At 50.4% G+C, this 68,552-nt stretch overlaps 2 protein-coding genes across 5 annotated transcripts in view; one reads left to right on the forward strand and one right to left on the reverse strand.

Annotated features, from left to right (window-relative positions):
- The window catches only part of ALPK3 (alpha kinase 3), an 83,966-nt gene extending 82,379 nt beyond the window's left edge, over window positions 1–1,587 (forward strand). For all 4 annotated transcript variants that reach the window (XM_034783130.1, XM_034783131.1, XM_034783133.1 and 1 more), the window contains one exon: window positions 1–1,587. This exon is cut by the window's left edge and continues 2,365 nt beyond it. The gene's annotated coding sequence lies outside the window, so the exon portion shown is untranslated.
- Window positions 1,588–7,025: 5,438 nt separating this feature from the next.
- Window positions 7,026–60,583, reverse strand: LOC117884257 (sodium/nucleoside cotransporter 1-like). Its single transcript, XM_034784501.1, has 18 exons — window positions 60,388–60,583; window positions 47,790–47,875; window positions 47,630–47,715; window positions 41,594–41,685; window positions 40,831–41,020; window positions 35,408–35,549; window positions 34,048–34,161; window positions 32,955–33,032; window positions 32,476–32,556; window positions 31,899–31,979; window positions 31,261–31,386; window positions 28,857–28,987; window positions 23,460–23,628; window positions 21,850–22,047; window positions 21,069–21,150; window positions 11,888–11,986; window positions 9,004–9,118; window positions 7,026–7,718 (listed from the first exon to the last, which is right to left on the reverse strand). The coding sequence occupies exons 2-18, from the start codon at window positions 47,856–47,858 to the stop codon at window positions 7,592–7,594; spliced, it is 1,980 nt and encodes a 659-aa protein (XP_034640392.1). The 5' UTR covers window positions 47,859–47,875; window positions 60,388–60,583; the 3' UTR covers window positions 7,026–7,591.
- Window positions 60,584–68,552: the final 7,969 nt, after the last annotated feature.

A 68,552-nucleotide genomic window follows, 5' to 3' on the forward strand; every position in this document is an offset into this window, starting at 1 on the left:
GAGGGTCTGAACCCACCTTCCCAGCTGTGCCATGTTGGCTCTGCCCTGCCTCTACACACCCTCCCACTCCTGGGATCAACAGGCGAGTCCTTCCTTTGCCTCCGAGAGACAACCCCAGCCCTGCCTGCCTCTCACCCCCCAGGCCTGTAAGCCCTGCCCCCACAGGCCTCCATTCTTCTGGTTTGTCTCTAGGTCTCGTGGCTTCAGTGCTGGCGATGTAGCTGCGCTGGGGGCGGGGAACAAGATGTGCCTGCTGCTTACGCTGCCAGACTTTGGCTCAGGCACAAGTTCTCTTGGCTACTGCCTCCCAGTGTGGCTGACAGCGGGGCTGTGGCCTTGTTTAAAGGGGCAGACACAGGCCATGTGCTCTCTTCTTGCTTCTTCATGGCAGAGTATGGGGGCCTGTTTGTTCCATTAGAATGCAGGTCCTGTCTGGGCTGGGGAAGCGGTGAAGTGAGGGCATCACAACAGCCGAGCAGCAGGGGCTTGTTTGCATTAGTGATTTGCCCGCAGGTTGGTTGGTTGCTTATTGCCTGGGGGTGTCACAGCCACAGTGTTTGTGGCTCACCCTAGGGCTCGGCCTAGGCAAGCAAGTCACTGGAGGTGAAACTTTAGTGGAGACAAGCCTGCTCTGTGAGTGTGAGCCGCTGTTCGGTGCCCTTTGGTTGGTGTGTTGGTAACCGTGCTAACGACCCCGGAGCAGGGAAGGCCTTCCCTGTAGTGACGGGGTTACGGGCTCACAGCAGCCAGCCTGAGTCTTCCCAACAGCCCTGGCAGGGCAAAGCCCCACAGCGCAGATACGGCCTTGGCTGCTCCTGCAGGGAAAGTGCAAGCAGAGCCAACCTTGGAAACAAAACAGCCCCCACCCTTCTCCTGCACAAAGCTGCCAAAAGCCCGGGTTTGCAAACCCCCATAGGCCTCATCTTCACCAGGAAAGGAGGTGTGATCTTACCGCGAGCTAGCTAACATGAGGGGAAGCCCTAGTGCAGACATGTCTGGGGGTAGTTTTCACATGATTATCTCGACCTGCTATTTTGTGTGAAAGCTACACGCTGCCTTGGCTGCTCTAGGGTTGAGCCTGGTATTTGCTAACCCTCCTGCTCGGATACCGCTGGCAGCTGACATAGTGCCCCAGCACAGGGAGCCACTTGTAACAGGCACAGCTGGATTTCCTTCTCCCTCTTGAGCCCTGCTCAAGGGGGGACAGGGAGGGCTCACATTTGGGCTGTGTTTTACGAGAAGGAATAAACAGTAGCTCTCTTGCTGTGAATGCCTAGCAGCGCCAAGGCACAGGGAGCAGTTGTTACTGCTGTGTAGCTGGGGAGGTCAGTGCTGGCCCCCCCGCAGGTGCCCTTGCCCTAGCTGCACTGCGGTTAAAGCTACCCCCGCCTTGTCTCCACTAGGCTCCCACAGGAGCTAGCTCGGGCCTGTTAACTCACAGTAAAAGTTCACCTCTTCTAGCAGTGACCGCAGGCTGAGCCGCCTGGCTAGTGCAATTAATGGTCCGTCTGGGCCAGCGCAGGGGGAGGGGAGCTGTTGAGGCCTTGTCCCGTTGGGCTCAGAGCACAGAATAGCTGTGACCGTGGGACCGGGATGCCACCGAACTTCAGTCCCAATGGAGGTGACTGGTGCTGGCAGCAGCGGTGTCGTGGTGATACAAAGCTAGGTGCCCAGCCAAGCTGCCTGTGCTAGGGAGCTGCCCGGCTGGTGCTTTGCACTCCATGGCTGCGGCTGCGCTTCGCCCTTCTGCCGGGGCCGATTCCTGCTCTGTCAGCCCGTTGTAAGATAACCGTGTACATACTCGTCTGTGTATTGGCAACTGGGTGTGCGCGAGTGCAATAAAACACGATGGACTGGCCTGCTCTCCAGTGCGTCTCTCCCGGCTGGAGGGGCCGGGATACCCCTCCTTCCTGCTCTCCCGCTAGCTGGGGGGTGATATGGTGCCTAGCAGTGTGTTGCCCAAAGCTCAGCGTAGCAGGGGTTTGTCTCCGGGGCGGAGGAGGGGGACTGTGTGTGGTGCTGGGGGCAAAGGAGAAGGGGTTTCATTTTTCTAGTCTGTTTGCACCCACTCCCAGGTGTAGGGTAGGCAACACCACCTGGGTCGTGAGACCAGTGCCTCAGCCGGCATCCTCCCTGGCACAGCTGCAGCCCCCATCCCAAGGCAGGTACAAACTCTGAGGAGTGCAGTGACGAGACCTTGCTGGAACACCATCACCTGCTGGTGAGTTACACCAGAGTCTGGCCAGCGATGTGCTCCAGAGGAAGGTGTGAAACCCCTGCCTACATGGCTGCAGTGACGTTGGTTCCTGAGCCATCAAGCAGGGGCTGGCTTCTGCCCTGACGTATGAAAGGTTGGAGCCCTTTGAAATCTTCCTCCTCTTTCATGGAGCTGCATCCCTTCTTATTATTCAAATCATACATTCCAAAGCCAGCAGGGACCATGCTCATCATCCTGCTGACTGTGTGTGTGACGCAGGCCGGAGAACATCCCTGAAGGAATTCCTTTCTGAAATCCAGTTCTTATTCTGTGTTCAAGCCTGCTGAGCTCTGGCCCTCAGCGCTTGGGGCAGGGAGTTCCACAGGTTCCATTTATAAACTATAGTGTGTTTAAAAGCAGTCCCCCTTTCCAGTTGGAAAGTTGCTGCTTTTTAATTTCATTGGGCTTCCCTTTGGGCTGCTTTGCTTGGGAGTGTAAACAAGAGCCCCAAACTAACCTTATCTCTCCATGTCCCCTCCTTTCTAAACTCTATATGGCTAAGCTGTTCAGTCTCTGCATGGGAAAACCTTCGCCCCGCTGTGTTCTGCCTCATCTTTGCACCTGCTCTCTGGCCACTAGGATTTCTGAGCTGGGGTAACCAGACCTGAACACAACAGGCTAGGAGAGAATGTACCAGTGGTTTAGAGAATGGCACAATAGTGTTTTCACTGCTCTTCTCAATCCCAGTCCTTATGCACCTAAACACGTTGCTGGCACCTGTAACTGGTCGTGCTGCACATTGGGCAGAGGCTTTCATTGAGCTCCCCACAGTGATGCCCAGCTCCCTTTCCTGGGGCCACACAGGTAATGTAGACCCCTGGGATGTGTAGTAGTATTATTCTCTCTAAGGTGTATTACACTGTATTATTCACCAGTGAAGTTCACTTGCTGGATCAGGTCCCTCAGAGGTGCCTTGCAGTCCTCACTGGACTTGACTAGCGTAAATACCGTTGTGCCTTCTGAACGCTCATTAATAAACATATTGAGCCACGTGAGCCCTAAGACGTAACCTTGAGTTTCCTGTTCTCCTTTTGCCATGCTGGAACTTGACCTTTCTGAGGCCTGATAGACTTCACCTCTTCCCCTAGGCTGATGTGGGCCTTGTTTGCTCTGGTTACAGCCATGGGGCTACCCAAGTGTAGCTGCCCCCTCCTAGAGCGAAGCTGTCATATGCTGCCATTTGCGCCTGTGCAGCTGATCCTCGTTTCAAGCAGGGGTAACCTGCAGGGGTGCACGTGGCAGTGCAATAGCAGCTGGGCCTAGCTGCACAGGAGCAGCTATGCCTGGGCCTGGCTGCAGCTCCCTGAGCCCCTGCCGAGACACCCTGGTGCATAAGGGGCTTCTGGAAGTTCCGCTGATCTGCCTGAGTGGGGATGGTGCAGGCAGGGGGCTGGGATGGACCCTGCCCTGAAGGGCCACAGGTCAGAAGCCAGACAAGTTTCTGAATAACTCTCAGGGCTGCCCCCTGGGACCTCTCATGCACCCTCTGTGGAGTTATTCAGCTGTTACCGTTGCATTGCCACTCCCTCAGACTCACAGCCTGGATTAGTCTGCAGCAGCCCTGTTGGCTTGGTTAGGCATGGACTCACCCTACTGCTGTTGTGCCCCACCTGCTCTGGGAGGATTCTCAGGTACATGAGGCAGATTGGAGCTTGTAGTCTAAGATGCTCAGTGTTACTGTAAGGGCGCAGGGTCTAGGTGCTCCCTAGGGAGATATGGTCAGATGCCTAGGTTTGGAGGCAATAAAGGGTCCAATCTCACAATCAGCTGGGTCTGGGGGCCAGGGAGGAAGGACCTTTTATTACAAACCAACCTGGGTAAGTCTGATTTTGGCACTGGTGACCCAGGTGGCAGGTGCCTAACAGGCTAATGATCAACATGCAAAAACCTAGAGTTCCAGGCCAGACGAGAGCATTAGATCATCTAATCTGGCCACCTGTATACCACAGGCCAGAGCCCTTCCCCCACTTACCCCAGGAGTGAGCCAATAACGGGTTTAGGCAATGTCCATCTCCCGGAAAGGTGTTCAGGCTGGATTCGGAGACATCAAGAGCTAGCGAAGCCACCACCTCCCTTGGTAGCTTATGCCAATGTCTTCAGCATCCAGCCACTGGTTCTTGTTCTGCCCTTGCTAGATAACCGACTTCTCTCACTGCTCCCTTGGCTGTCCTCCCTCACCTGTGCCTTGGGGCTCTCCATAAATCTGTGAGTGCTGTGGGGCAGAGACTGACTTTTTGATATTGTTACAGAGCCCTGCACCATGGGGCCTTGATCTCTGCTTGGGACCCCCCCAGGCATCACTGCAATACCAGCAGCAAACAACACAGAAGCAGTTTCTGTCCTCCTCTGGAAGCTGTCAGCCCCCAGGCATGAGCCCAGGGTAGAAGGCCATGGTAACCAGGATGAAATCTAGCAGTGACCACGTGACCTGGTACAGAGCATGGCTGAAACTGCTGAGAGCTGCTCACTGTGGTCAGGAACCCATCTCCTGCCAGAGGGCTCTTTCACTTGGAGGCCACCTGCTGCTCTGCGCCAGCTCCCAAAGGTGCAGCCCACACCAAGGAAGGCAGCACAGTGGTCGTAGCGGTTCACAACTCCTGTTGCTTCCTGGAGTGCTATGTAGGCAGGCGCATTTTGGGTCTGACCGCACTGCAGCTGGGGATGTGTTCCCAGCTCAGGCAGACAGACTGGCAGTAGCTTAGCGTGAGCTAGCGGGCTAAGAACAGCTATTGCAGGTCAGGCAGCAGCTCAGGCTGGCTGCCTGTGCTTGGACCCTGGTGGTTGGGCAGGCATAGACTCAGGTGACTAGCCCAAGCCGCCACCTGTGCCACAGCAGCCACACGACTATTTTTAGCATGCTAGCTCAAGCTGAGCGAGTGTGAGTCTGGCTATGCGGCATCACACCTCCCTGCAGCAATGCAGCCGAACCCTCCCAGGCCAGGCATGTGCATTGCACCCACTGTCCCAGCGTTCGCTTCGCCCTGAGAGCCCACTGCAGGCATGTTCCCCACACACCTTTCCCAGCCTCCAGGCCGGGTCTGGGTTAGAATCCCATCAACATACAATAGGACTGAGGCTCCTAAAGGGTTAGATCCACAATGGGATTTGGGTGCCTGGCACTTAAGGTGCCAAAGTCCAAAATGTAGAACCTCAAAACTACTGCTCAGTGGCCACCTAACCCTCTAGGTGCCTAGATTTGCACTGGTGAAGTCCCCTAGGCACTTAACTTTCTACCCTGGGATATATCCATGGCTGCCTCTGGCTTGATGCCCAGTGTCTAGCTTGCTCCTAAGCTCCAGGATTTGCACACTAGTTTCCTCCCTCCCCCCCCAGCTCTCCTGCAGGGCCCAATGGCAGGGGGTGCTAGAAGCTGCCTTGGGGAACATCAACAGACCAGCTCCGCATTGAGCACAGCAGTAGGTGCCTCCCTTACACTGAATAGCCCCATGAGGGGAGGGATAGCTCAGTGGTTTGAGCATTGGAATGCTAAACCCAGGGTTGTGAGCTCAATCCTTGAGGGGGCCACTTAGGGATCTAGGGCAAAATCAGTACTTGGTCCTGCTAGTGAAGGCAGGGGGCTGGACTCGATGACCTTTCAAGGTCCCTTCCAGCTCTAGGAGATAGGATATCTCCATTATTAAATTATGAACCGAGCTCAGTGCCTAGGGACTTCACCAGTGCAAATCTAGGCACCTAGAGGGTTAGGTGGCCACTGCTCAGTGGCNGGGACTTCACCAGTGCAAATCTAGGCACCTAGAGGGTTAGGTGGCCACTGAGCAGTGGCCCAGGACAAGAGACCCATGTTCAAATCCCCCTCTGCCTGATGCAGAGTAGGATCATGTCCCTGATGTTCCAGGCCAGTGTCCTATCCCCCAGGTTAGGGTGTACTCCAGGGTGGGGCTCTGGCCACCTTCCTTGGTGAAGCTGTTCCATTACGTCTCCTTATTGGAACAGGGATTGAAGCTAGCCCACCCACATCTCAGTGACTACTTTAGTATTTCTGATGACAGGACCAGCCTCCACTCAGGGTTCGGCGCTGCAACCCTGACTCTAGTCCCTTTGTGGAGCTAGCCGTAAGTCCCTTTTGAAAATGGGACTCAGCCAGCAAAGTCAGCTAGGCCTTGCAAAGCTACATGGTGTGACAAGCACCAGTGAAAATCTGGGCCTTTGTCTTGCCGTGCCTCAGTTCCCCACCTGTGAAATGGGGACAGCAGCAGCCCTATCTCATCGGGTGTTGCGAGGATCAGTAGCACAAAGATGGTGAGGATCTCAGCTGGGGATGACAGCCAAAAGTACCTGCTGTGACAGAGCAGGGAGAGATCTTGTCTGTCTTCCTGTTTGTACAGGGCTAAGCACAGTGGGACAGGAATAGTGACGGCTGTACCGATGGGGGCTGGCAGGGAGAGGTGGTGCGCCAGTGAGGTGCATGGTGGGAAAGAGCTGACAGCAGATCCAAGCGAAAGGGCAGAATAAAGGCTGGGGTTTCCAGAAGGGCTCAGCGTCCCCTGCCCCCCAGCTTGAGCCAGATTATCCAAAGAGCCCAGTTCCCCTGTTCACACACGGAGATGGGGGGGGGGGGCATGAGCGCATTTGAAAATCAGGCCCAAAAAGGCGATGAGCTCTGAGCCCTTCTGAAAATTTAGCCTAAATGCCTAGGGCGAGGCTGGGTGGCCTCCCACTATCTGGATGAGTGGCAGCTGCACAGTCCAGCCAGGAGGGATGGGCCAGGAGCACTGCAAGGAGCTTGGAGGCACCCGGCACTCTCCATGGTTTTATTAGTATTAGTTTTATTACAACAAAGCCTCCTTGAATGTGTGGGACAAGGCCCCTAGCCCAGCAGCTGGGCAGGAAGGAAGCCTGCAGGGCATTAACCACCATGGCACACACCGGAACCACAAAGACACAGCAAGTCCCACAGGGACTGGTCAGACAAGGCCTGGCTTGTCAACAGAGCTCAGCCTGGGGAGCCACCCAGGAACCTGCTGATGCTCCCTGGTTCTGGGGCCAGCCCCAGGGCGGTTGCTGTAATCCGCACTGGTGGGCACAGCCCCAAGGGACTGGCAGAGGAAATCCCCATCTGGCTGTTTTCTGTCCTGTGCCGTCTGAGAGGTTCATGGGGCTCAAGGGAGGTAAAGAGTCAAGCCAAAAATACAGCATCTCCCAGCTCCTTGTCAGAGGAGGAAAGGCCAATGGGGCTGTGACCATTGTGCTCTGGAGAGGGTTAGCCATGGACCAGCAGTGCCTGGCCAATGCCCTGCTCTCACACAGGCCGTAACTGGGCTTTGGGAGCTGGCGCTTAGGGCGAGTGCTGGTTTGGGTGGCTGCCCATCTCCTCTAGGGCAGCCCAGCGCAGACTGTGTTGTTGTAGTGCCCGCAGCACTGTGTCAGAGAGGCCATGCTGAGCTCGAGTCCCACCCAGCTGCCGGTGAAGGACAGGGTTCCATTGTTGCTGAGCATGGTGCTGGAAGGGAGAGTGCAGTCAGGGTCAGTTGCACCAAACATCTTGCCATGGAATCAACACCTGGGAACTCCATGGCCTGACACCACCCGCAGCACAGAACCCCTTCCCCACTCCCACTGACCCACCCACTTCCACAGGGTCTCCTCTCCCCCAGGCCCAGAGCCTCAAATACCCTGTCCATCTGGCTGGGATGGCTTGGCTCCCCTTAAAGCCCTCCCCCACCTCAGTGCTGCCCAGCCAAGAGAGTTTATCATGAGCCCAGTGATAGTGGGGGTTTTCCTTACAGCCCCAGCTCCTGGAGTCAGGTGATTAAGGCAGTGTCTAGCCCTCCCCATTGTGATCCCCAATGGCTCTGTCAGCAGAAGGCAAACACAGACCCAGTTGTATTAGTTGAAAAATCTCATGATTGTTCAGCCAAATTCATGATAGTTTGGGGCCTGAGTCATGATTTTTGAATGGCTGGGGTTGGTGACACTGTCTTCTAGTCCCAAACTCTCCCATGTCCATCCAGCTCTACGCCGCCACTCCCTACATGCTCAGTGAACTCTTGCACCCAACTCTCACCTGTCCCACCACTTCCCTAGGCTGTGAACCCCTCCTCGCCCTATGCAGCCTCTCCGCAGCTCAGCACTCCCCTCTGCTCAGAGCCCTCTCCCACTCATAATCAGTCCCCTCCCCCACAGACACCCAGGGTCAGGCCCCACCCCCACTCCTGCATTCCCTGTAACAGGCCTCTTGCTGCTGCATTTTTTGTCTACGTCCGGGTAACATTTTTTGCACATTTTTTTCATTCAAGACCACCAGCCTTTTTTCAAAATCAAAAAGTTTCAGGAGGAACCGTCACCGCGCTGGCGCTGGCCTGCGAAATGGTCAGTGATCGCTGTGATGCCAATGCCTGGAATTGGTTTCAAAATCTCCCCTTTGCCCCACCTGGGCTCTTGGGCCAGGCTGCATCGTGAAGGGCCTTCTGAGAACTAGTTCAACACTCGCCACTGCAGCCCCTCAAGCTGGGCCCATTCTCAGCCCTGCCAACCGGAGCCGCTGCCCCTTGTTTGGGATACCGACGGCGGCCCTGCTTTTCTCCCTGCGCCCTTTAGGTGAGGGTCGAGCCCCCAGTGGTGGCAGGGGATACTGTACCATGCCACACTGCACTGGTGTGCGTGGGTCTGAGCCCCATTAGCTCCCAAAGACCAGCTGCCCCCCTACATAGATGCAGACCCAAGCCAGGCAACAGCCCCACCCAGCCAGTGTGGCCAGGCCACACAAACAAAGACAAAGAACTCACTTAGCAAACAGCTGCCGGCAGCACATGTAGATGTCGTAGCTGGTGGTGTTAAAGGTTGCCATGCTCAGGAATGCAGAGCAGTCGGCCACTTCCCCTCGGGGCACGTACAGGATGCCTGGGGGCAGGGAGAAGGAGTTTGTTATCCGGGGTGTTACTGGTCTCAGACACGGCCAACATTTGCTAGGAGTGCCTTGTGTTCACGCCAGCGACCCAGTGGCCTGGAGTGGGAAGCAGCATAACACCTTCTAAGAGAGCCTCTCCAAGCCTGCAGGACCTGCAGCAGCCAGGACCCCTGCCGTGGCTTTGAGTCAATCCCAGCGGCACGTGGCTCGCTTGGCCGCCTTGAATTTCTGATCTCCTGGGTGTGCTCTGCCGATGCAGATGGTGCCTCAGCGATGTGGCCCTTGGGGGAGGCAGAGAGACACCCCTGGGCCTGTCTTTGAAATGGTCACATGAAACACCCCAAGGTTCATCCCGGGAGGCTGCACAAGCTGACAATGGCAGCTCTGCGAGCAGGTGTTACAGGGCTAGCCAGGCTCTGGGCCCCACCCAAATGCGCCAGGTGTCCAGGAGAGCCTGCCAGACAGCAGATGGATGGGAGAGTCGGGGTCTGTGGGGCAGTGCTGTCAGCCAGAGCAGAGCCAGCACTGGCATGACACTTGCCCAGAACCAGCCGCAGAGGCGCAAAGGTGACATAAAGCTGCGTACTGCCTAGGCCCTCCTGGAGGTTCAGCACCATCCTAGGGAGCTGGAAAGCAGGGACTGTATCTCCCACCACCACCGGGCTCCAGTGGGTTGTGAGTCTTAGGGGGGAGCTTTGGGAGCGTGTGAGGAAGTGGGCTGGGGCGCACCACATGCACAGGGCAGGGTAGAAGCACACATGGAGCCAGGAGTACAGCGGGGGGGGGCAGATGTGGGCTATTCCCCATGGCTGCGGCTGCGGAGTGGGGAGCTCCAGTGGGCCCTGGGCTAGGCTATTTTGCCCCCAGCACAACCCCTCTCTGTGTGAGGAGCACTCAAGGGCCCACCACCCCCATGGAGCATCCAGCTCAGCCCGAGCCTGCCCTAGGCCTTGCATACCCATTCAGTGAACATGCTTGGCAATTAGCATAGCCCCACCCATGCAGTGACAGGTGCCCTCCCCTTACACCTGGGTACTCACAATGCCCAGCCACCTATGGGCCCGCTGGCCCCTCTCCCTGGCCAGCAGGGCTGAGGCCTGTGAGTGGAATAATGGACAAAGTCTGTTCTCCGAGTGCGAGGGCCAGTTACACAAGGGAACAGAGTGTCCTGCTGCAGCCACAGGGCTGGGCCTGCCTCACATCCCTCTATGGGGTGGCCGAGCCGAGCCAAGCAGCTGGGCCACCTGCCCTTGCTGCTCCCGCACAGGGCACAGATGTCCAGGCCAACCAGGATTCTCCGACTGGCCCTTTGCATAGGCCTCTGCCAAGACCTTGGCAAGATGTCACCCAAGGCTATGCCCTGAGCTGCATCTCCCACTGCTGTGTGGGGAGGGGATGCTAGGGTCATATATCCCACTGGAGGGGCGGGGAGGGCTGGCCAGAGGCAGGGGGGCCAGCAGCAGGCTTCATTTCTCCTCCTGCCCCACACTGCTTGGGTCTGGACAGAATGCATGATGCAGAGAGACCTCAAAGCCTCTAACAGAAGGGCTTAATCCTCCAGCCTCCAGCCAGGCAGCACCGTTCCCCAGGGCAGGGGCCAGACAGAAAGCAGCCCAGAGCAGGGCCTGACTCTGAGCACAGTCGCGGATCTGGAAAGGGAGGAGATGGCAGACACTGAATCTGCCTGTGCAGAGCCACACCCAGCCAGCTGCACCACTCGGCAGGCCGGCGGCCAGCACAGAGCCCACCAGGGAGCACTTCGTGGTCAAGCCGGGCGCTGGTCGGCACTGGGGGAGCTGTGCATCGGGCTGACCCCACTGTCGCTCTGCCTAGCACAGACAAGGTTTGGTCTGAGGTCAGAGGCCAGTGGCAGTGGGTTAGCACTTGGGCCTTTCTGCTCTGTTGACAGGTGATCAATCCTGGCTCAGGTAGGGTTGCCAACTTTCTAACTTCTAAAAACCAGACCCTCCCTGCCCCACCTCTTCCCCCTGTGGCCTCGCCCCCACCCTGTCTTTTCCCCCAAAGGCCTTGCCCCTGCTCTTCCTCTTCCCGCAAGGCCCTGTCCCCCGCTCACTCCTCTTCCCCCCACCCATCACTTGCAGTTCTCTCCCCTCCCTCCTCCTCACTCTCCTCTCCACTTGCCCCACCCACAGCTGGGCTCCCTCTGCTCCAGGGCTGGGATGGGAGCTGCAGTCTGCTGCGGAGCCGGCTGCCTGCCTGCCCATGAGATGCAGGTAGGAGGCAGCCCAGCAGTGCAGGGACTGGCGTGGGTTGATGGCCTAGACAGAGCCTCCCCCACCTGTGGTAACCAGACTTTTGGTGTCTGCTCAGTACATGTGACCGGACACTGCCAGGTCGCCTTTTCAACTGGAATTTCCAGTCGAAAAACCAGACACCCAGCAACCCTACGCTTAGGTCACAAGTGAAGATGAGTTTGATGGGTCTCAGCCTAGTCCTTGTTGAAGATTCCCAGGGAGGCTGCATGTTGGGAGAGAGAGGCAGCAGCCAGTGGAAAGCATATACCACTGTGAGCCTAACCGCCATCTCTCTCCCTCACTGTTCTCAGGGACTGAGCTGGGCTCTCAAACAGATTATCTGCCCCCCTTAATGACAATTTCTCAATTCACTTTCCGAAGACCCAGTCTGCTAAGCAGTCGTCTCTCCCTGCTCTCTCAGAGCTCCAGACTTCCCTCATTCCCATCACCCTTCAGGGGCCCGTCCCAGTGGGCGCCCGGGACAGTGAAATCTAGCTGGGGCCGTACCTGCGACACAAGCGTTGAGCATGGAAACGCAGGCCCCGGTGAGCAGCGCTCGCAGCACGATGCTAGCAAACTCACTCTTCCGCTGAGGAACCATGGACGCTACAGGGAGCAGAGGACAGTGTGGTGAGAAAGACCCTGCGCTCAGAGGGGCAAAGGCTCATCTGCCTGTTGTGCCCTGGATGGGGTTGTGCAGGTGGCAGGCAGCTGCCAAGGGACTTCTAGCCCCTGCCCAGCACTAGCCCAGATGACCCCTCAGCCTGGGGCCAGGCATGCCCTTCCATCTCCCATGTAACCCAGGATGCCCAACTGATGGGGCTAGTTCTACAGTGTTATGGTGTCTCTAAAATCTACCAAAACACATTGGAAGCAGAAAGTCCCTGCATAACATATTTCCTTGTGCCTTGGAAAGTAGTTCCTGCAAGGGAGAAATCAGGAAATATAAGTGGGACAGTATGCCTGCGGCGGGGGGGGGGGGGGGGGGGGTGCTGCCCCTCCAGCCTCTACCCTCCATGCGGGAGAAACATCAAGATTGATACAAAAATGGGTAGAATTAAATTAGTGTTACTAGGGCTGTCAATTAATAGCAGTTAACTCATGTGATTAACTCAAAAAATTAATCACGATTTAAAAAATTAATCGTGATTAATCGCACTTATAACTATAGAATACTACTTGAAATTTACTAAATATTTTTGGATTTTTTTTTTACATTTTCAATATTGATTTCAATTACAACACAGAATACAAAGTGCACAGTGCTCACTTTGTATTATTTTTTATTACAAATATATGCACGGTAAAAATGATAAACAAAAGACATAGTATTTTTTCAATTCACCTCATACAAGTACTGAAGTGCAATCTCTATTGTGAAAGTATAACTTACAAATGCAGATTTTTTTTGGTTACATAACTGCACTCTAAAACAAAACAGTGTAAAACTTTAGAGCCTACAAGTCCACTCAGTCCTATTTCTTATTCTGCCAATTGCTAAGACAAACAAGTTTGATTACATTGACGGGAGATACTGCTGCCTGCTTCTTATTTACAATGTCACCTGAAAGTGAGAACAGGTGTTCGCATGGCACTTTTGGAGCTGGCATGGCAAGGTATTTACATGCCAGATATGCTAAACATTCGTATTCCCCTTCATGCTTTGGCCACCATTCCAGAGGACATGCTTCCATGCCGATGATGCTTGTTAAAATAATAATGCATCAATTAAACTTGTGACTGTACTCCTTGGGAGGAGAACTGTATGTCTCCTGCTCTATTTTACCTGCATTTTGCATATATTTCATGTTATATCAGTCTTGGATGATGACCCAGCACATGTTCGTTTTAAGAACACTTTCACAGCAGATTTGACAAAACACAAAGAAGGTACCGATGTGAGATTTCTAAAAATAGCTACAGGACTCGACCCAAGGTTTAAGAAGCTGAAGTGCCGTCCAAAATCTGAGAGGGATGAGGTGTGAAGCATGCTTTCAGAAGTCTTAAAAGAGCAACACTCTGATGCGGAAACTACGGAACCCAAACCACCAAAAAAGAAAATCAACCATCCGATGGTGGCATCTGACTCAGATGATGAACATGAACATGCGTCAGTCCACACTGCTTTGGCTCCTTATCAAGCAGAATCCATCATCAGCATGGAAGCATATCCTCTGGAATGGTGGGTTGAAGCATGAAGGGACATATGAATCTTTAGCGCATCTGGCACGTAAATATCTTGCAATGCCAGCTTCAACAGTGCCATGCGAACACCTGTTCTCTCTTTCAGGTGATGTAAACAAGAAGCAGGCAGCATTATCTCTTGCAAATTGTAACCAACCTTGTTTGTCTGAGTGATTGGCTGACCAAGAAGTAGGACTGAGTGGACTTGTAGGCTCTAAAGTTTTACATTGTTTTATTTTTGAATACAGGGTTTTTTTGTACATAATTCTACATTTGTAAGTTCAATTGTCATGATAAAGAGATTGCACTACAGTACTTGTATGCAGTGAATTGAAAAAAATTTTGTTTGTTTTTACAGTGCAAATATTTGTAATAAAAATAACTATAAAGTAAGCACTATACACTTTGTATTCTGTGTTGTAATTGAAATTAATATATTTGAAAATGTAGTAAACATCCAAAAATATTTAAAATAAATGGTATTCTATTGTTAACAATGCAATTAATCGAAATTAATTTTTTTAATTGCACGATTAATTGCAATTAATTTTTTAATCGTGTGACAGCCCTAATTATTCCACCACATGCTTATGTTGTTAGTTAGTTATGTTGTGAGATTTTCAAACCAATCAAAGGAATTCCAGGAGACTCCTGCTTTCTGCCCCTGAGAGACAAGCCAAGTGTCAAGAGAGAGAGCATCATGTTTATGACCCTTGGACTGCAGCTTGATATTCGATGTGATTTACTGTTGGCCTGCAATCTGCAGAATGGGGCTGGTGGTCTAGTGGTGACTGATGCGTTCTGTGGAGCATTCCACAGGCATCTCTGAATGCAAACTGTAAAAATATAGTTTATTCTGAAACAACAGATCTTGCAGCTATTTAGGTCCTGACATCAAAGGGGTGTTGAGACCAAAAAGGGATGTCATGTGTAGGCATGTCTTGTCAGAACCATAAACCAGGAGTAAGTGGGTTTCTTTTATAAACACTCTAAAATCTTCATTCTTCAAATGTCAAGGAGAACTGTAGCGTTTCAAGTGTGGACAATACCTACGCCAACTGGAGGGGCTCACCTGTGGGCATAGGCGCTGACTCCGTGGGTGCTCCAGAGCTGGAGCACCCACTGGCAACCCCCCCCCCCCATCAGCTCCCCTCTTCCTCCCAGTGCCTCCTGCCTGCCAGCGGACTCCGCCAATCAGCGCTTCCACCTCTCTCCCCGCGCCTCCCACCCGCTGCGATCAGCTGTTTTGCAGCATGCAGGAGGCTCAGGGGGAAGGGTGGAGGAGTGAGGATGCTGCACGCTCAGGGGAGGGAGTGGAATGGGGTGGGAAGAGGCGTGGCGGAGCAGGTGCGGGAAGAGGCGGGATGGGGGCTTGGGAGAAGGGGTGGGGTGGAGGCGGGAAGAGTCAGAGCAGGGGTGGAGCCTTTGGGGGGGGCAGGGCCTGGGGCAGAGCCAGGGGTCAAGCCTCCCCCAGCACATTGGAAAGTCGATGCCTGTGGACGTAGGTAATCCACCTCCCTGAGAGTCGGTAGCTAGGTTGATGGAAGAATTCTTCTGTTGACCTAGCACTGTCTACACAGGGACTTAGATCGGCTTCACTACGCTGCTCAGGAGTGTGGATTTTCCAGTGTAGACCTCATTTTCTAGTGTAGACCAGGCCTTAAGGTTACATGAGATTTTCCTGCCACAAAAGAACAAAAGGCAGCTAGACTTGCGTTGTATATTCATTAAACAGACACATATTCAGGAGCTGACAGAATCACCAAAAGCAACCCCTGAAGCACTGAACCAGTGCAAGGCCAACAGAGAATATTAAAAGCCAATCCAGCTCTAAGAAGGTGTGTCTTGTCATTCCTGTAAAATTATGAGAGAAAAGGGGTACCAAACTCTCTGCTCTCACCTCCAAACACCCACTCAGAACAGCAAAAAAACAACAGCTAAGAACTGGGAAGGTTCAAGAAGGCACCAGCCTGATGACAACCAAAACTTCAACATGATGAGATGGAAGTAGCCAAAAGTCCTGCCAAGGGGTTAGAGTTAAACTTTCCGGTAATGATTCTATTGGGATATGGAAATGCTGCAGTAACTTACAAAGTTCACAGTTTCTCCTGTTAATCACCAAATAGTAAGACCACACGATCCTGGAGAGGAGAGCGGCCATGTCTACACCACAAACTTATACTGACTCATGTTACGTTGGCAAGCAGCGGCTGCAGTCAGAACATCGCTTGTGCACGTGTATACTTGGCTCCTTGTGTCCATGATGCACGTACTCACCAGGAATGCTTGCATCAATGCAGAGTGCAGTGCACCATAGATAGGCATCCCAATGTGCAACTCACCACCATCCAGCATGCTGTCTTTTGGGAAGATTTGGAAATGCATGATGGAGCCAAAACGAGTTTCACAGGGGTGACTGGGAGCATGGGGTCAACTGCCCAGTTTGCAACGGTCTCCATTCCATAATGTTATCTGTATCCCATAATTTTCACACTTTTTTTCAAAATCCCACAAACCCGCATGGCCCTCCCCGCTGTCTGCCACCTGTGACAGGAGCCTGCAGCCTGCATACATCTGCATTGTTGTCGTGAGCATTGTAAGCACAGGACGCATGATCCTGGAGTATTTGCAGAGCTGCAAGAAGAAGCGAATGAGTGGGGAACGTGATGATTCCTTGGAGGACAGATTGCTGTGCGACATAGCGAAAACCAATTCAAAGTTGTTGGCAGTGGTCATGGAGCAGCTGCAGATAGTGAAGCACCAGTTCTGGGCCCGAGAAACAAGCACTGACTGGTGGGTACAGGTTTGGGATGATGAGCAGTGACTGCAGAACTTCTAGATGCACAAGGCCACATTCCTGGATCTGTGTGCTGAGCTTCTCCCAGCCCTCCAGTGCAGGGACACCAAACAGATGCACTGACAGTGGAGAAGCGAGTGGCAATTGCACTGTGGAAATCTGCACCACCAGATTGCTACCGGTCAGTCAGAAATCAATTTGGAGTCGGGAAAACCACTGCATGGGCTGTTGTGATGCAAATGTGCAGGGCCATTGATCGCCGCCTGCTGCGCAGGACTGACTCTGGGCAATGTTCAGGACATAGCGGATGGATTTGCAGCAATGGGGTTCCAGAACTGCAGTGGCACGATAGATGGCACGCATATCCCTACTTTAGCACCAAATCACTTTGCCACGGAGTACATCAACAGAAGGGGCTATTTTTCTATGGTTATGCAAACGCTGGTGGATCACCGGGGACGCTTCACCAACTTCAGTGTGAACTGGTCAGGGAAGATGCATGACACTCGCATCCGTAAGAACACAGGACTGTTTGGAAAACTGCAAGCCAGGACTTCCTTTCCTGACCGACGGATTGCCATTGGGAATGTTGAAATGCGAATAGTGGTCCTACTCCTGGCTCCCCTGGCTCATGAAGTCACACACTGGTCACCTGAGAGCACCAAGGAACAATTCAACCACTGGCTCAGCAGGTGCAGAATGACAGTCAAATATGCTTTTGGTTGTTTAAAGGGTCGCTGGCATTGTTTACTCACGAGATTGGATCTTAATGAGAAAAATATCCCAATTGTTATAGCTGCCTGCTGTGTCCTGCATAATATCTGAGACGCAAAGGGGGGAAAGTTTTGGCTGGGGGTGGAGGTGGAGCAGCTCTCTGCTGAATTTGAACAGCCAGATACAAAGGCTATTACAAGAGCTCAGTGCAGAGTGATACAGCTCAGGGAGGCTTTAAAAGACCATTTTAACAGTGAGCCAGAGTAGTGCTGTGGTGTTGTAATGTGCTCTACTTGGCCCTGCTCTTTTGTGGCCTGGTAGGAATCATGTGGTGATTGCTGTACATGTAGGAATATAACATTGTCAACGCACCTATTAATTTTGTTTCTGAATGAGTTGTACGACACTGCGCAGTAACAAGTAATTGGGCGCTTTCAGAACTGCTGAGCAGTCAGCAGCATATGTTGTGAACTAATAGAGATGAATTATGTTCCAACTAATATAATTTTACTCTGTAACAAAATCAGTGCAAAAACAAAACCACATTCAATTTTAAAACAAATCTCACTGAAAGCTTAATAAATAAATTAAGAGACCAGAACTTATGAAGGGGAAAGAACATTCATGTCCATTTCAGCTACACATGCATCTACCGTGGCTTTCACAGATTAGCGTATGAGGATCTGTGACTTTCTTTAATGTCCCCGGGTTGGAATGGTAGGGATAGTGCAGTGACCCCTGGTGCTACGTGGAATGTTGAGAGGGGTATAGGGAGGTCTCAATATTGAGTTCTCAATGAGCTGCAGAGGGAGGCAACCATGGGATGGTTGAACCTGCAGGTCCACCAGAGTCTGCAGCATCTGTGTTCTTTGCTTGAGAAGCCCCACTATGTCTTGGTGCATCTCCCTCTCCTTTTCTGTCTGGGACTCCTGGGCTTCTTTCCTCTCCATTTTCTCCTTCTCTAGGTTGTCCACAATGTTCATCCTCCTGGCCCTGTGCTCATGGTCCGATGCAGCGCTGGCTTACAGGATCTTCGGGAATGTATCATCCCAAGTCATCTTCTTTCTCCTCCTTATCTGGGCTCAGGTGTTCTATGGGTGTGGAGGGGGTGACCCTGAAGGCCGCAAGGGCAACAGCTGCAGATACAACGCACACAGGTACCATTGTCAGCATATTCACTACAAAAAGCAAAAACTTAAGATGCAGACCTCACTCTCCTTGGTCCCTAAAAGTTGTGAGCACTACGTTCTTACTTCGGCTTGGGATGGCTTGTGCACCTAACTCATCACAGCACCAGCCACAGCGAGTATTGGCATGCTGGAAGTTCGAGACACGAGAAGGGAATTGCTCGGCTCATGATTCTAGTAGTGCAGGGCAACTGCACTGAATACTCACACCATGTTCCACAGGTGGGGTGATTTTAGCTGATATCTCATTCCTGAGGGTAACAAAGGCATAAAGCTCACAGCTGCTGCTGGCGTCCTGAAGCCACCCAGGCTCATATGCTGCTAGCCTGCGTACTGCAATGGTGCCTTCTGAAGTTATTCCTGAGTGGCATGGGAAAGTGCCCTACCACGGAGGAAGAAATAAGGCAGCCCTCCCTAGAAACCTTCGGCAGAGGATTGCAGGGGACTTCCATGGAAATGTCATTGAGATTTCAGAAGGATTCAAGGGACATCTCTGTGTACATAAACAAATAGCTCCACGTGGCTCCCCTGCCTAACTCTAGAGAGGACTGAAAAGCAGTTAGCTTCTAACAAAAGGTCAAAAGATGGTGTCCTGCTATTTTGGAGGTGTCCCTGTAATTGAAAATTTATCTACACGGGGTGCTTACCTGAGGTTCCTTCTCCTGCATTGGACTTGCCCATGCTCGACTGGTGGGACTGGCTGGACTGTAGTGGAGTTAAATCAGGTCCTGGCTTGCTGTGCAGTTGGATCTCCCAGCCGCCTGTCCCCCATATTCCTCCTCCTCCTCGTCCACCACCTCCTGTCCTCACTGTTCACAGCAGGGGCCTGTAATTCAGGCTCCTCAGAGGTATCCACTGTGCTGTTGTGGTAGTGGTGGGGTGTCCGCCAAGGATGGCATGCAGTTCTTTGTAAAAGCAGCAAGTCTGCAGCTCAGCACTGGATTGATTGATGGCCTGCCTGGCCTTCTGGTATGCTTCCTGCAACTCCTTGGCTTTCATGCAGCACTTCTGCTGGTCCCTGTCCTACCCCTTCTCCTGTATCCCCCGAGCAATCTGCTCATAGATGTTGTCATAAATATAAAGGGGAGGATAACAACCTTTATGTATGCAGTAACATCAAATCCCTCCTGGCCAGAGGTACAGAATCACTTACCTGTAAGGGGTTAATCAGTTCAATTAACCTAGTTGACACCTGACCACAAGGAACAATGGGGAAAGAAGATACTTTCAAATCTGGGGGGGGGGAAGGGGGAAGGTTTTGTTTGTGCTCTTTGTTTTGTTCCCTTTTGGGACAAAGAGAGAGACCAAGCAGGTAACCCAGCTCCTACTGAAATGATACCTCTAAAATTACAGAAATTGTAAGTAATAGCAAGGAAATGCATTAGATTATCTTTTGGTTTAGCTTGTGAATTTTCCCTATGCTAAGAGGGAGGTTTATTCCTGTTTTGTAACTTTGAAGTTGAGCCTAGAGGGGAATCCTCTGTGTTTTAAATCTTTTTATTGCCCTGTAAAATTACCTTCCATCCTGACTTTACAGAGGTGCTTCTTTTACTTTTTTCTTTATAATAAAGTTCTTCTTTTAAGAACCTGATTGGTTTTTAGTGTCCTAAAAACCCAAGGGTCTGGTCTGTATTCACCTTGTTAATGTATTGGTTGGGGTATTATTCTCAAGCCTCCCCAGGAAAGGGGGTGAAGAGGTTTGGGGGGATATTTTGGGGGGGATAGGGCTCCAAGTGGCCCCTCCCTGAATGTTTGTTTAAAACACTTGGTGGTGGCAGCAATACTGTCCAAGGACAAGGAAAAGAATTTGTGCTTTGGGGAAGTTTTTAACCTAAGCTGGTGGAATATAAGCTTAGGAGGTCTTTCATGCGGGTCCCCACATCTGTACCCCAGAGTTCAGAGTGGGGAGGGGACCCTGACAGATGTCAATCATTTATGCGGCTGGTTCAGAGCTGTGTCTGCACAGCCTCTTCTTCCCACAGACCCAGGAGACCCAATATCTCCTGTTTACTCCAGGCCGGAGCATGTCTGGAGCATGTAGCCAGCACTATCATGATCATTTATGTTCTGTTTTGCTCTGTTTAATGTTTTCTTTTCCTTTCTTTAACAATAGAATGACCCTGGTTAATAAGTGGGATAGTTGTGTTTTGTTTTAACTGTGGTATTACCTAGAGTATGTAAAAGAGCCCCCAGGACTAGGTTGTAGTCATCAGAGCCCTGGACTGGCCGTGAGAACAATGGGAAAGGGCTGGCCTCCCATTTCTTGTTTCTCTCGATTAGATGGTTTTAGTAATTTTAGGATACAATTACTTGGTGCTCAACAATCTAAACCTCGCCCTTTCCATCCCCACCCCCACTGGGCTGGGGTGCAGAGCTCCCCCAGCAGGATGGAAAGGCTTTGTATGGCCTGTCCAATATAATCACAAAGGGGAGGAGTGGGGCCTGAGCACAAGGCGTCAGGAGACTTTGGTAAATTCCAGTTCTGCAGCTGGGTGATCTTAGGCCAGTCACTGCCCCTCTCGGCATCCCTTTCTCCTCCCTCCAGTCTGTCTTGTCCATGCAGATTGTGAGCAATTTGAGGTAGGAATTCACTGTGTCTGTGCTACATCAGAATGACAGGGCCCCCCAGTCTCAAATCAGGTTCTGGGCAGCGCCTTGCACAATGGGGCCCTGATTCCTGGTAGGGAGCGGTGAAGCATGTGGCACAATGGGGCCCTGATCTTGGTCAGTGGATCTTCCCCCAGGAATACCACTGCAGGCTTCACCCCTGCTCTCAATTCCCTGTCCCGTCGCGCTCCAAACTCACTCAGTCCTCCCAGCATGATCCCAATGGAGCTGAGATTGGCGAATCCACAGAGGGCAAAGGTCGTGATGGTTTCAGCTCGCATCTAAACAACACAACAGCAGGTGAGAAGCACCGTAGAGATGTGTCCCCGGAGGAGCCACTCCCAGTGATGTACCCCACCCCCCACACTGACCCTGCTGGCCTCAGCTTGTGTGAGACAGTCAACACCGAGAAGCCAAGGCCCCGGAGCTGACCCTGAGCAATCCCACGGTGCCAAATTGGCCCTTCCCTCTCCTTCGAGCACGGAGGAACAGCACAGTGCGTGGCAGCACTCACCCTGGGCCAGGGGCTTGCTCTCCTTGGCCATGCAGGCCCTGACCTGTCTGCCAAGGCAAGTGCAGCTCAGCGAGTGTGGAGCAGCCTTTGCGCTGTCTGTGTGGCCCCTGGACCTGCCGTGTGGGGACTCATGTCAGGAGCAATCAGAGACCCCTGTCCCTGCTTGCTGGCAGCTGGCACTCCCAGGGAGCCTGCAGCCCTCGCCGGGCAGCCCTGGCTCTCTTTCTGCCTCAAGCCTGATGCAGGGCCAGGCTAGCCCTGTCTGGGCAAGGAAGTCTGAGACACTTGGCAGATTGTTTCTGAGCTGTGCTCTGATCCCCCCATCCTCTCCTCCCTGCAGGCCACCCCAATATTTCCCTCTGCCCAGACACAGAGTCCCCCCAGCTCAGCTTGCTGCCCTTCACGCCTGGTGCTGCAGTGCGAGCTGCTTGGCCCATTCCCCAGGGTGGCAGCTCATGGCTCTCACCGAAATCCACTGCTTGCGACCCCCGCTCCACTCCTCCAGTCCCGCCAGCCGGTTCTTCTTGTACGTCGACAGCTGCTCATACGCCACAAACTCGTTCAGGAAGATTTTGATGCCTAGCAGCTCAGCCACAAGAGGTGAGTCTGCCCAGTCTGCCCCCATGAGGAAGGCCACAGGCATCAGGATGTAAGAGCAGATTATCTGGGACAGAGCCCCCGGAGATGGTTAACACCCATGTGTGTTTGACCCACAACCTGCCCCCAGCTGCTCCATTGCATATCACCCTCCTGCCCAGCGCCAGCCTGCGCTGGGCTCCTGGCGGTGCTGTGCTGCAGCAGACCCCTAATGGGAACAGGAGAAGCATCAGCCCCGTTTGGCTCTATCTTAGGCAACTCATGGCTTAGGGGGCAACAGCCTCTCTGTGCTCACCTGGCAGGACTAGGCTTGCCAGGTGTCTGGTTTTCAACTAGAACACCCGGTCGAAAAGGGACTTTGGCGGCTCCGGTCAGCACAGCTGACCAGGCCGTTAAAAAGTATGGTTGGTGGCGTAGGCAGGCTCTGTGCCTGGCTCCTGGGAAGCAGCCACATGTCTCTCCGGCTCCTAGGCGGAGGTGTGACCGGGAGGGCTCCGCGCGCTGCCCCTGCCACGAGCGCTGCCAGGAACTGCAGCCAATGGGAGCTGTGGGGGCGGCACCTGCGGGCACACAGAGTCCCCTGACTGCACCTCCACCTAAGAGCCAAAGAGACATGTGACCACTTCCCAGGAGCCGCCTGAGGTAAGTGCCATCTGGAGCCCACACCCAATCCTGTGACCCAACCCCCTACCCCAGCCCCGAGCCCCCTCCGGCACCCAAATTCCCCCCAGGAGCCTGCACTCCGTATCCCAACCCCAAGCCCCCTCCCAAACCCTGAACCCCTAATTTCAGGCCTCACTCCAGAGCCCATACTCCCATCCCAGAGCTTGTACCCCCTCCCACACCCCAACCTTCTGCCTCAGCCCGGAGGCCCCTCCCACACGCCAAACCCCTCAGCTCCACCACCCCCCATTCTGGAGCCCCCTCCTGCACCCCAAACCCCTTATCTCCAGCCCCACTCCAGAATCCACACCCCAGTCCCCTAACCCAGTCTGGAGCCCCCTCCTGCACCCTGAACCTTTCATTTCTGGCCCCACCCCAGAGCCCAAACCCCTCCTGGACCCCAACTCTCTGCCCCAGCCCAGTAAAAATGAGTGAGTGAGTGAGTAAGGGTGGGGGAGAGCAAGCAATGGGGCGGGGGGATGGAGTGAGCGGGGTGGAGCCTCAGCGGAGGAGCGGGGCCTCAGAGAAGGGGAGGGGCAAGGGTTGTTCAGTTTTGTGTGATTAGAAAGTTGGCAACACTAGGCAGGAGGAGGGGCAGCTTTTTGCTCTGCTTTGAGCCGGGGGGTGGGTGGGGAAATGCAGAGTGCAGGAGGGGTACTTTCAGGGGGAGGTGAAGGCCATGGGAGAAAGGGGCACGGTGGCTGTGGCACAGGGGAAGCACTGCAGTGGGCGAGGGAGAGGGCAGAACGAGGAGCGCGGAATGGGGCGAGTCCGTACAGGTGTGGGGCTGCCCCCAGGTGCTCAGCATGGCAGTACCTGGAACGAGAGCTCCTTGATGTTCACCATCTCCCCGAACCAGGACAGGGCAGCATTGATGAACTTCAGCACAGCCAGGAAGGCAATCAGGTTGGCTGCAATGTTAGCGACCAGCCCCACGGAGGCAGCGGCGCCATTGCTGGCAGCTTCCAGGATATTCTGCTCAGCCCTGGTGGTACAAGGAGAGCAGTCAGTGTGAGGGACTCCCGTGGTGCCAGCTGGCAGAGAGCTCACTGTTCTTTAAAAGCAGCTCATGTCAGACCTGACAAACTCACTATACCTAATAATACACCATTATCATGGGACTGATCCATAAAGGGTCGCATGTGAGGTCACTTCTCGGCACTCAGAATCACTATGAGATGCCTGTACAGGTAATAGAGAAGGGCTAATGTAACTATACTGAAAATTACATCCCTATGGTCTTGCAGTGAAAGAGAGTCACCAAGAACTCGTATTTCTTGCGATGGCCTCTCCCTGGCTAGCTGATTACATCAGATATGTCTCAGCTTTGCACCGCTGAAACAACCAAGGCAAGGCAATGGAAAACCATCAAACTATAAACATCGCAACCACATGGCAGTGACCAGGAACGGCTGGGTAGCAAGGGGCTGGGCCTGTCTGGGAACAGAGACAAAGGATTGAGTCAGTGTATTACAGGGTGGGGAAAGACTCTGCATCCATTCACTGAGGTGGTACCTTGACTAGTTGGATGCTTCCTGTACTGAGCCCTGCCTCCTTGGGGCCAGCAAGTGCTGCAAAAGACCGAACTTTGGGGTGAGAACCTAGGAAAGGGAACTCTTCGCAAGTGTAGGCCCGAGGTCGCAGTTATGATTTTGTTGTTCGTAACCATTAGTTTCTATCACTCACACTTGCTTCTATTTGAATCTCTATTCTCTCTCAGATACAGTTCCTTTTGTTTTACTATAATTGTCCTCGGCCTTGGCTACACTGGCAATTCACAGCGCTGCACTTGCTGCGCTCAGGGGTGTGAAAAAACACCCCCCCTGAATGCAGCAAGTGCAGCGCTGTAAAGTGCCAGTATAATCAGCGCCTGCAGCGCTGCATGCTCGCTCGCACCGCTGCAAGCTATTCCCCTCGGAGAGGTGGAGTACTTGCAGCACTGCGAGAGAGCTCTCGCAGCGTTGGCGGCGCGACTACACTCGCGCTTCACAGCGCTGCCGCTGTGAATCTGCAAGTGTAGCCAAGGCCCTCAAGTGCTGTATGTGGTACAGGACTGGTAGGCTGACTAGGGGACACTGCTCCTTTGGGACCAGAGGGTCTGGGATTTCTGAGAGTATCCAGTGATCAGGGGCTGGACACCACAGGGGGACACTTTGAAAGGATGTGGGGGCTGGAGTGCATTGATTGTCGACCTGCAGGGCGAAGGCAGGGCTGGTGTAGCCCAGAGGAGAGTGTTTGAGTCGGAACCCAGTGTTCATGGCACAGTGCAGGCTGAAGGGGCAGATGAGGTGGTTGTGACGTTGCACCCCATAAGGCTTTATGCTTATGAATGTATATATGCCATAACTGGAATATGTTTTATGCTACATATGCCATATAACATATCTATGTAAAGGTTATGATCTACTGAAACTATTCATCCTATTTGTATGCATGTGTCATTTTTGTGTTTGAAGTTATGAATATTGGCTGTAGCCTTAGTAAAGCATTTGGTCAGCTTCTTGAGAAAGGAATGTGCAAGTTAAGTGCCCAATCAAGAAGCACTTAATGGACAATGGATCTTGGAAGGTTCCAATCCACATAAGAAGTCTACTTGAAGACGTTCCAGGTAACATGTGAACCATGGCTGCTACCTGTAAGTTCTGAGTCATGCATGGACACGTGACTTGCCCATGTGACTCCAAAACTCCATCTCGTAGCTGGGATTCTACACAGGGGGAGGGAGGGGTGTTCACCCATAAGAGAAAGTCTATTTAAGCCCCTGGGAGACCCCTCCATTCTGTCTTCAGCTGGCTAAAGAGAGAGCCTCTCAACCCCCAAAGATACCTGAAAGAAACTGGAACAAAGGACAGTAACTACAGGGGGTATGAATGAATGCTGGACCTAGACTAGAAGGAGACTAGTCTGTAAAAGGAAGCTTACTGGAATTCCTCTGAGGGTGAGGTTTTTATCTGTATTCAGTTTTCTTACTGTATTAGACATAGACTTGCATGTTCGATTTTATTTTACTTGGTAATTCACTTTGCTCTGTCTGTTAAGAACATAAGAAAGGCCGTACCGGGTCAGACCAAAGGTCCATCTAGCCCAGTACCCTGTCTACCGACAGTGGCCAATGTCAGGTGCCCCAGAGGGAGTGAACCTAACAGGCAATGATCAAGTGATCTCTCTCCTGCCATCCATCTCCACCCTCTGACAGACAGAGGCTAGGGACACCATTCCTTACCTGTCCTAGCGAATAGCCATTAATTAACTTAACCACCATGAATTTATCCAGTTCTCTTTTAAACGCTGTTATAGTTCTAGCCTTCACAACCTCCTCAGGTAAGGAGTTCCACAAGTTGACTGTGCGTTGCATGAAGAAGAACTTCCTTGTATTTGTTTTAAACCTGCTGCCTATTAATTTCATTTGATGACCCCTAGTTCTTGTATTATGGGAATAAGTAAATAACTTTTCCTTATCCACTTTCTCCACATCACTCATGATTTTATATACCTCTATCATATCCCCCCTTAGTCTCCTCTTTTCCAAGCTGAAAAGTCCTAGCCTCTTTAATCTCTCCTCATATGGGACCCGTTCCAAATCCCTAATCATTTTAGTTGCCCCTTTTCTGAACCTTTTCTAGTGCCAGTATATCTTTTTTGAGATGAGGAGACCGCATCTGTACCCAGTATTCGAGATGAGGGCATACCATCAATTTATATAAGGGCAATAATATATTCTCAGTCTTATTCTCTATCCCCTTTTTAATGATTCCTAACATCCTGTTTGCTTTTTTGACCGCCTCTGCACACTTCGTGGACATTTTCAGAGAACTATCCACGATGACTCCAAGATCTTTTTCCTGACTTGTTGTAGCTAAATTAGCCCCCATCATATTGTATGTATAGTTGCATTACTTTACATTTATCCACTTTAAATTTCATTTGCCATTTTCTTGCCCAATCACTTAGTTTTGTGAGATCTTTTTGAAGTTCTTCACAGTCTGCTTTGGTCTTAACTATCTTTAGCAGTTTAGTATCATCTGCAAACTTTGCCACCTCATTGTTTACCCCTTTTTCCAGATCATTTATGAATAAGTTGAATAGGATCGGTCCGAGGACTGACCCTTGGGGAACACCGCTAGTTACCCCTCTCCATTCTGAGAATTTACCATTAATTCCTACCCTTTGTTCCCTGTCTTTTAACCAGTTCTCAATCATGAAAGGACCTTCCCTTTTATCCCATGGCAGCTTAATTTACATAATAGCCTTTGGTGAGGGACCTTGTCAAAGGCTTTCTGGAAATCTAAGTACACTATGTCCATTGGATCCCCCTTGTCCACATGTTTGTTGACCCTTCAAAGAATTCTAATAGATTAGTAAGACACGATTTCCCTTTACAGAAACCAAGTTGACTATTGCTCAACAGTTTATGGTTTTCTATGTGTCGGACAATTTTATTCTTAACTATTGTTTCGACTAATTTGCCTGGTACAGACGTTAGACTTACCGGTCTGTAATTGCCAGGATCACCTGTAGAGCCCTTTTTGAATATTGGCGTTACATTAGCTAACTTCCAGTCATTGGGTACAGAAGCCGATTTAAAGGACAGGTTACAAACCTTAGTTAACAGTTCCGCAACTTCACATTTGAGTTCTTTCAGAACTCTTGGGTGAATGCCATCTGGTCCCGGAGACTTGTTAATGTTAAGTTTATCAATTCATTCCAAAACCTCCTCTAGTGACACTTCAATCCGTGACAGTTCCTCAGATTTGTCACCTACAAAAGCCAGCTCAGGTTTGGGAATCTCCCTAACATCCTCAGCCGTGAAGACTGAAGCAAAGAATCCATTTAGTTGCTCCGCAATGACTTTATTGTCTTTAAGCGCTCCTTTTGTATCTCAATCATCAAGGGGCCCCACTGATTGTTTAGCAGGCTTCCTGCTTCTGATGTACTTAAAAAACATTTTGTTATTACCTTTGGAGTTTTTCACTAGCCGTTCTTCAAACTCCTCTTTGTTATTACATTCTTGCACTTAATTTGGCAGTGTTTATGCTCCTTTCTATTTGCCTCACTAGGATTTGACTTCCACTTTTTAAAGGAAGTCTTTTTTATCTCTCACTGCTTCTTTTACTTGGAACCATTTAAATCCTACTTTCTATATTTAATAAAATCACTTTTTACTTATTAATTAACCCAGAGTATGTATTAATATCGGGGTGGGGGGGGAAACAGCTGTGAATATCTCTCTATCAATGTTATAGAGGGCGAACAATTTATGAGTTTACTTTATACAGGGTAAAACAGATTTATTTGGGGTTTGGACCCCATTGGGAGTTGGGCATCTGAGTGTTAAAGACAGGAACACTTCTTAAGTTGCTTTCAATTAAGCCTACAGCTGTTAGGGGACATGGTTCAGACCTGGGTCTGGGTTTGCAGCAGGCTAGTGGGTCGGGCTCACACCAGGCAGGGCACTGAAGTCCCAAGCTGCCGGGGCAAGAAAGCAGGGGCAGAAGTAGTCTTGGCACATCAGTTGGCAGCCCCAAGGGGGTTTCTGTGATCCAACCCTCCATAGTGGCTATCTGGTGTGTTGGGAGAGAGCATTTATGGGGACACATGTTGCAGGGCTTGAGGCAGGGCTAAGCACAGCATGGGAGTGGCATGTGTGCAGGGTGGGGAGAGCCAGGCTGGCTGGGTTGGTCACGGCCAGTTGTGCCAGGGTAGGGCAGGTTCTGGGCATGGCGGGGCAGGGCAAGGCAAGGTAGGGCATGTCCAGATTCAGGATATGGCAGGCAGCGCAGAGTGGGGCAGGCATTATGGGGCAGGGTAGGCAGCACAGGGAAGGGTTGGGCAGAGCAGGGCAAGGCAGTGCAGGGAAGGGCAGGGCAGGGCAGGGAACGGAGGGGAAGGGAGGGGTGGGGCCAGGCCAGGCTGGGCAGGGAAGGGTGGAGTGGGGGAGGGCAGGGAAAGGCAGGGTGGGGGCAGAACCAGGCTAGGTGAGGCAGGGCCAGGCAGAGCAGGGAAGGGCAGCATGGGGTGGGGAAGGGCAGGGAAAGGCTGGGGGCAAGGTCAGACTGGGCAGGGCAGAGCCAGGCAGTGTAGTGTGGGGCTGTGACACTTCTCAGGGCACCAGGGTTGTGAGTCACCTTGTTGCCACCTGCCCCTACAGCAAGGGAGTTTCGCCTGTGCCAGCTGGGTGTTAGCGCCTCCTGCCCTAAGCACCGCATCACTCACCCTCTACTGAGCTTCACGCCTTCCTTGCTCTTGAATTTGGATTCTTCTACTTCCGGGTAGACCAGCTTGGCCATGGCGAGAGCACAGGGCGCGGCCATCACAGAGGCAGCGATCAGCGAGGAGGGGTCGATCTGCAGCACACACGATGGGGACATTCCCAGTGGTTAACCCTGGCAAAGCATGTGCAGGAGTGCCTGCCAGCAGGATGCATGGGCACCCCGGTGCCCCCAGCTCAGTGGGCGCAGAGCACACTAACACTACAGGACCCTGGTGTGAGTGGCAGGGGAGCAGTGACAGGAGAACCATGGGCACCCCCAGTTCTCACCATGGCTAGGAAGGGAGTGATCGGCTGGGTGATTCCTCCAGACGCTCTGTGCCCAATTGCTCAGCCCATTCCTAGGGCCTGGCTGCACATGTCCCACCCCCAGCCTCAGCTCCGCTGCCCCCAGGACAAGAATGGCAGCAGCTGGTGCTTACAGGCTTCAGGTTGGGCATCCAAGAGACCCCATTCTTGACCTCCAGTCAGCTTCAAGCAGGGACCTGGCTAGCATGGCTCTTGACTAGATCTGAGCTCTGACCCTAGCTGTGCATCTCCAGGGCCCATCTACACTACAGAAATCCAGGTGATGCAGTCTCCTAGCCCTGTCACATGCAGTTCCCAAACACAGAGATAAGATATTCTGCCCACACAGGTCAGAGCAAGGTAGGGTGACCAGATGTCCCGATTTTACAGGGACAGTCCCAATTTCTGGGTCTTTTTCTTATATAGGTTCCTATTACCCCCACCCACCTACCCCATGTCCTGATTTTTCACATTTGCTGTCTGGTCACCCTGGAGCAAGGGGAGCTCTGTACAGTACCTGCCAGCACAGATACAGACTGTGGCACCCAATAGTTTAGTCTTTTGGGGTATGTCTACACTGTAATGAGACACCCGGGGCTGGCTTTGGGCTCACAGGGCTCCGGCTAAGGGGCTGTGTCATTGCAGTGTATACATCAGGCTCTGCCACCCTCAGGGTCTTAGAGCCCAGGCTTCAGCCTGAGTCCAAACGTCTACACCGCAATTAACCAGCCCTGCAAGCCTGAGTCAGCTGGCACGGGCCTGCCGCGGGGGTCTAGTTGCAGTGTAGCCTCCGTCCCAGCCCCAGGGCTGAGCCCACCCTGAGAGGAGCCAAAGAAATCCATGGAATACCCCCGTGGGATGGGCTTGCTGGCTCTCCTGGCAGGGCAGGCAGGGCTGTGGATGGGTGCCGTTCCGGTGCATCCTGGCGAACTTTACATCTGGCTGAGGGCAGGTCTGTCTCATACCAACGCCCCAGCCCCTTTGCCTCCCCGTGGCAATTCTTGTGCCAGTCCCCCTACGTGCTAAGACCCCTGCGCAGACCCTATGGCAGGGGTGGGCAAAATACACCCCGGGGGCTGCATCCAGCCCTCCAGATGTTTTAATCCAGCCCTCAAGCTGCTGGGGAGTAGGGTCCGGGGCTTGCCTGGTTGCGCCTCCGCGTAGGAGCCAGAGGGGTGACATGCCGCTGCTTCTGGGAGCTGCTTGAGGTAAGCACTGCCTGGAGCCTGCACCCCTGACCCCCTCCTGCATTGCAACCCCCTTCCCCAGCCCTGGTCCCCCTTCTGCCCTCCGAACCCCTCGGTCCCAGCCCGGAGCAACCTCCTGCACCTCCAACCCCTCATCTCCAGCCCCACCCCAGAGCCTGCACCCCAAGCCAGAGCCCTCACCCCGCACCCCAATCTCCTGCCCCAGCCCGGAGCCCCCTCCTGCACCCTGAACTCATTTCTGGCACCACCCCAGAGCCTGCACCTCCAGCTGGAGCCCTCACCCTCTCCTGCACCCCAACCCCCAATTTCGTGAGCATTCATGGCCCGCCATACAATTTCCATACCCAGATGTGGCCCTCGGGCCAAAAAGTTTGCCTACCCCTGCCCTATGGCATACATGCTGCGAGAAGCGTAGGCCCAGATATTCTGTTGCCACCTTTCTAATTGCTGGTAACCGGACCCCAAAGGCTCCATCCCACCCCAGCCTCTTCCCCCAAGGCCTCGCCCCTTCTCTGCTTCTTCCCGCAAGCCCTGCCCCCTTCTCCACCTCTTGCGCCCAAGGCCCTGCCCCCGTTGCTCGCTGGATCGTCTCAAGGAGCCTGCCTGCAGGTAGGAGGTGGCTGCAGCTGAGCAGGGGCTGGTGCAGGATGATCCGGTGCCTCTCCCCACCCCGTGGTAACCGGACTTTTGGTTCAGGTGCCATTTACCAGGCACCTGGACATCCTAAATGGTGCCCGGACACAGAAGCCAAAAGCCAGCCTGTCTGGGTAAAGCCTGGCCAGGTGGCTGCCATGCCTGGATATCGCTGCCAGCACTGAAGCAGGGGAGTCTGGGTGCTGACTGCTGCGCTCACCCCAAAGGACATGTAGGCTCCCATCACGCTGCCGGCAATGGTGGCGAAGCCCCCGGTCATCACTGCATGGACTTCTGAGAGAGTCATGTCCGCCAGGTAGGGGAGGACCAGCAGCGGGGCCTCTGTCTGCATCACAGAAAAGGCAATGAGGGTCCAGCTGATTCACAGAACAAGAGATGCCTCCCTGGCCATCTGTGCCCTGGGGGTTCATCCCACAGCGTTACCCTGGGGGCACATGGCTCCCCAGGGATCTGGGGGAAGTTTGAGCGCATCCTCTGGAGCAGTGAGCAGGCTAGATTGGTCCATAGCACACACTGCAGCACAGCCTCCCAGGAGCCTGCCCTCTGACAGGGGAAATGGGACTGGGGTCTGGCCTCCATCATGGGGCTGAGACATGCATCTCCAAAGGGACTGGGAGGGGCCTGGAGGTCGTGGAGAGAACCCTGACATCTCTGCATTTCCTGGCTGTAAGGGCTCAGGAGAAATACCACACAGCAGCTGCTCCCTGCTGCAGGGCATGGCTCTGTATGGAGGGCGGGGGGCACTCTGCCCCTTGCAGAGGGTGTGCAGTGCTTAGTGGTCATGTCCTGGTGCTGCCCAGCCTGAGGGATGCTGGGTTGCCTCCTAGAAGCTCTTACCTGTCCTACAAAGATGTTTCCTGCCACACTGAGAGTCTCGGTGGGCGTAGTACCCATGGTGATTTGCAACAGCCAGGAAATCTGCAGGGAAGCAGGCAGGGCTCAGCCTCAGGACAAATCCAGGACATTTCACAAAGGCTTTTCCCCCAGTGGCCAGACCCTGCCTGGCTGTGGGCCCAGATCCAAGATGTGCTGCCTGAGGCAGAGATCCAGGGATGAGTGCTCTAGTACCAGGGCTTTGCGCAGCCCCACAGGAGCTCCTGAGAGCTCGGGACAGCCCCTCTGGGGCCGAGTCCTATGTTAATACAAAGCTTCCATCCATGTGTTCCCCTTTCGTAAGGATTCCTGCTGCCCCAGCCTGCCAGTGCCAGGAGCTTCTGGGACTTGTGTGGGTGCTGCACTGCGAGCAAGTCTAGGTTATTTCAAGGGGGGACAGGGGGACAGACTGGATAGTGACATGAACACTGGGGCACCAAGACCTGTACAGCCCCAGCAATATGTGGGAGGAGCAGGTCCTACCATCAATCCCCCCTTGTACCAGAGCTGCAATCCCCCGAGACCCAGGGCTTGGCCTTACCTTCAGGATGAGCCACTGCATGAGGCCAGCATAGTAGAGAACGGACATCACACAGCTGAAGAACACGACAATCGGTAACGCCTGCAGGCAGAACAGCAGCGCACAGGGTCAGCACAGGGGCCGAGCAGGGCTTGCTGGGAGCCCGTGACAGAGCACAGGATGAAGCCCCACATCTTGCCCGAGTGCCTGCAGCTGGGCATGGCATGACGCAGAATCAAGAGCTCCGAATAGTCCACAGGATGGCCCTAGGGCTCCGGCAGTGCTAGGGCTGCATGGCTTGTAGAAGGAGGATCTCACAGTACCAGCTCTCGCTGCAGGCACAGAATGGCAGAATGAGAGCCAGGGCTGCTCTGCATCTCATGCCCCCCCTCCCCTGGGTGGTGCCAATGGCCTCCCCTCGTAGGCCTGGCAGGATGACCCAGGCCAAAGGAAAGCGAGTTCCTAACACCCACTGTCTTCCCCGTGACCCACGTGCTGACCTGAAAGGCAAAGGCCTCGTTGATCAGTCTGTCCCCAAAGACGAAGCCAGAGCCAGCGGTGGTGTAACTCAGGAAGATCTGTGTGGGGAGATGGTACATGTTGGGGAGCAGTGCTACAGAGAATATGCCACAAGGCCTCTTCAGTCACGACTGTCACGGGGAAGCCCCCAAGCCCCCTTCCTCACACAGTGCTCTAGCCCTGCCTGGGGATCACAGCAACAATCCATCCTGCCCCAGTGTGCACTGCACGGCATGGGGAAGCCTCTGGAGCCTCTGCCCTGGACAGAGTGGAGGAGGGGGAACTGGAGGAGAGCCAGGAGTGTAAGGGAGGTGTCAGTGGCCTGACAAATGATCTGGAGGCAAAGGCTCCAGCAGCCACCAGGGACTTCATGGCAGCATCGGGGTCTCTGTGGCAAGGAGTCAGGCCCAGATAAAGGGAATGGGGTGGGAGGCTGCCTCCTGGGTGCCAGAACACTGAGGGCAACAGGAATTGGGGAGCCCCCACTTACTGACAAGTTTATGGGAACCAACAACATGAGAGAAGGGCCAAAGCCTGTGGGGCCCCAGGACAGAGGGAGCCGCTTTTTGCTACCACTGAACAAGGAAGTTTACTAGTCCTAGCCCTAGAACTGTTCAGCCTTCCTCTGCTTCTCTGCACTGCTCCTGCCCAGAGCCAGGCCCACTCCTTGCTCGGCTTCCTGCTACAGATAAAGGAACAGCTTGTCACGCCAGGTCTCCGTGACAGCCTGGCCTGCAGGCTATTGGCCAACACCAGCTTAAGCTTCCATCTCCTGAGCAATAAAGAATAGTTAGAACCTAGCCCCATGCCCGCCCACCTGGCCCCACCTCCACGCCACTCCTCCAGCCCCACCCCTATCCTCCACCTCAGCCCCAGCCCTACCTTGATCTTCCACCCCCCACCCTCCCAGCCCCACCTCCATACACAACCTCACCCCAGCCCCACCTCCACCCCATTCCCACTGCCACACTCATCTCCACTGACTCCAAACATGCCCATCCCACCTCACCTCCATGCTCTTTTCCCGCTCCACCTCAAACCTCCCCTACCGTCTGGCAGCAGCGCACTCGGTACCTGGATCTGATTGCCAAGCCACTGGAATGCTTCGAATCCAGGATTCGTTCTGATTATAAAGATCCCAAGAACAAACTCCAGGCCAAGGCCCCAGAAGACGGCTCTCCAGGGCACCTGGGACCAAGACCAAAGCAGTGCTCTATGTATTGAGTCCCATCATCTTCCCACTCCAACCCCTAGCCTCTGTTAGTCATATACGACTCTAAGCCCCACTGTCATTTCATGGGAGGAGCCAGCAGGCACTTAGCTGCCATGGTGATGGGTGTCATAGAAACCCCCAGACAGACAGCAGGTAGGACCAGGTGAGGGATGTGAGTACTGACCCCACCATGCTGGGCTGAACGAGCCTCTTGCAAGATGCACTTCCCCCCTTCTCTGAAGGGATCCCTCCAGTCCAGAGTGAGCCTCCCACCTCTGTTTGGCTGACCAGGCCCTGGCCAGTGAGAGGCAGGGCTTTCTGAATATCCCATGGGCTCTAGTGCACTCTGAAAAAGCGGGATAAGGAGGTGGAATGGGAGGAAACCAAGGAGCAGACAGAGAGAGAACAGAGGAAGGGGCCAGGAAGACAGACAATGAGATGGTGCAAATCAGGGAATGAGGGCCAGGGGAACAATCCCTCCATGTAAGGATACATCACCCTTTGCACACATGCCAGGCTCACTCTCAGAGGTTCTTTGCTGTCAATGGCTCTGCATCACCGTGACCCAGAGCAGAGCCTGACCCACTGAACAAGAAACAGGTGGGGGGGAGGGGACAGAATTACAGAGGTATTTAGGCACCTAATGTTTCAGCTAGGCACCCAGTGGGATTTTCAAGATTACCTACGCAGGTGAGGTTAAAAGTCAATGGGACTTGGGTGCTGAACTCACTTCGGTGCTTTGTAAACCCCACTAGGTACCTATCTGCATCTAGGGGTGCCCGACCCCCTTGTAACTCTGGCCCTAGGTCAGTATTTCTGTCCCCACTGTGGGTGGAGGTCGATGGGGAACTTATTGCCCAAGCTCAGAGGCGTGTCACCCAGAGAGCCAGAATCTGGGCTCAAGAGTGGGTAGCCTATGCTCTGTTCTCTGGCCATGCTGCCTCTCTGATCTCTGCCAGTGAGCTCCACTGGCTGCACGCCCTCCCCCTTTTCCGCTGGTGCCCCAGAGGCTTCTTCTATGGGGCACCAGGAGATAACAAATGCAAACAGAACAAGAGGGTGCATGCTCCCAGAGACAACCTCTGCCTTCAGCCCCTAGGACAAGCCAGAGCTGAGCTGGTCAGGGAGACCTTCCCATGGAGAAGCAGCATCTGCAGCATTGGCCCAAGCCAGTCCTTCCTGCATGGAAGTGCAGAACCCAAAGGAAACACATCCACTTACTGCAGCATGGTGCTTGGAGCAGGCAAAGAGGAATAGAACAAATGCGCAGAGGCCAGCAAATGAAATCAGCTGCTCTGGCCTTTTGGAGGTGTCCAGAACCAGCCATGTGACCAGACCAACCAGAATGGCCAGCCAGAACACCCTGCAGGGGAAGAACCAGACAGCAAGTTGGCCAGGTGACGTGGCTGCAGGAACTCCTGGCAGCATGAGGATCAGTTCTCCCCCTCCAGTGAGATGACAAGGGCTCAGTGCCAGCAATATGCCGCTGACACTCTACTTGTCCCTCACCACACACAGTCACATCCTGTCCCCAAGCTGGCCCAGTGGCAGCGGCTGGTTGAAGTTAGCCCCAAGGAGGAGGGAGGTCATGCTGAATGGCTGAGGAATATTCCTACAGGAGCCTGCCATCTCCTCTCGTTGGAGAGGAAGACCCCCAGTTGGTCAGGGCAGTCTGCAGTGTAGAAGACTCCTGGGTGCCTTGCTATCACTGAGCTCTCACAGCAGCATCCGCAGGTGACACTTTCTACCATTCATGGCTGGTAAGGAGACTCCTTCCCAACCTGGCAGATGATGACTTGGCCTCAGCAATATAAGATCCTGCTCAGGTCAGCGTCAAGTCATGCCAGAACACTGTCCTGGCACTTTCCTAAGATTTGGAACGGCATTGTGATACTTCTGCTGGACCCGGTCCAAGTGGCTCCTTTCTCTCCATTGCTGCAGAGCATCCTCCAAGCTGTCAGGTGTGGGTGCCAGGCCCAGGTGGAGGCTGCTCAGTGGCGGGTCAGCACAGAGGGAGCCAGGATGCTGCGACCTGGACAGCAGAACCCCTCACAGGGAGCAGGAGTCACGCAAAGGTAGGGGGGGATGCGGGGATGGGATGTGCTCTGTGGGGAGTCACCCTGCTTCCTTGGGCTTCTCCCAGCACTGTCCTTATCCCCACCTCTGCCCAGCTCCCCCACTACCATCCAGCTTCTGCTCCCTACCAGGGCCTCCCACTGACTACTGTTCCAGCACTTGTGTTTTTAGGACTCCAACACTGCCTCAGGTACCTATCGGCTGGTTAGCCTGACATAGACCTTAGGCAAAATCATGGAGAGGTTGACATGGGATGCACTCAGTAAAAAAGTTAAGGGTGGCAGCATAATTAATTCATAGATTCTCAGATTCCAAGGGCAGAAGGAACCAGAGCTCATCGAGACTGACCTCTGATACAGCACAGGCCAGAGAACTTCCCCAAAATAATCCCTAGAGCAGATCTCTTAGAAAAACATCCAGTCTTGAGTTAAAACATGTTAGTGATGGAGAATCCACCATGACCCTTGGTAAGTTGTTCCAATGGTTAATTACTCTCATTATTAAAAATGTACAGCTTATTTTCAGTCTGAATTTGTCTAGCTTCAACTTCCAGCCATTGGATGATGTTAGACCTTTTTCTGCTAGATTGAAGAGCCCATTATTAAATATTTGTCCCCATGTAGGTACTTATAGATTGAGATCAAGTCACCCCTTAACCTTCTCTTTGATAAACTAAATAGATTGAGCTCCTTGAGTCTCTCACTATAGGGCAGGTTTTCTAATCCTTTAACAAGTGTTATGACTCTTCTCTGACTCTCTCAAATTTATCAACATCCTTCTTGAATTATGGAACCAGTATTCCAGCAGTTGTCACATCAGTGCCAAAGACAAAGGTAAAATAATCTTTCTACTCCTACCCAAGATTCCCCTGTTTATGCATCCAGGGATGACATTAGCCCTTTTGGCCACAGCGTCGCACTGGGAGCTCATGTTCAGCTGATTATCCACCACACCTCCCAGATCTTTTTCAGAGTCACTGCTTCCCAGGATAGAGTCTCCCATGCTGTAAGTGTGGCCTGCGTTCTTTATTCCTAGATGTATTCATTTACATTTAGCCACATTAAAACACACATTGTTTGCTTGTGCCCAGTTTACCAAACAATCCAGATCGCTCTTGTATTAGTGACCTGTCCTCTTTGTTATTTACCACTCCCCCAATTTTTGTATCATCTGCCAACTTTATCAGTGATGATTTTATGTTTACTTTCAGGTATTTCTCTATTTACATTTACATTGAGACCTAACAGTTAGCCATCTTTTAATCCATTTAATGAGTGCCATTTTAATTTAATCTTTCTAGGGTTTTTTAATCAAAATGTCATGTGGTACCAAGTCAAATGCCTTTAAAACATCTAAGTATATTGCATCAACACTATTACCTTTGTCAACCAAAATTGTAATCTCAGCAAAAAAAAAAAAAAACCCACAAGTTAGTTTAATAGGATCTATTTTCCATAAGCCAATGTTGATCGGCATTAATTACATTACCCTCCTTTAATTCTTCATTAATCAAGTCTCATTTCAGCTACTCCATTATCTTGCCCAGGATCAATGTCAGGCTGACAGGCCTTAATTATGGGAATCATCCTGTTTACCCTGTTAAAATATTGGCAGAGAATTAGCTTTCTTCCAGTCTTCTTACACTTCCCCGGTATTCCAAGACTTATTGAAAATCAACATTAGTGGTCCAACAAGCGCCTCAGCCAGCTCTTTTGAAACTCTTGGATACAAGTTATCTAGACCTGCTGATTTAAAAATGTCTAACTTTGGTAGTGCTGTTTAACATCCTCCTCAAATAGTAGTGGATTGGAAAGAGTGTTATCATCATCATCCTCATATGTTAAGACCTGTCTCATCTGTTTTTTCCCAAATACAGAATAGAAATATGTGTTGAACACTTCTGCATTTTCTGCATTATTATCGATAATGCTACATTTCCATAAGGTAATGGACCGATGCCATTGTGAGGATTCTTTTTGTTCCTGATATACTTTAAAAACTCCTTATTATCCTTAATTCTGCTGACCATAGATTTCACCTAGTGTCCCTTTGATTCCCTTATCAATTTTCTACATTTCCTAGCTTCTGATTTATATTTATTATCATCAACTTCCCCTTTCTTCTTTCTATCTATCTATCTATATTATTTTTTAGCTGCCTTCATTACCCTTCTAAACTACATCAGTTTTTTAACCAGTATGGCCTTCTTCAGTGATGGGATTGTGGGGTTTTGGGGTCTCTAGTAAGATGTTCTTAAACAATTCCCAATAAGCATTCTCCTTTTTCTGGTTAAATTTAAATTTGTCCCAACTGATTTGGCTCATAATTGTTTCATCAGCATTGTGAAATTGGCCCTTTTAAAGAACTAGGTATATATATATTACTCTTTTGGAATTTATTCTGCTTGCACATTATAAATGTGATCAAGTCATGATCTCTTGTCTAAAGTACCATTAATTTTTAGTTCTGTGATCAGTTCCTCTTTACCTTTCAAGACAAGGTCGAATAAAGAATTCCCCCGTGTTGGCTGCAACACTTTTTGAGTTAGGAAACTGGCATCTATAATGTTTAGAAATTCCAAAGGTGTTTTAGTCCTGGCAGCATGAGACCTCCAGCATATTTCACTCAAACTGAAGTCTCCATGATCACGTAGCTTTTCTTCCTACACATTGAAGATAGGTGGATAAAGAGCTAGTCATTCTATTCCCTAGTCATTTGATGGTCTGTAGCAGACACCAACTAATATCCCATCTTGTGTTTTATCTATTAGGATATTCATCCATACATATTCAAATTAATTTTCTTCTGAATTATCAGTGACTTGGAAACAGGTAATACCATTTTTGACATAAAAGGGGAGGGTAAGTGGCCCTCTAATCATTGCTTTTCACATTCCAATCATGGGAATCACTCCACTAGGTTTGAGCAATACCAACAAAATAAAATTTATGTTTATAAATGAGCAATTCCAGCTCCTCTTATTAGTTACCCTGGCTCCTAGCATTGGTATTTAGGTAATCTAAGAATGTCTTCTCTTCATGTTCTTTGATCCTTGACTAATTTTGCTCTCAACATCTTGATTCTGTGCTAAATAAGTTCTCTTCCCTCTATTTTAATACCAGTCAACATGTCTTTATGGATAATAGATCTGGTCAAACAAACTAATCATCATTTTTTGATGAGATCACAAGTTTAGCTCATAAAGGTAAGTGGGCTGACATAATAGACTTAGATTTCTGTAAGGCATTTGACTGAGTCCTGTATAAAATTCTGAATAAAAAAAATCTACCACATATTAAATGGATTAAAAAACTGGTTAAAGAGTAGATCTCAAAATGTAACTGTAGTAAACAGGAAATTGTTATCTAGTGATGGTATTTCTATTGTTTTCAGTGTAGTGCTATTCAATATTTTATCAATGATTTGGAAGAAAATATAAAATCATTGCCAGTGAAATCTGCAGACGACACAAGAATTGGTGGAGTGGCAAATAATGATGGGGACTGGTCAGTTCTCCTGAGTGACCTGGATCACACGGTAAGGTGAGCTTATTGCACAATAAGCGTTTTAACACAACCAAATGCAAAGTCATACATATTAGATCAAAGAACTTATAGCACCTTTAAAGTCCTGGAAAGCGGGGACTCGGAAAAGGATGTAGGGGCACAGTGGAAACCAACTGAACATGAGCTCTCAGTGCAATACTGTGGCTAAGGGAGTAAATGTGATTCTTAGATGGATAAACAAGGTAACATCAAATGGGACATGGTACGACATCTGTATACTGCACAGAGGAGACCATTGCTGGACACTGGGTCCAGTTCTGGTGTTCACACTTCAAAAAGGATATTTAAAAATTGGAAAGAGTTAAAAAAAGAACCAAAGGAATGATCTGAAGTCTGGAAAATCTGCCCTACAGTGAGAGACTAAAGAAACAGTCTATTTAGTTCATCGAAAAGAAGGTTAAGAGGTGATTTGATCACAGTCTGTAAGTGTCTACATGGGGACAAGTAGCCTGACCAAAGCCAATGAGACCACTGGGGTGCGTCAGGGACACTTGTGTGAGCAAGGGTTGCACCGCAAGGCAGAAAAGTCCAGGAATTACCCATAGTGCCCCAGGCACAGGGACCAAGGTGGGATGTTTGCTCTTTGAACGAATACCCCATAGTGGAGATCAGCTTCCGTCGAGGAAGAGATGGGGATCGTTTGAAGAGACCTCTCCAATCAGTAGGGAGAGGCATAGTGCATCTTATCACAATCTCTCTTAGCACACCTGCAGCGGCTGTCAGATCCCATCCCGGAGAAGCCGCTAGGGCCACATCTGTGCAGGAGTGTGTGCCAGCATGTGTCTGCCGGATTCAGCACAGCTCCCAGCCGTGAAATCCAGCACAGGCCCAGTTAGTGCATGCCCACAGAGATCCTCCGTGTGTGCCCACCAGCCCAGCTGTCCCATGCCCATTGGGGGTGTGTGTGCACACTGACGTGATGGAGACCCAGTGCACCTGGTGAAACATGCAGCCCAGCGGAAAGCTGCTTTCGGTGGATAAAGTGTCTATTGCCAGACTCACCATTTTAGCCACGGCCAGGACTTCAGGCAGCATTTCTGACAGGGGCTCAGAAGCTTCGTCAGCTTGGCTCCATAGTGTTTCTGAATGAGGCCCCAGCCCACAAAGAAGATGACCAGAGCAGTGATAACGACCAAGGCGATGGCTCGCTGGAAGTCCAGCCAACAGGCAGCAATGAAATAGGCCAAGTACGCTGAGGAGAAGCAGGGCAGAGGCAGTGAGCGGCTTCAGGGGCCTGTGGGCAGACTCAGCTCTCACAAACCCTCCCTTGTCTCCAGCTATTCCTCCCCCATCCCTCACCACACAACCCCTACCACTGCAGAGCAATCCCACAGCAGTCAAGCGAGCTGGCTTGTGGGCGTGTAGTGACCAGCCATTCCTGGGGGCTGGAGGGACTGACAGGAAGGCAGAAGTAGACATCTCTACATGTTCACCGGGTGGGGTGGGGGGAGCAGGGTCATGCTATTCCAGGCCTAGAGATGCCTGAACTCCCCGTGAGGAGAAAGTCTGACAGGGATCAACGGGGAGAGAATGACACAGGCCCACTGCAGCTGGAAAGATGGGAGATGGATGGGCTCAGGTGCAACCTTTGTGACAAGGTGTGGATGCCCCCCTTGCTTGGGACACAGAAATCCAGACTAGCCCAAGGTCTGGAGAACATGCTGAGGGGGTGAGTCCACTTGGCTGAGGAGGGGTTCTTGGTTCTAGTGTCTTTGATTCCCAGGGAGGATCGCCCACACGTTGTGAGAGGGCCTGACAGTCTCACCTGCACACAGGAGGCCCAGAAAGACCTTCCGGAGCACCTTGGTGTGAGCCTTACACACCCTTCTGGCCCGCGACACAGGCTGTGCTGCACGCCTGGGGAGATGCAAACAGAGACACCGACGCGCACACAGGGTGCTTGCCGAGCAAAGCTCCCCTGATTCAAGAGCCACTTGTTCCCAGCAGGAACTGCAGGATCCGGTGCAGCCTATTCACACCCATTTATCTTAACTAGCCTCCCAGCTGCAGGCAGTCACACAAACACCTCCAGCCTTCCTGGGATTTTAGGAAAGATGCCTCCCCACTACTGCCCCACATTGCCCTCCATAGGCACAGACTCCATGGGAGCTCTTGGGCTGGAACACCTGTTGCCGGTAGACCACATTTAGAGATCTATGAGTGCTGCTGCTCCCAGAACAAAGAGAGATGGCTCTTTAGCTCACATGGCAGAGGCTTATGCTTTTATATCCAGAGAGCCCCAATTCAAACCCAAGAGATGACCCAGACAGGGACACTGTGCTATCTGTTATCCTGGACCACAATCTACTCCTAGAGCCAGGATTCTTGATGCAGCTGAAATGTTCCAAGTGTAGACAAGCCCTTAGTGTGAGGTGACGGCTGGAGTGATGCTATGTTGCAAAGCAGTGTGTGCAGAAGACCATGGGAATGTCTACACTGCAATGAAAGCCCAGGGTTAGTGAGACTTGAGTCAGCGGACCCTGGGTTTGAGAACCCGAGGCTTGAGCATCTACATTGATTGCCAACCCTAGGTTAAGAATTTTTTAACCCAGGCCCGAACCTGGGGATCCAGCATCCACACTGCAGTACACAGCCCCACGTCCACCCAACCATATTCCAGACTTCCTAGCACCCTCCTGAAATGTGGCCGCTCTAGCCCTTTGTTCGTGGTACAGCATGGGAAAACTTAACGGTCCACACCGCACATACAGGAAGTTTGAACAGCCTGCCAACACATCCTGCCGAGTTAACATTTTGGTCCGCGTGCTCCCTGCAACCGGAGCCAGCAACATGGAGGAGTTGACACTTTAAGAACTTCTCATGTGGCCTTTCACTCCTGCTTCAGGACACAGATAGCGCTTCCGTGAGCCACTGCTGGGCAGTTCAGTGGTGTTTTCTGTCTGACAGAGCTAGTGATAGAGCAGGAGGAGGGGGAGGACACAGACATGGCAAACTCAAACTGACTGATGCTGCTCATGACACTCGGTACAGTCGCTGATGCTCCCTACATAGACCAGAACAGGGCCACAAGCACAGACTGGTGGGACCACATCGTCACGCAGACCTGGGATGACCAGCAGTGGGTCCAGAACTTTTGCATAAAGAAAGGCACATTTCTGGAGTTTTGGGAGCATCTTGTCTCGACTCTCACGTGTAAAGACACATGTGTGAGGGTGGCCATGCCAGTCCAGAAGCAGGTTGCTGTAACCATATGGAAGCCGGCTACCCCAAGCAGCTACAGGTCCATTGCCAACCAGTTTGGTGCTGGAAAGTTGTCTGCAGATAAAGTGGTGGCGGAGGTTTCTGAGGCGGTCAGGCATGTCGTTTATCCCAAGGTCAGGGCTGGCTCTAGGCACCAGCCGACCAAGCACGTGCTTGGGGCGGCACCTCAGAAAGGGCGGCCAATGTTGGGGTGGCGGGGGGCACTCGAGGGGTTTTTTTTGTTTTGTTTTTTTGTTTCGGCCGGGCAGCGCAGGGGTGTTTCGGCAGTGTGGCGTGGCACGGCGCTGGGGGGGGGGGGGGGTTCGGCGGGGCGGTGCTCTTCTTTTTTGCCTGGGGCGGCAAAAAAGTTAGAGCCGGCCCTGCTCAAGGTGACGGGCATGAAAGATATTCCTGAGGGAATCTCTGGCTTTGAGAGCATGGGGATTCCAAATTGCGCCAGAACACTGATGGAACCCATGTGCCCATAGTTTGCCCTCCTCAAGAAGCACGAGTACATAAACTACTAAGGGCGCTACTCCATAGTTATGCAGGCCCTCATTGACCATGGAGGCCAATTTAAGAACATCAGTGCTGGCTGCACTGCAAATGTTAGATGCCAGGGTTTTCCTCCAAGTGGGAGTCTACATTCATAGACAGGCTGGGACACTATTCCCACCACATGATGTTGTTATAAATGGAGTTACTGTCCCCACTGTTGTTTGGGGACCCCACGCAAATCCCCTTTTTGCCTTGATTTATGAAACCATACCCTTATCTCCGAGGCCCTGGCCAGCAGGTGTAGAACGGTGGGTGAATGTGTGTTATAGACTCAGAGGCTCATAGACTTTAAGGTCAGAAGGGACCATTATGATCATCTAGTCTGACCTCCTGCACAACACAGGCCACAGAATCTCACCCGCCCACTCCTATAACAAACCCCTAACCTATGTCTGAGTTATTGAAGTCCTCAAATTGCGGTTTAAAGACCTCAAGGTGCAGAGAATCCTCCAGCAAATGACCCGTGCCCCATGCTGCAGAGGAGGGCTGATTGAAATCCCACTGGTGATGTTTACAGACTCGTTTGGATGCCAGTGTCATCAATGCTGTCTGCATTAGTCTGGCTTGCTGTGCTCTTCATAACCTTTCCCCTGAATGGACCTATGACAGCGAGTAGCCGCTGAACCAGCACACTCAGCCAGAGAGGGCACCTACCACAGCTGGAGCTGGGTGCACCCAGGCAACAGAAATCAGAGATGGACTTGCATGGCCCAATGGAAGAGGCAGGATAGTATCTTTATGAATGTGCTTGGAGGGCGGGGGGGGGCATTGATTGCTTCGGGGGGGGGGGGTTGATTGTTATGCATTTTTGACTGACATGACTGCTTATGAAATGAAGCTGGGAGGAGAAACTGTATGGATTGATGTAAATAATTGATGTATGGATTGATGCAAATAGCTGTATTGAGACATGGGTTTTGCATAAAACCTCCTAGCTGTCCCTGATCATGTGTTCACTGTTATTATTTGATATACACATTATCTGATGTGTTGCAGTGATGGCCGTAACATTTCTTTATAAAATAAAAACCTTTACTTTTACACATGTATTGGAAAAGTACAATATGAAACCATTGCCTGCCAAGCCAGCTGCCATTACTCCCCAAAACACCAACACCACCAAAAGCTTTAGAAGTAACCAAGACCAAAGTGCATCACCAAATGCAATCAGTTGAACTATGCATGAGACATGCCTTCCACACTATTGAATGGCCCCCCTTCCTTCCTCCCCCATTCTCCTTTCCCTTCCTTCCATATTTGCTGGGCGCTTGGCACCGGGATGGGAATGGAGGCATACACAGAGAAGGGATTCAGCACTGAGGACTGCATGGGACACATTAGCTGTGTCCGACCTCTCATATGACCCGATCGTATGAGCCACCCAGCCGTGGAGTTGTCCAAGCTGTTCCTGTTCCAGGATCTGCGAATCAAGTGCTTGCTCCTGTGCTGCTACCCTGTCCCCAGCTATGCAGCCAGCTCGAGATTTTCTGCTCACTCTCGGCATGTTTTTCCTCTGGTCGCAAGCCCCTTTCCCCTTGGTACTTGACCTGCTTGTTGGCCTGTCCAGGACTTCAACCATAAGTTCTTCACAGAAATCCTTCCTCTTGGAACAGTGCATGAAGGTATGTTGGCCCAGGCTTTTGCAGTGTGGGCGAGCTGTGAGATACTGCACTTTGTAGAGGTTGAGGGACCTGGAATAGGACAAGACACAGAGGGGTACTGTCTCCAATAGCTTGGTGCAGGAGAACAAAGACTCATTTTGGAATTTCAAGGACAGAAAACATGACTTTTTGAAACTGAACTGCAATATATTGACAGAAGGCTGCTTCAGCCCACAGAAGCTCCCTGGACACAGCCGAGTTAATCGCAGTGCAAGAAGTGCTTGGTAATGAGCGACAAGGGATGGATCACTTGATGATTACCTGTTCTGTTCATTCCCTCTGGGTCACCTGGCACTGGCCACTGTCAGAAGACAGGATATTGGGCTAGATGTACCTTTGGTCTAACCCAGTAGGGCCATTCTTATGTTCTTATAATCTTATGCTGAGAGCATGGTAAGTTAAAAATCACAACATTTAAAAAAAATTTTTTTTAAATGGAATTTGGAGGAGGTTGATGGCCAGGCTGTTGGTGGGAAATCAGGTGTGTATGCCTCTGAAGTGCTCAAATGTATGGTGAGTGAACAGCACATCTATGAGTGGAGTGAGCTGGCGAGCTACCAAGGTAGCCCTGAAAAATACACCTTTCCCCGAAATGTGACTACAGACATGGAGTTCCAGCCACATGAAAAGTTTGCAGCTATCAGCCCCCAGGATTGGGTAAGAATTCATTAGCGAATCAACAGGGTGCTGCATTAGCATATGCATGGTTTAGCGCCTCCCCAGGGCTTCTGATGCAGCCTGGTAGGACGGCGTGCAAACACCTGGAATGGAACTCCACAGCCATCCCCTTTCTCCCCCTGGCAAATTTCTGAACTGACTTCAAACACCTAGTCGTATTTGGGATTAATGATTTCATCACCCATGAAATGCATGGACTACATTTAACAGAAATGGACTACATATGAAAACAGACATTTGAATCACTTCCCCCTCCCTCCAACCCTACAATTCAGTCTTTTCAGGCAGCTCATTACACCATGGCGTTGGTACCGAGTGGTGTACATATGGGGAAGGTAATATATGGTTCTTATTTTAACAAACTAGAAAATACTAGCAAAAATGTGCACCTCCCTAGGCGAGATTCTCTTTGACATGCCTGTTTTACTGCTGGTATTTCCTGGTATCCGTTTGGAATTCCATGGTGGGGGCAGAGGGCAGGAACAATGCGCTACTAGCAGCTACATGCTGCTACCCAGAACTTATCATCTTTTGGCATTGGTTCATGAAGTGGAAATCTCTCCCATTCCCATATTAACAAACAGAAAAACGAACCCAGAAACTTACCAGACTCCAGAGCAGTTATCCCTCTTCTGTTTCTGCTGTCAGCTCCACGGTGGGCTGTTCCTCCAGGGGGTATCAAAAAGCTCCTCTGAGTATGGCCCCAGTATGTGCTGCAGCTGCTCCTGTGGCAAAGCCTCCTCTAGGACCAGTTTCATCAGCAGAGTCACTTCATTTGCCTCATTCAACGATTCCCCTGCTGGCTTCTGAGGCCACAGGGCCTCCTCCCAGCTGACCAGGTAATCGAGCACCACTGGTGGCTCAGTGCTCAGAACAGTTCCCATCATACTCAAACTCATCATAAGAAGGGCGTGATGCCGGCGAGTTGCCAGAGATGCAGCTGTAGTCCTACACTCATAGTAGCAGTACTCATTCTTGAGACCCTTCATCTGTTCCCCACTCTGGTCGCTGGTCGGTAAATTTCCAGCACTACCAGCTTCTTTGCTATTTGCTGGTATACGTGGGCATTCCAGAACTCTTACTAAAATCAGTTGCATTGCAGGCCTAGCATCAGAGATTAACCAAGATCTGGCTCTGGCTGTCTCCTGCAACCATGTTGCAGTGCACTTTCTGGTTGGTATCCGTTGCAAACACAGACTGCTCTGTGCTCTCCTAAGGTGTGTTTGCAGCTTGGCAGTCAGAATAAAACAAAAGGGTTAACCACAAAGCTGCTGTACTAGAACAAGGGGAGGTGCTTCCATTTCCCTGGAGTCAATTAATGATTCTTGGGAGAGAGAGGACAAAGGAAGTCGACCCATAGCATTGTGGGATAGTTTTGGCGGATTCAAAGAACCCGAGTCCAAGGAGTGTTACATCTACACTGCAAAACGACAGGCCTCGAACCCTGCGCCCCACCTTGAGTCCGGCTCAAACCTTGCAGCTTCATGGGGTCACAGGACCATGGCCCTGAGGCCAAGAGATGTGTGTAGATGGAAGAGGGATTAGGGTTTGAGCCTGAATCTGAGCCTGGGCTTACCTTGCAGTGTAGACATACTCAAAATGGTTGTGTGCTAATCTCTAGTTTACTATTGTGTTTGTAGTGTGTGTGTTTTGGTTAATGGGATCTGTTTGGGGGGAAGTGACGCTTCCTGGGGTTACTATACCTCCAGAAGGTGGAGCGTTCAGCTCTCTCCTCTCTGTTGTTCTCAGGAGGTGGATTCTGTGCTCCCTCAGGGAGTCCCTCTTCTTCCTGTAAAACATCCTGTTAGTCAGTGTTCTCAGAGCAGGTCCAAAGGCCAGTGCAAAAGAGAAGGGAAGATTTACCATGGAGTCGAAAGCCGTGTTCTCCAAGCCCTTCTCCAGGTCACCGAGTGAAATTCTGACATCCTCCATATCTAGATGTGCTCCTGCTACAACACAAACTCAGAAATTAGCTGGATGGCCCCACAACAGTGCATCCTGTGAAGGAATGATGCCATGAGCACCATCTGATTCCCGAGCTGGGAGGCAATAGCCATTTGCTTCCCGAGAGTGGGGAAACCCTGAGCTGCTTTCTTGTTTTGGACCCAAGGGAGAGAAGCCCAGAGCTCATAGATTTAAGGCCAGAAGGGACCATTTTGATCATCTAGTCTGACCTCCTGTATAGCACAGGCCAGAAAACTTCCTGAAATAATTCCTAGATCAATCTTTTAGAAAAACATCCCATCTTGAGTTAAAAATTATCAGTGATGGAGAATCCACCACGACCCTTGGTAAGTTGTTCCAATGGTTAATGACTCTCACTGTTAAAACGTAGGCCTTATTTCAGTCTGAATTTGTCTAGCTTCAGCTTCCAGCCATTGGCACATGTTAGACCTTTGTCTGCTGGATTGAAGAGCTGATTATTAAATGTTTGTTTCCCATGTAGGTACTTATAGACTGTGATAAACTCACCCCTTAACCCAAGGTTGGCAACCTGCGGTACGCGTGCCAAAGGCAGCACGCGAGCCGATTTTTACTGGCACGCTGCTGCCAGCCGGGGTCCCGGCCCCTGGCCCCGCTCAACCTGCTGCCGGCCTGGGTGAATGGAACCCCCGGCCGGCAGCGGCTGAGCAGTGCCAGGACCGCGGCTGGCCGGAGCCGGTGGATGGAACCCCAGACCGGCAGCGGGCTGAGCCACTCAGCCCGCTGCCGATCTGAGGTTCTGGCCGCCGGCCCCTTGCCAGCTGGGGTCCCGGCCATTGGCCCCACTGAGCCTGCTGCTGGCCTGGGATACCAGCCGCCGACCCCACTCACCTTACTGCTGGTCTGGGGTTCCAGCCGCCTGGCCCCCTGCCAGCTGGGGTCCGGGCCTCCGGCCCTGCTCAGCCCTTCTGCCGGCCTGGAGTACTGGCAACCAGCGCAGGGCTCCGCTCCTGGCCTGGTCCCAGCGCTCTGCAGCCCTTATCAAAAATTACACTACAATTAGCTTAAAAACTTGAAAACTTTGTTTGTATATTACAGCAATCGTTAAAACATGTATGATGTTAATAAATACATAGGTTTATTTCATCAAAGTAGTTGTACTTGCGTGCCTGCGCTTAATTTGTGTTTTCGATGATTTACCTTCTAAAAAAGTCTCACATGTCTTGCATCCCCAGAAAGGGCATCTCACACCCTCAGGGGGTGTGTGCATCCCAGGTTAAGAACCACTGCACTAAACTGATAAGATCTGCATTTTAATTTAATTTTAAATGAAGTTTCTTAAATATTTTTAAAACCTTGTTTACTTTACATACAACAATAGTTTAATTATATATTATAGACTTATAGAGAGAGACCTTCTAAAAACATTAAAATGTATTACTGGCACGCGAAACCTTAAATTAGTGTGAATAAATGAAGACTTGCTTCTGAAAAGCTGCCGAACCCTGCCTTAACCTTTTCTTTGTTAAGCTAAATAGATTGACCTCTTTGAGTCTATCACTAGAAGGCAGGTTTTCCAATCCTTTAATCATTCTTGTGGCTCTTCTCCGAACCCCTCTTCATTTTATCCACCTCCTCCTGGAATTGTGGGCACCAGACTTAGACACAGGATCCTAGCACAAGTAGCACCAGTACCAAATTCAGAAGTAAAATAATCTACTACATGACATTCCCCTGTTTATGCTCCCTAAGATCCCATTGGCTCTTTTGGCAATATCATCACACTAGGAGCTCATGTTCAGCTGATTATCCACCATGACCCCAAATCTCTTTCAGGGTCTCTGCTTCCCAGGATAGAGTCCCCCTCCTGTAAGTATGACCTGTACTCTTTGTCCCTAGATGTGTCCATTTATATTTAGGCATCTGGTTCCTGAGCTGGGAAAGTGTGACCCTCGCACCCCTTTCTTTATTCACACCCTACACACTACTGGAATGATAACTGTATAAAATACACCTTGTGAGCTATCATTTGAAAACTATTAACGCATTGGTGAATAACATCATTGTAAAATATGTGTAACAACATTTAGACATAACAAATCTTGCATCTTGGCAGGGATTGGACTAGATGACCCTTGTAGTCCCTTCTAACCTTATGGTTCTATATGTGAAGTTATAAATTCTCTCTGTGTGATGTAACCTTCCTTAGAGGTTTTTAAGATCAGGCTTGACGAAGCCCTGGCTGGGATGATTTAGTTGGGGATTGGTCATAAGAACATAAGAACGGCCGTACCGGGTCAGACCAAAGGTCCATCTAGCCCAGTATCCTGACTACCGACAGTGGCCAATGCCAGGTGCCCCAGAGGGAGTGGACCTAACAGGCAATGATCAAGTGATCTCTCTCCTCACATCCATTTCCATCCTCTGACAAAGAGAGGATAGGGACACCATTCCTTACCCATCCTAGCTAATAGCCATTAATGGATTTAACCACCATGAATTTATCCAGTTCTCTTTTAAACACTTTTATAGTCCTGGCCTTCACAACCTCCTCAGGTAAGGAGTTCCACAAGTTGACTGTGCGTTGCGTGAAGAAGAACTTCCTTGTATTTCTTTTAAACCTGCTGCCTATTAATTTCATTTGGTGACCCCTAGTTCTTGTATTATGGGAATAAGTAAATAACTTTTCCTTATCCACTTTCTCCACATCACTCATGATTTTATATACCTCTATCATATCTCCCCTTAGTCTCCTCTTTTCCAAGCTGAAGAGTCCTAGCCTCTTCAATCTCTCCTCATATGGGACCCATTCCAAACCCCTAATCATTTTAGTTGCCCTTTTCTGAACCTTTTCTATGCCAGTATATCTTTTTTGAGATGAGGAGACCACATCTGTATGCAGTATTCAAGATGTGGGAGGACCATCGATTTATATAAGGGCAATAATATATTCTCCGTCTTATTCTCTATCCCCTTTTTAATGATCCCTAACATCCTGTTTGCTTTTTTGACTGCCTCTGCACACTGCGTGGACATCTTCAGAGAACTATTCACGATGACTCCAAGATCTTTTTTCTGACTGTTGTAGCTAAATTAGCCCCCATCGTATTGTATGTATAGTTGGGGTTATTTTTCCCAATGTGCATTACTTTAAATTTATCCACATTAAATTTCATTTGCCATTTTGTTGCCCAATCACTTAGTTTTTTGAGATCCTTTTGAAGTTCGTCACAGTCTGCTTTGGTCTTAACTATCTTGAGCACTTTAGTATCATCTGCAAACTTTGTCACCTCACTGTTTACCCCTTTCTCCAGATCATTTATAAATAAGTTGAATAGGATTGGTCCGAGAACTGACCCTTGTGGAACACCACTAGTTAGCCCTCTCCATTCTGAGAATTTACCATTAATTCCTACCCTTTGTTCCCGGTCTTTTAACCAGTTCTCAATCCATGAAAGGACCTTCCCATTTATCCCATGACAACTTAATTTACGTAAGAGCCTTTGGTGAGGGACCTTGTCAAAGGCTTTCTGGAATGCTAAGTACACTATGTGCACTGGATCCCCCTTGTCCACATGTTTGTTGACCCCTTCAAAGAACTCTAATAGATTAGTAAGACACGCTTTCCCTTTACAGAAACCATGTTGACTATTGCTCAACAGTTTATGTTTTTCTATGTGTCTGACAATTTTATTCTTAACTATTGTTTCGACTAATTTGCCCAGTACTGACGTTAGACTTACTGGTCTGTAATCGCCGGGATCACCTCTAGAGCCCTTTTTAAATATTGGCGTTACATTAGCTAACTTCCAGTCATTGGGTACAGAAGCCGATTTAAAGGACAGGTTACAAACCTTAGTTTGTAGTTCCGCAACTTCACAAATAGTTCCGCAACTTCACATTTGAGTTCTTTCAGAACTCTTGGGTGAATGCCATGTGGTCCCGGTGACTTGTTAATGTTAAGTTTATCAATTAATTCCAAAACCTCCTCTAGTGACACTTCAATCTGTGACAGTTCCTCAGATTTGTCACCTACAAAAGCCGGCTCAGGTTTGGGAATCTCCCTAACATCCTCAGCCGTGAAGACTAAAGCAAAGAATCCATTTAGTTTCTCTGCAATGACTTTATCGTCTTTAAGCGCTCCTTTTGTATCTCGATCATCAAGGGGCCCCACTGGTTGTTCAGCAGGCTTCCTGCTTCTATGTACTTAAAAAACATTTTGTTATTACCTTTGGAGTTTTTGGCGAGCCGTTCTTCAAACTCCTCTTTGGCTTTTCTTATTACATTCTTGCACTTAATTTGGCAGTGTTTATGCTCCTTTCTATTTGCCTCACTAGGATTTGACTTCCACTTTTTAAAGGAAGTCTTTTTATCTCTCACTGCTTCTTTTACATGGTTAAGCCACGGTGGCTCTTCTTTAGTTCTTTTACTGTGTTTCTTAATTTGGGGTATACATTGAAGTTGGGCCTCTATTATGGTGTTTTTAAATAGCACCCATGCAGCTTGCAGGGATTTCACTTTAGTCACTGTACTTTTTAACTTCTGTTTAACTAACCCCCTCATTTTTGCATAGTTCTCCCTTTTGAAATTTAATGGCACAGTGTTGGGCTGTTGAGATGTTCTTCCCACCACAGGGATGTTCAATACTATTGTATTATGGTCACTATTTCCAAGCGGTCCTGTTATAGTTACCTCTCAGACCAGCTCCTGCGCTCAACTCAGGACTAAATCTAGAGTTGCCTCTCCCCTTGTGGGTTCCCGTACCAGCTGCTCCATGAAGCAGTCATTTAAAGTATCAAGAAATTTTATCTCTGCATTTCGTCCTGAAGTGAAATGTTCCCAGTCAATATGGGGATAATTGAAATCCCCCACTATTATTGGGTTCTTAATTTTGATAGCCTCTCTAATTTCCCTTAGCATTTCATCATCACTATCACTGTACTGGTCAGGCGGTCTATAATAGATCCCTAATTTTATATTCTTATTAGAGCATGAAATTTCTATCCATAGAGATTCTATGGAACATGTGGATTCACTTAAGATTTTTACTTCATTTGATTCTACATTTTCTTTCACATATAGTGCCCCCCCCCCACCCCCCCATGACCTGTTCTGTCCTTCCGCTATATTTTGTACCCCGGAATGATTGTGTCCCATTGATTGCTCTCAGTCCACCAGGTTTCTGTGATGCCTATTATATCAATATCCTCCTTTATCACGAGGCACTCTAGTTCACCCATCTTATTATTTAGACTTCTAGCATTTGTGTACAAGCACTTTAAAAACTTGTCACTGTTTATTTATCTGCCCTTTTCTGATGTGTTAGATTCTTTTTTTATGTAATGTTTATCATCTGATCTGGCCCTTACGTTATCCTCCTCCATCCTCTGCTCCTGACTATAACCTGGAGATTCTCTATCATTAGACTCTCCCCTAAGAGAAGTCTCTGTCCGATCCACATACTTCTCTGCAGCAGTCGGCTTTCCTCCATCCTGTTTTGAGCAGGGGGTTGGACTAGATGACCTCCTGAGGTCCCTTCCAACCCTGATTTTCTATGATTCTAAGATTCTATGATATCTAAAGCCAGATAGCCAAGCCTAGGTAAAGGGAATAAACAGGTTTATCCTAGGCAAAAAAAATGTGGGTTTACCCTAATGTACATTTTAGCAGTAAGCAAAGACATCAAGCTAAACCAGTGGGGATATTCTGAGTCTGAAGTTGAAAGACAGAGAATTAATATGGTTCCTGCACCCCAGAAAGACACAGGAGACTGAATTCCCAGGAGGCCTTCCTGACTTTTAGGACAAAGACACTTCCTTTGGGGATATAAGGGACAGAGAGAGACTCCATCTTTAGCCTCCACCTGAGGAGACAAAGTAACCAAGCACTTTGTGATCCATGTATTGAGTCCTGGCCAGAGGGTCTGGTCAGCTGTGCTAGACAAAGACCGACGGTGAGAAAATTACCGAGAGCAAAATCTGTAGCTTGTTAAGTTAGGTCTTAGTCATCAGAAAGCGTATTTTTATTTGTGTTTGTTTGTAACCCGTTCTACCTTCAGTCCCTCCTGCATGGTATCAATTAACCTATGTCCTTTTGTTAATAAACGTGCTCTATTTTGACTATAATCCAACTCTGTGCTGTGTTTGAATTGAAATGATTGTTCACTCCAGTTAAAGGAGACCAGGGAGGGACTGTTGTGTTCTAGGCAGGCTGGGGTCAGAGCACTGAACGAGGGCTGCACAGCACATAGACACTCAGGGAACTACCTGCTTGTCTGATGGCAGTTGGAGTTCGGGCCGTGAGCCACAGCGGCAGAGCATTTACAGCACCCAGGGTTACAGGGCAGGGGGTGACACAAGCTCACACTGGTCTGGGTTGAATCCCAAAATGTTACAGAGGGGAAGCTGGGAGCTCTTTCCTTGTTCTGTATCAGCCTCCAGGAGATGCAAGGAGCAGCTTTGTGATTCTAGGCCTGAGAGAGGAGTAGTCCTGATTTTCTCTCCTATCCAGAGAAGCACTGAGTATGTTCCTGAACCAGTAAGATTAATGGAAGAGCTGCCAGTGAGCGCGGGGGCGCAAGGCTGGTTCATTTGCTCTCTTCCTCATCTTTGTTCAAGAGCTTTTCTCTCTCCTCTCTACCCCTGACAAGGGAGGATCCCTGAGCAGACTTCTTGTTTCCAACTGGAGTGGTGGAAAGCCCCACATTCCTCCCTGCCCCAGAACTTCCTCACAGGGGGCCAGGAGGCAAACAGACAGTCACTGTTTATAAAGTATGGTCAGCCCCTTTCCTGAGCTCATTTCCTGGGCCCTACTCCCAAGAAAAACAATATTCAACTGGTTGAGAGTAAAAATAAGTGCTGGGCTAATCCCCAGAACAAGCATTGCAAATCCTGGAAATTCAGAGCCAAGGTTACACTTAGAAGAAACATGGCGTGTCACAGTGTGGAAATACACAGCTAAGGCTCCCAAACATCCATAACTCTGCCCTGCAGTGACTCCATCCTGTAACAACGCTGTTATGACTGGTGCAGAACAGAATTTGTGGTCCCAGATTAGATTACATTTGAACAGCTCCGCCCCCTGGAAAATGAGTCACTTCCTAGGGCTCTGACATTGGCGTTGTTAGCCAGGGGCTCAACGGTGACCAGGGCCCACACAATGGGCTGGGGGCAGGTGCCTCCCCCTCCACAGCACTCACACAGTGCAGCCAACCCCAAAAGCTCAGATGTCTACAGTCAGGCCCAACAATCCTAGAACTGGTCCCCAAATAGTGAGATTTTTCTACAAGGTTATAACATGGGCTTGGTCTGCTTTAGAATACTGACCTCCCCATGTGCCTCCCCCCCCCCAGCCCAGTGCATGAGGAGCAGCTGCAGCGCACCAACAGCCCCAACATACAGATAGAGGGATCTGACCCTGCTGCATGGGCTCTGGCTGAGCCTCCAACTTCCCCAGCCCAGCCTTGTAAACAATGTATACTGTGTCGAACGCAGCCGCGGCCCTGCCATCCATTGTCAGTCCCAGCCCTGCCCCTCCCTACTCACCCATCCATGTCACCCCAGCCCCATCCCGCACCTCCATGTCCTACACCACCCTTCCCCTCAGCCATCCATTGTCACCCCATCCCTGCCCCATACCTGCCCCTACACAGCCATCCATTGTGCCCCCCTGAATCTCCCAGGGATCTTCATCCCACACCACAAGATCCAGGAAGGGGGCTCTTGCAGCAGGGTCCTCTTCTCCCCCTGGCAGACCACAGGGGCAGCTCCTCCCCATCCTGGGTGCTGCAGCGAGGAAGAGGAGAGGGGGGCAGCATGAAGCACATTGACCCATGGCTCACAGGAGGGAGGGGGAGCAGAATGACTAGTGCATCTCCCTGCCATGTCAGCTGAACATTGATCCCCAGCAAGATAATGGAGCGGCTGGTACGGGACTCAGTTAATAATGATGTAAAGGAGGGTAACGTAGTTATTGCAAATCAACATGGGTTTATGGAAGATAGAGTGTCAAACTACTGATATCTTTTTTCTTGATATTACAAGTTTGGTTGCTAAGGCTAATAGTGTGGATGTAATAGACTTCTGCCAGGCATTTGACTGCACGGTATTCTGATTAAAAAACTAGGACAATATAAAATTAACATGGCACACATAGAATGGATAAAAAACTGGCTAACTGGTAGTCTCAAAATGTAATTTAAATGGGGAATCATCATTGAGCACATGTGTTTCCAGTGAAGTCCTGCAGGGATCAGTTCCTAGCCCTACGCTATGTAACATTTTTATCAATGACTTGGAAGAAAACAAAATTATCACAAATTGGGGGAGTGGTAAATAATAAAGAGGACAGGTCAATGATACAGAACAATCTGGATCACTTGGTAAATTGGGCACAAGCAAACAATACGCGTTTTAATACAGTTACATGTAAGTGTATACATCCGGGAACAAAGAATACAGGCAACACTTACAGGATGAGGAACTTTATCCTGGGAAGCAATGACTGAAAAAGATTTGGACTTCTGGTGGATAATCAGCTGAACATGTGCTCAGAGAATGACGCTGTGGCCAAAACAGCTAATGTGCTCCTGGGATGCATAAACAGGGGAATCTCTAGTAGGAGCAGAGAGTTTATTTTCTCTCTCTCTTTGGCACTCGGGTAACCACTGCTGGAATCCTGTGTCCAGTTTTGGTGCCCACAGTTCAAGAAGGATGTTGATAAAATGGAGAGTTCAGAAAAGAACCACAAGAATGATTAACAGATTAGAAAGCCTGTCCTATAGTTATAGACTAAAAGAGCCCAATCTATTTAGTTTAACAAAGAGAAGGTTAAGAGGTGACTAGATTACAGGCAGGGCTGGCTCCAGGCACCAGCCTACCAAGCATGTGTTTGGGGCGGCACCTCGAGGGAGGCGGCGGCGCTCAGGCCCGAGAGCGGGGCCGTGATTGGGCTCGCTGCCCTCCCCCGGCGCTCCGGCCGGCCGGGGAGAGCGGGGCCCCGGCCGGGCGCTCCGCCCTCCCCCTGGTGCTCCGGCTGGCTGGGGAGAGCGGGGCCCCAGCCAGGCGCTCCGCCCTCCCCCCGGCGCTCCGGCCAGCCGGGGAGAGCGGGGCCCCGGCCGGGCTCGCCGCCCTCCCGTGCCGCGCTCCCCGCCGGGGGGCGGCAGGAGGCTTTTTTGCCTGGGGCGGCAAAAAAGCCAGAGCCGGCCCTGATTACAGGCTATAAGTACCTACATGGGGAACAAATATTTACTGATGGGCTCTTCAGTCTAGAAATTAAAGATCTAAAACGATCCTTGAAGTTGAAGATAGATAAATTCAGACTGTAAATAAGATGTACATTTTTAACAATGAGGGTAATTAACCACTGAATCAACTTACTAAGGGTCATTGTGCATTCTCCATCACTGGCAATTTTTAAATCAAGACTGGACTTTTTCTAAAAGCTCTGTCTAGGATAGGGGTCAGCAACCTTTCAGAAGTGGTGTGCCAAGTCTTCATTTATTCACTCTGATTTAAGGTTTCGCGTGCTGGTAATACATTTTAATGTTTTTCAGACGGTCTCTCTCTATAAGTCTATATATTATATAACTAAACTAGTGTTGTATTGTAAAATAAACAAGGTTTTCAAAATGTTTAAGAAGCTTAATTTAAAATTAAATTAAAATGTTGATCTTACGCTGCCGGCCCGCTCAGCCCGCTGCTGGTCTGGGGTTCTGTTCACCTAGGCTGGCAGCGGGCTGAGTGGGGCCTGCGGCTGGGACCCTGGCTGGCAAGGATCCGGCAGCCAGAACCCCAGACCAGCAGCGGGCTTTGCAGGGCCGGTGGCCGGGACCCCACAACCCACTGCCGCTCAGGGGTTCCATCCGCCGGCTCCTGCCAGCCGCTCAGCCCGCTATCGGTCTGGGGTCCCGGCCCTGCCCACATACAATGGGTACCTACGTTCTCCCTGGTTCTGGCCCATTCTCTTCCTCTCTCTGCACTGAGCTGAGGGTGGGAGTGCACTGAGCACGGGGCTGGGGGTGAAGGGTCTGGCCAGGAGCTAGAATGAGGGAGGGGGCTCAGGGTTGGGGCAGGAGATTTGGGTGTGGGGCACTTACCTGGGCAGCTCCCATTTGGTGCGAGGGGTGCAGGAGTTCCCGTTTGGTGCTCAGGGCAGGGATGTGGGGGGTGCAAGAGTCAGGATGTGGGGGGGTGCATGGGGTGTGGGAGTGCAGGATATGTGGGGGGGTTCAAGAGTCAGAGCAGAGGGCTGGGGGCATGTGAGGGGGGTGCAGGTGTCAGGGTGGGGGAGCTGGGTATGTGTGGGGGTACCAGAGTCAGTTCTGGGGTTGTGGGGGGGAGGGGCTGAAGGAGTCAAGCAGAGGGCTGGGTGTGTGTGAGGGGGTCACAGGGCTCAGGGCATGGGCCTTGGGGGCGTGCGAGGCTGCGGGACTCAGGGCGGGGGGGGGGGTCAGGGCAGAGGGCTGGGTGTGTGTGAGGGGGGTCAGGGCTCAGGGCAGAGGATTAGGGTGTGTGAGGGGGGTCAGCGCAGAGGGCTCCCCCCACTCCTGCGGCCCCCAGCTAGCTCACCCACTCAGGGCCCCGTGGCGCACCGCACGAGCGCAACTAGCACCCCCTGGTGAGAGAGTCCCCTCTGGCTGTGTCTGGAGGAGCTACTCCGGACAGCGCATGACCCCGTGGTATGTGAGCTCCTCGCCCCAGGGATCTCTGGCCACCACCGATTCCCGCTCGCCCACGTCTGCTGTGCGCTCAGTGCTGCCAGGCCGCGGGGCTCTCCGCTCCTCCCGGCGGGTACCGATCTATGGTCGTGGCCGGGCACCTCCTCCCCGGGATGCTCAGCAGCCAGCGCTGCTGCCGCCGCTGGCCTCTCCCGCCTCCACCACCCCCTCTTACTGCTGTCGGGAGTCGGGACCGTGTCCGGCAGCGAACCCACTCCCCCGGTGCACCGCCAAACCACCATGGCCAGCTATACCAAGGCGGCCCAGGTGAGCGGCCCCTCCGTGCCCCCAGGCAGGGCTCCTCGCCGGGTGAGGGGATGCGGGAGCCCACAGGCAGGCCGCTGAGGCGGCTCCTCTCTGGGGCAGCGCGGGCTCTGCCCCTCACTGGCTGCGTGTCCTCGGGACTCGGGCAGGCAGCAGCATGCCATGAAAAAAATCGGCTCACGTGCCATCTTTTGCACGCGTGCCATAGGTTGCCGACCCCTGGTCTAGGAATTATTTTGAGGAAGTTCTTTGGCTTGTGTTACACAGGAGATCAGACTAGATCAGTGGTCCCCAAACTGTGTGCGTGCCCTGCTAGGGTGTCATGGAGGAATGTTTGGGGAGGTGCACAGTGGGAGCAAGGCCAGCCCCCAGAGGGGGGCAGGGAGGGAGCGCCACACTTCCAACCTTGTTCCGTACCCAGACCAGCTCCAACCCTCAACCCTATTCAGACCCAGTCGTACTCTGCCTTCAGGCCAGGTCCGCCTCCAGCTCCACTCTACCCCCTGCTCCGCCCCCAGCCCAGCTCTGTCCTCATTCCCTCTCTGCCCTGAGCCCAGCTCTGCCTCTAGCCCCAGATCTTCCCCCATCCCCAGTTCTGCCCCCAGCTCCGCCGCTGAGGAAGCCTTGGCTGTGCAGTATTGGAGGAGGAGCGCAGACAGATTCTGTTACTGGTGGGGGGGCTGACTGGAAAAGTTTGCACACCACTGGACCAGATGATTACAACGGTCCCTTGTGGTCTTGGAATCTATGAAATGGCAAAAGCTAGCAACCCTGCTGACGAATGAACATGTGCACTCACTTACACTTCACCTATGGATTAGTTAATGGCTGGTGAGTCTGTCCACTGGGCTGCCCAGAGTCCTGCCAGGCACAATGTGTGTAGCCCCTGACAGGCTGCTAAGCGCCTTTATCCCCACTGCATAGAACAGCATGACAAAGGGACTGTCCCAGGGTCATACAGGGGGAAAAACAGGAATAGAGCCAGATCTCTGACCTCAGCTCTTTACTTTCTCCTGCAGGCCGTCCCAATGCCACCATGCACAGAAGATGCAGCCTCGCCTACCCCACTGCTCAATGACACCTTCTGAATTTGAGTGAATGAGCTTCCAAAGCGGTGGCATCAATACGGAATGAGACACCAGATAGTTCAGAAAATTTGGGTTCTTCCTGAAGTTTATCAGTCCTGTTTGTCCTGAAAAACCTCAAGTTCATCCAAAATTCCTTTCAAATGTAGGTGAACCCAGAGAATGGCACATTCTGTACTGTCAACCTAACCCATAAGAGTCCACTAAATTCAAACCAAGCCCTATCCTCACAACACCACCACCAACCCAGAGCCTCCACATCCTCTGTCCCCTGCCCTGGTGCTGACCTTTCCTATTGCCCCTTCAGCCTGGCCATCTGCTGTAATCCTCATGTTTCCCATTCCCTTCTCTCTCCCATTTTTCTCCCCGTCCCTCTAGCAGAGCTGGAGCCCTGCCCCATGACCCTCAGTCCTGGTGTCCCCATTCACCATTGGCTCCAGCCCCATGCAGACCCCATTAGCAAGTGACTCACCACAGACACCTGGTCCTTCTTGTGGGGGTTGAATACCGATTCCCTGGCTCTCTTGTGCTCACAGAAATCTTCCCATTTCTTTGTGCCACAGGCTGGCAAGGGAGCAGGTTATCAATTAACAGAAAAGTCCAAGGAATTGGACTCCGTCTTCCCAGGTCATCAGGTACCATACATGTCTGCGCCTTCCTGAACGTTCCTCCAGCTAAGCTCCTAATGACTTTGGTTAACAGTAAACACAGGAAGATAAAGCTCAGACCCAAGAATCTTAGTGGGTAGCCCTGTCCCTTCCACCTTGCCCTGTGAAACACCATTGTTAGTAAATATTAACCCTCTTAGTCCCCTTTCCCTTTTTGTATGTTAAATTCATTCACGTAGTAATAATTCTCAAAAAAATCTTTATGGAGCTGAGCTGTATTTAATTATCCTTAGCATCTTCAGGTCCGTGGGAATCCAGGTGTCCAGGGAAAAGACACCTTCAAGCTACCTAAAAAGTGTACAGAAGTATGTAATAAACAAAACTGGGTGATTGATAAGGGATAATTGTTATCAGATGTTTTCTGTAATGGATGAAATAATGACCCATTGAAAGATGTTTCTAACTCATTAAAAACCATCAGTTTCTACAGTGTTAGAAACCAGATTAGAGATTCCTTTTTACTCATCAATCAGGCAAACTGAACACCATAAAAGAAATTCCATCAGTAATGTCAAAAACAGAACACATGGTGAAATTAATCACAGGAAACAATTCTCTCTCCAAAAAGGAGTTTCTCTGTGTCACACTCTATAAAAGACAAAAGGCGTGAAAATTAGGTTGGGGAGTAAAAACTGGGAGAGACACAGAGGCCAGCTCTTTACCTGACACCAAGGGTGGTAATGTATCTATTCCTTCTGTATAGTGCTGTACTGATCTCTGATTGACAATCTTTGATTAAACAATTCCACTGGAGCCTATTTGCCAGACTTGAATCGTTATTAAATTTAAACATGCAACACCGCCCTGCCCCTGCTGATTCAGCTCTGTCTATCTATCCCTGTGGGATGCTTTCTCAGAACCAGGAGCCACAGTCTTACCCCTCTGCCTCAGCCAGAGACAATTTTGCTGGAGCTTGAACAGCCTGTCAACTCCCTGCCACACCAGTCTGTCCACCTCCTCAGTACACACCTCGAGACTCTGCCAGTCTTAACTTTGCCTTGCAGGTAACAGTCAGTGCATCCCAGTTCCCAACCCCCCTGGAAGAGCATTCCTCTGCAGCATCCAGCCCCCTCACTGGATGCCCACAAAAATACCAAGTCCACTGTCTCCAAAGAGACAGTGCAGACACCAGCCTATCAGTTCAGCTGAAGACCCACACATTACTTCAATACGCAGCACTGAGATAATTTTATGGCAAAACCAAAAATCAGTTTATTAATCAAGAACAGAGCTGGAAGTGATTCTAAGCAAGGATAACAGGAACAGGAAGTGGCCACAATAGAACAAAAATAAAACCAGCTTTCCAGTGTCTAAAACTTAGTAAATGATAATCCTGATCTCAGACAATGTCTCACCTGCAGTTAGTTCTCAGTGTCCCTAACCCACATGGCTGAGGGATCCACCTTTCACAGATTCTAGGAGCCCTGGTCCCTTTGTCCCTTAAGTGATGGGTAATTAAGAGAGTCTCGCCCCTGCGTCTTATAGTCCAGTAATATAATAAAAAAATATATTTTGAAGTGCATCCCCAAATAAGGTTTTTCTCCCCTGCTGTTAGGGCTTCAGGATGCTGATGCCATGTTGTTTGTTCGTCCTCCTGATACCTTGTTCTTCTGTTGATCTAAAATGCAAATGAAGCATCCTTTGTGCTGGTTTAACAATGTTTGATGCAAAACAATTTCCAAGGCAGACAGGTAAGTCAAAATTCCTTTGTCTAGGGCAAACTTGTTAATCAATATTGCCTCCAATGAATATTTTAGGAACATATTCCCAGAGAGGGGCATGCCATCTGTGCATGCAATGCATGCTACAGAAAAAACTGGGACCCTGCAGGCAGATTACATACAGCCCCTGAATGAGCGTGGAAGATGCCATTTAAAATGCTGCCATCTAAACAGCATGACCCCACACGCACCATATGGAGGAAGCCATTTTGTGGAATGTCAGCCATGCAAATGTGTAATTGAACACACAAAGCAGGGTGTCGGAACAGGGGGAGCCAGGGGCCATGGCCCCATCAATTTTTACTGGCCATAAGGGGGAGTGATGGAGGCAGAGAGGAGCAAGTGGGGGGCAGGGCCTCAGGGGAAGAGGCGGGGTAGGCCTCGGGGGGAATGGGCTGTGTGCAGGGGCAGAGGCTTGGTGAGGAGGAGCAGTGTGAGGATGAGGCCTCAGGGAGATGGGGGGTGTGAAGGCAGGGTTTGCAGAGAAGGGGCAATGTGAAGGTGGGGGCTTGGGGAGAAAGGGCAGTGCGGGGAGACGGGGCCACAATCCAGGCACTAGTGGCCCCCCCATTTCAGGGAGATTCCGCCGCTCCTGACACCAGGCATGCACTGGAGGGAGGGACCAAGGTAAGCAGCAGTCAGTCAGTGGTAAACAGGTTCCATTAAACTTGTATACAGGATAATCTGGAAATTCATAGAGCACACTATTGAGAAATGATATGCACACTGTAACTGCCATTTTAAACAAAGCCCTTAAATAATTATGCACACAATTAATTTGAAACTGTACATTTTCTAAAATAAGAAATCTAGTTAAATATTTAAGATACTTAAAAACAAAATGTCCCCCTGCTGTTTCTGCTTCATTAAAACTCCCGACTCTATTTTGAAGCGTAACCTTGAAAACTACCTTTTTTATATGCTTCTCTTTCATATGTTCTTCTGTTCTGTGCTTGTGTTTTAAATCTTGTCCTCAGTTTTGCAGCAAATGGTATCTGAAAATGTCGGATTTTCTTCAAAAATTTAGAAAGAGAAAAACGCAAGTATTCTATCTCCAAAAGAGGCTGAACTTCTAAACACAGTTAAATGCCTTCTCGTTGTACCACAAGGGGGGGAATTTTCATTCAAGGCTTGTACAAACTGTGAAGCAGAGCAGAGAAGCTCTAATCAAACTCTTCAAAAGTGTGGTGCAAAACTCAGCAGATTGGGGTGCTCAGTCTCTCTCCTCTGCCAAGGGTTTTCTGGCCATGCTTGATGTGTTTCAGTCTGTGTTTTTCCTTTGCCTCTACAGCGACATATTTAAAGTGACAGAAGTGTTTGACGTTCTTCAAACCAAGATGTATGTTATTGGGTTTTTTATTCAGCAGATTGGTGAGACATTAGAGCAAATTCACCAAACGTGATAAACATTTGATGAATTTTGGAAAGAGGTGGTAGAGGTAGGTGCAAATGAACCTCAGAAAAAAAGAGCAAGAGAAGGTCAAACAACATAAAAATGTCTCTTTTTGGAGGTTATTGACACTATCAGCTGTCAGTAAAGTTTGAAAGTGGAGAGAAACTTGAATTTGTCCAGTTGCTGAATCCAAAAAGATTCAAAGACTTCTAGATGCATTTTCTAGATCTCTCAAATCTCTGGAAGCATGTTGGCTGAATATTTTTGACATTAATTGGTTGTGTTCTGAACTGTGTGCTGTGTACAACTCCGACCAGCTGCAAGGGAAGGTGCGTTTGCCCTGTATAGAACTAGTCACATGTTAGATTTATATTCTTGAGGGTCTAAGGTCAACAAGTTAGCTGGCTTAATTCTGACTATTCCCTATGCTCCGGCCATGGTGGAAAAGTCTTTTTTAACTGTAAAGTGCATTAAGCCATTCACACGCAACACCAGCATGGCCAATGCCTGTCCAACTTGGCTTTAGTGACCAGCTAAGGTATCTGCTCAGCTTACAAGATTTTGACCACTTGGTCACTGGGAAGTTTCTTAAAAATGGATTTTCAATTTCAGTAGAAAAGTGAGGTAATCATATATTTGTGCAGTCTCAGCTTTCATTATATTTGACTACGAGTATTTTCAAAATGAATGTATTTGGTTTATTAATTGCAATGTGTACATTTAGAAAAAAAATCTTTTCATCTATCTAAAAAGGTCACCACATGCCAACGCTTCCGGCACACCGCGATAGTGCTTTACACACCATCCGTACATACATCACGCAATGATATTAATGATCAGTTTGTCGCCATCTTGGATTTGACACTTCACATGACAGACTTTACAGATAAATACTGTGACAGCAATGTGTTAGGTGTAGTGAGTGTGTCAGGCCTGCTAGAGGTTGCTGATACATGGCAGTGACCCCTTTGTCACTGGGCATTAAGGGGTTTTTAGGATCACATCATGTCATCCCCATCACTCTAGTGCCTGAGTTCCTCCTTAAGTTTCCACAAATCTAAATTTCCTTCCCTACCCCTTACTTATGTGGGGTGACGTCATTTTACTTTTATTTAGTATTTTTTCCTTCTTTCCCCTGTTTTCCCCACACCCTTCTGTCCTATTCCTCCCTCCCCACTCCCTCTTGCCTTCACCTCTTTCTCCTTGGCCACCATCTCTCTTTCGTCACAGCAGTAGGGCTGTAATTAGTCAAAGAAATGGGAAGAACTAGGGTTGAGGTGTCTCCTTAGATGTCTGGGGCCAGTGCCTGGTGAGAGCTGGGGCTAGCCTACACCCAGTTTTTGTATTACCTTAACTTTATTGGTTTGAAACCAATATAGCTATTGTGACAAAGTTCCTCCTCTAGCTTGGTGGGTCCTGCGCTTATTGGCAGATTTTCTTGCCTCAGAGATTCACCATGTGGGTTGGGGAACAGCCCAGAGACCTTCCCTTCTGGAAGAACCCACAGTCCAGGTCAATTGGGAGGTTTGGGGGGAACCCAGGCCCACCCTCTACTCCAGGTTCCAGCCCAGGGCCCTGTGGACTGCAGCTGTCTATAGTGCCTCCTGTAACAGCCGCATGACAGTTACAATTCCCTGGGCTACTTCCCCATGGCCTCCTCCAAACACCTTCCTTATTCTCACCACAGGACCTTCCTCCCGGTCTCTGATAATGCTTGTGCTCCTCAGTCCTCCAGCAGCATACCCTCTCAGCTCCTTGCACCTCTTGTTACTAGCTCCTCACACTCACACCACAAACTGAAATGAGCTCCTTTTTAAAACCCAGGTGCCCTGATTAGCCTGCCTTAATTGATTCTAGCAGCTTCTTCTTAATTGGCTCCAGGTGCCCTAATTAGCCTGTCTGCCTTAACTGGTTCTAGCAGGTTCCTGATTACTCTAGTGAAGCCCCTGCTCTGGTCACTCAGGGAACAGACAACTGTTCAGCCAGTGACCAGTATATTTGCCCTCTACCAGACTCCTGTACCGCACTGGTCTGGGTCTGTCATACTATACTGGTACAACCTCTAGTCTGGATGCAGTTATGCTACTATAAAGGGGCTTACATTAGTATAGCTTATGCCTGGTTATTAAGACACTTTTATACAAGTACAACTGTGTCAACACTGGGCTTGCACTGATTAAACTACTTTGATTTTTAAAAAATCAGACCCCTAGCTGAAGTACAAAACTTGTCTGGATCGCTGGCACTGGTGATTCAGGCTGAGACTTTAATTCTGAGCTGGTGTTCTATGACGAGCCTCTGAAATGAGGACTGTGAACCTAAACCTGAGAGGGAGAGTGGAAAGGGAGGGGCCTTTTCTGAGAGCTGAATGAGATTCAGTAAATTAGAGCCCAGGAAAGGGGGACTATTTTTTCAAAGACCTTGGCAGTGAGTGGATGATTTATCATAGAATTGTAGGACTAGAAGTGACCTTGAGAGGTCGTCTAGTTCAGTCCTCTGCACTCCTGGCAGGACTAAGTATTATCTAGACCATCCCTGACAGGTATTTGTCTCATCTGCTCTTAAAAATCTCCAATGATGGAGATTCCACCACCTCCCTGGGCAATTTATTCCAGTGCTTAAAAACCCTGACAGTTAGGAAGTGTGGGGAAATAGAGCAGGGGGGGAACCTTCTTTTTAATAGCCAGAGCTGTGAATCTGAAGGCCCCAAAATAAACCCTCCAACAGAGATCTGTTATGCTAACTACCCTTACATAAAGCAGTACAGGCCAGAGCCCAGGCCAGGGCCTGAACTAAACTAGACTGCACAATTCCCTGCCAAACTCGGGCAAGGGTCATGACCAGAGGAGGGGGGGGCAAGGAGGGAAAGAATAAAAAAAGAAAAGCCCCAGCAGCAGCACTAATGAAATATGTTCATGACTAATGAAATAACCACTTGTGTGAAGCAATAGGTAACTTTAGCTAAATGCAATTTCTTAACTCATGCAGCTTCTCCTTTGGGTGATCTGTGACCCACTCCGTGATTCCAGCTATCTGCAAAAATAGCCAATCATAGATCCTCTTTAGGCATCCCATGGAAACCCCTCTCCCCCCAATCTTTAACCAAAAGACCCTGGAAAATAACGTGTTTTGAGAAATGTACCCAAACTGGTGCCAAGTACCACCCCTGGGGAAAACCACCAAGCGCCCTTCTACCCAAATAAACACCCAATTCTCAGAAAATAATGAGGAAGGTACCAGGGGAGAAGGGGGAGGGGGGACTGACCCCGACCCTAGTTTCTTAACTCGCGGTTTAGGGGAGGGACTGACCCCGACCCTACTTTCTTAACTCGCGGTTTGGGGGGGGGGAACTGACCCCAACCCTAATTTCTTAACTCATGACATATTGTTTGTACTTTGCTTGTGGTTTAATGCAACAAAGCCGCCTGCGAGTGGTACTCGGGGTGTCAGTCTTCGGACTGCACCCCAATGCACTGGTATGTATGTCAATAAACTGGCCTCAGGCTTGAGCCTTTGAACTAAAATCACTGCATGGGGGCCTTTGACCACAACAGAAGTTTTTCTTAATGTCCAACCTAAACCGCCCTTGCTGCAATTTAAGCCCATTGCTTCTTGTCCTATCCTCAGTGATTAAGGAAAACAATTTTTCTCCCTCCTCCTTGGAACAACCTTTTACGTACTTGAAAACTGTTATCATGTCCCCCCCTCAGTTGTCTCTTTTTCAGACTAAACAATGTTTTCAATCTTCCCTCGTAGGTCATGTTTTCTAGACCTTTAATAATTTTTGTTGCTCTTTTCTGGACTTTCTGGAATTTGTCCACATCTTTCTTGAAACGTGGTCCCCAGAACTGGACACAATACTCCAGCTGAGGCCCAATCAGCGCAGAGTAGAGCGGAATAATTACTTCTTGTGTCTTGCTTATAACACTCCTGCTAATACATCCCAGAATAATGTTCGCTTTTTTTGCAACAGTGTTACGCTGTTCACTCCCATTTAGCAGGTCTTTGCAGGAACCTGAAGGGGAACTGAGGCTAGGGACTGTAGTGGCATGCTACACCACAAGGGGATGTGCTTGGAGGCTGCATAGTGGCTCATGACTAGCAATAAAACTAAGCAGATAGTGAGAGCCTGCACCAGTTCAAGAGAATATGCTTGTGCAACATCATGCCCGTACGGTGTGGCACTGATTTGATAAAAGCGCCTCGCGCTCTGGGTAGGCCTGGCTTTTCAGATAGAATGAAATCTCAGAGGTGGGTAATTAAGGTATTTTCTTGGTAGCTCCTAGCATGTAGGGGATTGGCCTAAGAAAATCAGTTTCATAGCAGTAATTCCAAACAAGGGCCAAAACAGGATGTGTGTGTGTAGCAGTGATAGCAGAAGCAACAGATCTAACCTTTAATCCCTACGACATTACTAGGAAAAAAGAAATCGATTTGCTAACGTGCCTCCAGACTGTTTTCCATACTGTAGCGCCAAGCTGCCTCTGCAGACAGTCAGGAGACCTTGGAGTGCAAAGATACCATCGAGATTATATTGGGTAACAGTTTCCGTAGCAATATGAAACCTGGGCCCCAAATGCTAGTTCTGCAGTTTTTTTATAACAGTCATTTAAAATGATTAAATGTTCTTTTCCGAAGGGAGGAGTTAGCGATAGGGAGGCCCAGCACTTCCCAGACTGGCTAAGTGGCAGTTCTGCAGAAAAGGAGCTGGATATGAGTCAGCAGGGTGCCCTTGTTGCCAAGAAGGCTAACGGCATATTCGGCTGCATTAGTAGGAAAATTGCCAGCAGATAGAGGGACGTGATTATTCCCCTATATTCAAAGTAGCAGCCGTGTTAGTCTGTATCCGCAAAAA

This window comes from Trachemys scripta, chromosome 10 (genome assembly GCF_013100865.1).
Source record: "Trachemys scripta elegans isolate TJP31775 chromosome 10, CAS_Tse_1.0, whole genome shotgun sequence".
Taxonomy (NCBI): domain Eukaryota; kingdom Metazoa; phylum Chordata; order Testudines; family Emydidae; genus Trachemys; species Trachemys scripta.

Coding starts and splice junctions, on each gene's coding strand:
- LOC117884257 (XM_034784501.1), bottom strand. CDS start 47,858: ATGGAGGATGTCAGAATTTCACTCGGTGACCTGGAGAAGGGCTTGGAG. Junction 11,987..21,068: donor GATCATGCTGGGAGGACTGA/GTGAGTTTGGAG, acceptor TGCTCCCTGTAG/CGTCCATGGTTCCTCAGCGG. Junction 7,719..9,003: donor TGCCGGCAGCTGTTTGCTAA/GTGAGTTCTTTG, acceptor TCTCCCTTCCAG/CACCATGCTCAGCAACAATG.